Below are 63,740 nucleotides of genomic sequence, written 5' to 3'. Positions count from 1 at the left end.
AGTATAATGGTGTGGTGAGGTGACTGGGTGACGTGGAATTGTATGGACTCGGTGTGCAAGGAGCTGGTGATCAAGGTTAGTGCTTCCGTGATGTGGTGGATCTTCCCAGCTCCTAGGGGTCGTCCATCAAGGGCTGCCACCGCCATGGGAGGAGTACATGGAATTAGAGATATAAGATGACGATTAGCAAAATCCTGATCCACAAAGTTACCAGCCGCACTGGAATCGACAAAGGCTTTAGTCTTAATATGGCGACCTTGGACTACTTAACACACGTCAAGCAGTAGAGAGGGTGACAAAGGAGTGAAGCTTACCCGAGTACTAGTGGATCTGGGGGGCCGGGCTGGACGTTGAGCTCGGAGATGTCCAGACTGACCACAATAAAGGCAGAGACGATTCCTTATCCTTCGATCACGCTCCTCCTCAGTCAGGCGAGTGAATCCCACCTGCATGGGTTCCTCAGTAGCGTGAGTAGGAGACTGAAGTGTTGTGGAAGGAGAACGAGAACGACGACCCCTGCGGGAGCGGAGCAGATGATCCATCTTTATTGCCATGTCCATGAATTCCTCCAGAGTTTTATTATCGTCCCGGCAAGTGAGTTCGGCCTGTAGGTCCATTCTGAGGCCCCGGCGGTACATGGCTTTAAGGGGCTTTCCCTCCCAGCCCGCCCGAGCTGCCAGAGTGCGGAACATAAGAGAATAATCCACAGCGGTAGAAGACCCCTGGCGGAGGTTCAAAAGTTCCTCCTCAGCCTCCTTGCCATCCTCAGCGTGATCGAAAACCTCTCTGAATTTAGCAAGAAAGTGCTGATATGTGGGGAAAGTCATTTGGCGTCCCTCCCACAGTGCAGTGGCCCAGTTTAATGCTTTACCGGTGAGGAGGGAGCAAACCAGCGAGACCTTGCTGTCCTCTGTCACAAAGCATTGCGGTTGAGAATTCACATAAATAGCACACTGCATAAGAAAACCTTTGCACTTGCCAGGGGAGCCGTCATATTTCTCCGGAAGTGCCAGCCGAGACGCGTTGGCCGACGCCACTGGGGCAGCGGGAGGTGGAGCCGTGACGGCTGCAGCGGGAGGATTAGTCGGAGCGGAAGACTGGTTTACTGCCGTGGTGAGTGCCTTCTGTAACGATGTGTCAGAGACATTCGGATCCATTTTCCAGGCTTTATTTAGAATCGTCAACAAGCAAGGTTAATCACCAGTAAACAGGAGTAACGTAGATAATCCAATAGACAGTTCAATACTCATGCAAAGGTCACAATGGCTGGCAGCGGGAATCAGAAACGGGGTAAGCAGTCCAGGGTCACACACGGGAAATCCAACACAAGAGAAAACGCTCAGAATTACCACCATACGGAACGATAAGACTTCGCGATGTCTAAGAGTGAGTCCGCGCCTAAAATAGGCGACATAATGATGAAAGTAATGACAAACAGCTGTAGCGGAACTGGCCGAGGTACATGGGTAAAAAGTGTCCAGGTGGGAACTAGAACTCGGGCGATGGTTCCCACTGTGACCGTTCGGAGAGGGCCACAGAGGCGCTATCGGTGACAACACCATGCTATATGCCTATTCTAATATAAAATAACAAATAACTTAGGCTACATAAAGTTTATAGCTAACCTAGTATACAAAACTGAAAATTGGTAAATACTGTGGAACCAAATAAGAAACGTGAACATTTTGTTGGCGAAACGAAAAAGAAAGAAATTACACAAAGTTTAAATAAAGTAAAAATCAGCAAACACTGTAGAACCAAACGAATGTTCAAAAAAACTTCCAAAATCAACACAGATAAACAAAGTCAACAGGCTTTTCAAAACGAAAAACATTGCCAAACAGGCGCTTTTGCGTTTTGTTTCTAAAATAAATCTTCCACCATGGTTTTATCTGTTTCACCTGACCACACTCTTGTTGTCGTCACTCTGCATTGAGCAGCCACGTTCAGTTTTATTTGTAGTGTCAGTTCTTTAACTGAACTAAATGATTTTTATTAGTATAAAAAAAAAAAAAAAAATCCGAATGACGGTAGTCGGCGCCGCGATGGGCATAACCGGTGTTGCAGAACAGCATCAACACCAACAATTCTCTGCATTATAGGTAACGTTGTGTGTATGTGTGTTTTTGTTTTCTTTTGTTTTGTTTTGTTTTGTTTTTTCACTCTTTGTACAGCAGTCATTGTTAATTCTAAATGTATTTTAATGTAGAATATATGTTACATAAATATATGAAATATAAAACATATGGGCTAAAAAAAGTGCTGCTGGCTCGTCTGCCAGTGGGTGCCCCCTCATGCATAAAAGTGAAACTCCGCCTATGCTTACCCCCATGTCCTTCCAAACCTGTAAAAGCTTTGTTCGTCTTCAGAACACAAATTAAGATATTTTTTTATGCATTCTGACAGCTTTCTGACCCTCTCATATACAGCAGTGTAATTAACATGATTAACATCCAGAAATGTGGCAAGGAGATCCGTAAAATAATCCATGTGACATAAGGGGTTCAACCTTAATCTTAAAAAGCTAGGAGAATACATTTTGTACGCAAAAAAAAAAAAAAAAAAAAAAAAAAAAAATTCAGCAATTTGTCTCCTCTGCATCAGTATCACCTGAACGCAAAAGGCGTATTGTTCAAATCAAAGTGTAAATAAATATAGAAGATGTATCCGTGTGGCACAGCTGACACAAAACAGCATACACCATTTGTGTTCAGGTAAGACACCCCAAAAATGGCTCTATAGGGTGATGCGGATGAGACAAATTGTTGAATAAAGTCGTTATTTTTTATTTCTTTGCGTAAATAATGACAAAATTTTAATTTTGGAGTGGAGTAACCTTTTAATACTGTAAAGCTGCTTTGAGACACTCTACATTGTAAAAAGCATTACATACAATGGTGACTTGACTATTTGATACCTGTTTCTGACTATTCACCTGATAAATGGATATGAACTTATCCTGTTTTTTATGTTTTTGTTGTTTTATTTTTCAATTTTACAGGAGCACTGCAAGTGAGAATGTATATCTTGCTTGGCTGAAAACTGCAGAGAAACGCATCTTGTCATGCTAAAAACAAAGAATGAGACTATACTCTCTCTTAGGAGGTCCAAACATTAGCAAAGACCTAACCCTAAGCATTATAAACCTTATGACATTAAGAATACATAATATGCACCACATTAGAATGTGTATTTTGTGCCTTTGCATTTGTCTTGACATTATGATGTTTGAATTGTTGTAAGAACATGTTTTTTACATGTATTGAAAACACTGAATGTAAAGACATTTTGTTGTAGGGAAAAATATATTTAGTATGTTTCATTTTAAAAGTAAATTGTAAATAAATGCAAACGTGTATTGTTTTGTGTCTTTTTTTTTTCAACTGAACATTGTTGCAGTGTTAACCAGTTAATCCATGAGTGTTAACCTTAAAACACCAACTTTGGTATTTTCATCATCCATTCTGGTGTTAATATTTTACATGTTAAAGTGCCCCTATTATGCCATTTTAAAGGTTGCTAATATTGTTTTAATAGACTCCCAAAACAGGTTTACATGTATGCAAGGTCAAAAAACATTTTAGATTTAATTTTACCCCATTTCTAAATGATTCATAAACGACTCGTGTGAAGCAGTTCGAAGAATCAGTCTCTCTAAACCCCTCCTTTCCGTGAGCCCTCACTGCTGTGATTGGTCAGATGGCGCAGTCCTTTATGATCGGTTTACCGCGTACAGCGTGTCGGAGAACAAAACGCCCATTGCCATAACTGACTGACAGCCCTGGATACTTGTCAATACATAGAAAAGATGGCATCGATTTTACCATAACAATTCCAGCCAGAGTCTGACGATGAAACGGCTGAAGTGGCTGATCGACAAGTTAGCACGGGCTACCGTGGAAAGTGCTCACAATTTGCTTTTATAACCGAACCGGGCACACCTCTATGTTGTAAACTTCAACATTGTATAATGCATTAAACGTCTTTTACACCGAACGGGGGAAAGCGCTGCGCTGGTCGCTGGGTTCAGTGCAGCCCTTCAGAGCACAGCGACAAAAGTTCATTTGAACAACTGATTTCAACTTTGTCCGCGGCGGGCGCTCCGCTGCGCCGCTGCGCGTCCGCTTTGGTCGAGACCGAAACAAACCGTCCTCGCAGGGCGGAAGCAATCAAAACGAATGGGTGTCACTTTCCACATTCGGTGTGAAAGCCACTTCGTGCACCATCTTTTATCAGTACTTAAACTAATGAGACAGACAGACAGTCAAGCTGCATCAATCACAAATTGTCAGACTACAGTGGGTCCACAGCTGGACAACAAAACTACAGAAGCGTGATTTAGCCGGTTAGCATGACATGTGCAGGGTTGTTACTCAGTGGCGGCTGGTGCTAAAAAAAATTTTGGGGGGGGGGCGCAAACAACTGAAAAATAAAAAAATAAAAATATAAACTGTTAGTAATATAGGAGTGTAAAAGCCATTTATCAGGTGATGTATCAAAACAAAAAAAAAAACAAAAAAAAAAAAAACTACAATATGACTGCTAATAAATGTACCACAAATCAGTGAATTTTAGTTCAAATTGGGTTTATTATCAGTAATGAAGTAATCAATATAATCATTAAACACACACACACAGAAATGTTGCCTAATCACTGGCCAGTAGTACTACTTGAAAACAAATTTTGCTCTCCTTTCTTTCTGGCTTGCAAATTTCTCAATGACCTTCTGGTTAAAGTCAGTCATCTCAGTCACCAGTCTCTTCTCTATTGACAGCATGGCCAATGCATTCAGCCTCTCTTGGGTCATGCTATTTCTCAGAAATGTTTTAATTCTTTTCAAGGTTGAGAAGCACCTCTCAGTTTCTGCTGTGGTCATGGGTGTGGTTACAAGAATCTTTAGGAGAGTTACAGTCTCTGAAAAGACTTCCTCAAGATTGTTCTTCATAAACAGCTGGAGTAGGTCCAAAGCACCACAACAGGCTCTGAACTCTTCCTTGCAGTAGATGAGACTAAGCTCTGTCTTCAGCTTAGTTCCGTCGAGCACTGGATAGGCCTTCAGAGTCCTGCTTAGTGCATCTTCAGGAAATGCCATTGTATACTGCTCAAACCTGTCTGCTTGCAGCAAGGTGGCACTAACGAGGTGGTCTGTGAAGGAGAACCTTTCCAATGTGTGTCTGAGTATGGTATCACAGACCTAAAGGATAAAAACAAAAATTATGTAGTTATGACAAAGTGTCAATTTCAACTGCTACATTTAAAATGACCAATTTAAGTTATAAAGGGTGACCAGTTTTAGTGTTTGAATCCATAATTTATCAAAACTTCATAAACATGTCAAGCTTCATGAACTTTTGACATCAATTTTTAAAACGCCAGCCATTTATTTTAATCAGATTCAGAGATGAAGGCCGTAATACTAATGTTGTCCACAAGAGGGAACAGAAGAATAACAAATCCTTTTAAATCATAGTTTAAAGACTGTAAATGGTTAAGAACATCACCTAGTAGTAAAAAAAAATAAAAATAATGCATATACATTTATTATAGTTTCATAAAGCCCAATATAACCAGTTTATAATCAACCAAACTGATCTCCAAAATACTTATTAACTTTTTTAAAATAATGCTTCTATAATGATACACTTAAAGACTCTTATTTGAAAAGAGACCTGGTCATTGTATCATCTACACAAGCCATTGTGCTTGCAACAAATTAAACTGCATTGTTTCAGTTACCATCTGTGGGTAACTGTAAATATCTTTGGTGACTACAATATTATTGCTCCGCACATTGATCCCACAAACATGGAATAGTAATCCTCTCATAGTAAAGTTAACAAAACCAGTGGGCAATTTTTTATTATTACTATTATTTATATTCATTTATATCATTTAAATATTTCTTTATCTTAAAATCAAAGACATGAGAGGACATTTACTAGTACCCATAGAAGGTAAATAAACAATGCAGTTTAGCTTGTTGGTAATGGTTTATTTTGATTGAAATAAAAACTCACTTCTGCTGCAATCCATTCATGGACCTCTGGACTGAGTGACCGCCGCCTCTTAGGTTGAGAACCACCTTCACTGCATTGGTCAACCAGAGAATGGAGAGAATTTCTGTAAAGGAATAAGAAAGTGTATGAATAATAATAATAATAATAGTCATAATAATAATAAAAAATGCAAAACAAGGAATACCTGATCTTCTATATGTCCTGCTGAAACTGCTGGATGCTCCCCCTGATGTGGACTGAATTGATGTCCTTCTTCTGGAGTTTGGCATAGAGGAGGTCCACATGTGGCATGATGTTGTGGAAAAGTTACAAAAAAAACCCCTTAAAATCCTGATTCTCCAGCAGCATGGCAAAGGCTCCTGCCTCTCTGATGGTAACGGGGTCAAGGTCACCTGAGTCTCTAATAGATTGAAAACAGCGGATGAGGTCCTCTCTGTGCTCAAACACTGTATTGATGGCACGGCTGTGGAAGTTCCATCTAACATTGCTTGATGTTGGTAGTCTATGGGCGACTACTTTATCAAGGACATCTGTGCGCTTGGGTGATCTTGAGAAAAAGCTGGAAAATCCTCCAAGGTCAGAAAAAAAATCCTCACTTTGGATATGTGAGAAGTGGCATGTTGCATTATCAGATTGAGTTGATGTGCATAGTAGTGGATGTAATGGGCATTTGGGTACACATCTTGCATCTTCCTTTGAACACCTGCAGTGTCACCCCTCATCACGCTGGCTCCATCATATGCTTGGGAGATGAGTTTACTCTTTTGATCCTCAGGAAGGATGACAGCAAAGACGTTCTTTTAGTACTGTAGCGATGGAATCAGCTGTAGTTGAACGCAGAGGAATAAACTCAAAAAAACTCTCCTGTACGTTGCCTTTGGCGTCAATGTACCGCAGCACAAGCACAAGTTGGCACTGTGTGGCAATATCGGTGGTCTCGTCGGCCTGGATTGAGAGAAAGTCGCTGCTCTGTGCGTCTTGGATTATTTGCTCCCTCACAACAGACAACATACAGTCCAACAGCTCGTTCTGCACGGTCTTTGAAGTTCCCTTAAACACAGTGGCATTCTCGAGGTGCTCTTTCAGAACTCCATCAAGGGAAGCAACAAAATCGACCAGGCCACGGAATATCCCGGGATTATCCGAGCCCTCGCTCTCATCATGGCCACGCAAAGCCAGCTCAAACGCACCACAAAATTTCACACAGTCTATTATTCTAGACAGGATGCGTCTATTTTTTGTGACCTCTTCATTGTGCCTTCTAATGCCAATCCTGTAGCCTTCATCTAGTTGTTGGGCAATGCTAAGTTTCCCAAAAATTTGGAGCCTCATAGTGTTGTCAAGATGGCTTCGGCTACTTTCATGCCGCTTGCACTTTTCAGAAAGATGTTTTAAATCGCGAACCCCTGTTGTTGTCCACAACGTTTCGGTGCCAGGACTTTGAAACAGCAAACACGGAAAACAATAAAAGGCATGACTTACATCACAACCAGCCAGCCAAGTCCGTTTGCCATAATAAGTGCTGGAAAAGCCCCGAGTGTAGGCGCGACCGCGATCACTTGATTGCTGATGAATTTGCAAGTACGGTCGATCTGGTCCAAGCTCCTTGATTATTTTTTTTCTTCATCCAAACGCCTTGTGAACGGGTATCTTTGTAAAGATAAAACCAAATTTTCTTTCATCTCGAGAAATTGGCTTGCTTCCACATTGATTAATACCTGTCAGTCAACTGATGAGCTGCTGCTGAGCGGAATGAGAACAGTCCAATCACATAAGGCCAATTATATAAAAACAAATATTGATTCGCTCTCAACAAAGGTGGTAGGGATCGGGGCGCAAAGCCCAGCTCCCCAAGGACAATTTGAAACAAGCCAATTAGAGCTTAGCCTCAAATCACATGCTTTTCAAAAGTTTGTGTACCTACATAGACACTCATTAGTCCGGCGCCCCGCACACACATATGAAAGAAATATAGTTTAGATTTTTTTTAATTTTCAATAAATGGTAATATGACTAACAGTAGAATACTATGACTAACCTTAACTAATTTTATTTCGTTAATATTTGCGATATATATTTAACTTATTGTTAACATGTTAAAGGGGGCTAACTTGAAGGGGGGCGGTGCCCCAGCGCCCTCTATTGACCAGCCGCCACTGGTTGTTACACAACATAACATACACAACTACGTATTTTGAACGATCGCTAGAAAATACAATCTTTGTAGGTTCATCATCTTTTGGAAGTGAATATAAAACAGTTTTACTCACAGCGTAGGATACAGCGTCTTCCGTATAATGTACATGTAAATTTCCATGTGAGGTAAATCAATGGTAATTTATGGGCGGGCAAGTTGTTCGCGACGTAGAACGTGGGTGGACATTATGCAAATCTGTTACTTCGTGACGTGTGGCCGTAACAGACAAAGATTTGAATTCCTGACGACTCGTTTAGGCAAATGTGAGTCGACTCTTTTTTTTGATAGACAATAACTTTATGTATCGTGCACTGTCGGCTTCACAACTTTGCAGATAGTTTATGTTCACATACAGCTACATGACACACTGCATGAAAGATCATATTTGAAAACGCATAATAGGGGCACTTTAAGAGTTTGTTAGTAACACAGTCAGGGTGTTAATAACGTTAACTCTTTCAAAAGTGTTAGTTTAGCACTTCACCAGTGGTATCCATATATACACTGGATAAGTGTTAATTTTAACTCTGAGGGAGTTAAATTCACTCTTTAAAAATAATAATAATAATAATAATAATATATAAATATATAGTCGTTTTGAGTTTACTGTTTAAACATTCGTTTACTGGATCCTTGGACTGAAAAGTTTACAGGGGTTCACCGGTTTAAGAAATTTCTGATCGTAAAAACCTGCTTCTTTTCATTTTCAAGGTATTGTTTTAGTTATAAATGTATTAATTCAAATTAGTAATCAATAATAATTTTAATAATAATTTTACACTTTGTGCGCCTCCCCTGACATGCTCTTGTGTATTAACAGGCAGAATGGGGTAGGGGAACGGAGCGGGCGCGGGCGCATCAGGCGCAATCATTAAACATGTTTCAAAGGAAGCCGGCGCCACAGTCCTGACCGCATCATCACTGTCTTTACTGTGTGATTTTAGGGAATATTTGCATTTATTCGCATGCGACTAAAGTAGCTATTCGTGTAGTGGACTGTCATGATTTGGGCTAATGCAGGACACTACTGAATGGTGCGCATTTAGAAGTAGGTATAGGCAAAGCCGACTGATAAAGTCTGTCTTATCAAGCTCCTATTTGTGTCCTCCTACATTAGTGGCTTGCTATTTGATTTTTGATTCTTTGCTTTTTTCTTGTTCTCTGTTTAGACCTGTGCCTGCCACGCATCATTCTCTGGCCCCGGACTGTCTGTCTGGTTTTGACTTGTGTCTACGTTCTCGTCTGCGCTCCCCTGTCCGCTGTATTCTCCAGTCTGGAGTCCGACTCATCGGCCGGTGACCTGCTGACTATCCCAGCTGCTTTTCTTTTGTTCAGCAAAAGAAAAATGTACTTCAAGTCACATACAAATATATACATACACACAACCAACAAGCTTACTGTGTGCATGAGCACATGTGCGTGAAGAATGGAAATGGCCCACAGCAGGTTGAGATCATAAACAGTTCCTAAAAATAAAAGTAACCAGTCCTATCTGTAGAGGAGCAGATTTACGCAGGCTGAAAATGACGTCCTAAACTTGGATGTCCAGTCTGTCTTTTTTAAAAACTTAAACAATATTTCATATATTCTTAACTGCATTGACCCATATCCTAAAAGTGTCTTTAAAGATATACTACTACTTCCCATCAGTTCCAGTTCTTGGAACATCTGATATCTCTCCCTTTCATACGCTGTACGCATTAAAAGCACATGCTCAACCGTTTCTGGTAGTCCACATTTATCACATTTACCTGTTTCGTGTTTTCTGATTCTGTACAAATGATTATTTAATGCTACATGTCCTATTCTCAATCTAGATAAGATAACCTGCTTTCTTCTATTTCCGTAACTTACTCTCTTTTTACCAACACACTCCTGGATCTTAAATAAAAGCCTTCCTTTACTTCATTCCCATATTTTTTGCCATTTCTTTTCAACTTCAATATATATCGATCTCTTTATTTCAGATTTACTTATTGGTATTTATAATTCAACTTGTGAATGTTCCAGGGCCTTCTTTGCAAGCTGGTCAACACTTTCATTCCCTTCTACTCCAATATGAGCCGGAACCCAGAGAAAATAAACCAGTAACCTTAACTGCCTTATTGTATATGTACTTCGTGGTATTTCATATAATATGTCCTGTCTAGCTTCTGATTTTCCACTCTGTAAACTTGTCAGAGAACCTAGCACTTATTCTACTACTTCCTGTTTTATCTAATACAGGGTGAGCTACACGTCTCCCTGTAGTGGCTACACTGCAAAATCTAATTAGTTGGGCTTACTTAAAAAAAGCATGCAAACCGATTGCCTTAAAAAAACTAAGTAAAGTGAAATAGGAATAGTATGTTGTACTGACAAATGCTTAGTTAGTATAGTTTACTTACACGAGAGTTCTAGTAACTAAAAAAGAACTGTAGGGGGTACTCAATCATTTACTTTAGGGTTACACTTGACTTAGTATAGCTACTCACTGACTCCCAGAGTGCATTGCGGCATAAATAAATTATGCAATTGCTTTGTTTTACTGTTGTTGTTTTTATTTGCTAATTTTATTTACTGACTTGTGTCAGTAGTAGCACAACAAAAAGAGACTATAAAATAATATAATGGTTATTGTCACAAATAATAAAAAAAAAATAAAATTGAATTGTTACCATTGCTGTGATTCATGTGCTAAATGTTGAAGTTTGTGACTTGAGCACATTACCACATTTATTAAAAGACTGTCTCAACCCAATAAACTTTCTCAAGGTGTTTATGAAGAACAATGAAATCATAAAACATCATTAATACATTTAAAAATACATTAGCTAAAGAATTTAAAGATTTAGATAATCAAAACATCACAATTAGAAGGTTTCCTTCTAAAAGCAATGTACTTATTCCATTTCTTCCCTTGAAAACAAAAATTATGAGTTCATGTTGCATTGCTACATTAATAGGAAGAAAATCATAATAAAAAAAACAAAGTTCCAAGTGCCCAACCAAACGAAATATTAATCACTATAATGGTAAGTAAAAAAAAAAAAAAAAAAAAAAAAAAAAAAAAAAAAATTAAGAAATAAATAAATAAAATAAGACACACCAACAACATTTTATGAAAATCAACATCAATTTATGAAGTCAGTTTATGTGATATTCTCTCAAATATATAGTTGTATTGAAACAACATTCAAGATGACTTTGGGAAATGAGTGAATGTAACTAGTGAAAAATAATTGCAGATTAACAATTGCCACCTCAAAAAAAATTGCTTTTCTTCTTCTTCTGTTGTTATTTTGCAAATTAGCAACATATTAGTGCACTGCTGCCTCTCACTGGTTTATTAATGTCATTGGTTCCTTTGTGGCTACTTGAATATTTTAAGTAAGCATCACTCAAAGTAGTAAGTAAATTGTTTTACTCGCTTGAAAGTAGCTGTAACTTAATAAAACCTAGTAAGTATAGCAACTAAGTAAAGATAACTAATTATATCTAAGTAAGGTAAACTATTGGATTTTACAGTGTAGTATGAACATATCAACCAGAAGTGTATTGACTAAACCAGGGGTGGCAAACTCCGGTCCTGGAGAGCCACAGGCCTGCAGAGTTCAGCTCCAACCCTAATAAAAACACACCCTCCTGTAGCTTCCTAGTAATCCTTCAGACCTTGATTAGCTTGTTCAGGTGTGTTTGATTGGGGTTAAAGCAGAACTCTGCAGGGCTGCGGCTCTGCAGGACCGACGTTCGCCCCCCCTCGGACTAAACCCTGTGACAGATGGTGACTGTTACAATATACATACAAGGTTATATCTCCATCATGTCAAGCTCATTTTTCTCCGTAATCCAATGGTGGGCTGTTTTGTTTATTTCAAATATTGTTTGAAAACTACTATACTGCTGGGTTTAAAATCGACCCAAAATATAATACGACAACAGAGTTAGGCTGGCAACAGATAAAAGGTGAAAATTTATTACACCAGAAATGTACAAAAAATATAAACAAAAAAACATAGGACTACATGAAAAATTTAGGAAAAATGCAAAGCAACTCTATACTTACACAGCTTATACAGTTAAACCAAAATGCTTCTGAAAAGTTCAATACTGAAAAACTTAATGTATATTAAAGAACAAATTTGAGATTTTGATCATTTTGTTAATGTTTTTTCAGCCACTAACTTACCACTATGGCCAAAACATAATGCAAAGAAACACACTGAAGGCCTGCAATAAAAACTGAAAGTCAAGAATAAATTGTGTATTATAGCGAATCAACAGGAATTATGATCTTTGATTTTACTATTTTGATCCACAGTCCTCTCGAGCACTATTTCAACTTGTTCATTTTCCATCTTTACTGCTCAAGTTTGTGAGAAAACACTCTGAAGAAAGAAGAAAACACTCCAGTCAGTTCCATTCTATTTTGCACACATATTCCTGTCATAAGCAAGGCAAACACCGATTTGTCTCTAGCACCATTCCAGCTGTTTCCAGTTCCTGCTTACCACATTCACTGGTTCAGTTTTAAAAGAACACACTCCAGACAGTTTAGAGTTGTCACTCCTGTGCGCTTCGATTAGTTTAGAGCTATTTTCCATGCATATTCCTGTCAGAAGCACTGCAAATACGGATATCGGCACACACAGGACCATTTGCCTTTGAACTCGCACAACGTGCACGCTCTTTTTTCACGTCCACATTCCTACAGCACCAGTGGCTTACTTAGCTTTTATGATTGTCAACCCAAATTGGGTAAAATCAACCCAGCTTTCTAATCCAACAGTCTCAACCTAGCATTTGGATTGAAATAATAACCCAGCATTTTTTATGTGCACTAATAAAAGTTACACCATCTATGTTCTTGCTAAATTGCTTGCAAACATATGACTGTTGTTTAGTATAATAGGTCATATATATCGTATAATATTAGAATTGGTACCTCTTAGCTTCAAAATACTTACACTATAAATAATTTGTAATTTTCCAGGTTTTTACCCCTTTATTCCCCAAACTTTGCATATTGTTCCTTAATATCTACTTGGAGGTACTGTATAGGTACATTGTAATTACAAAAAAAGTATGCTGTTAATTCTGTTTACTTACGCCTTCAATTGCAGCCTGTAATCTAAAGTGTTACTCATATTTCAGGTAAATTTACCTCAAAGGGAATTAATAATTGTACTTACAGGGGACATTGACAGTATCACTGCTTTATGACGTATAAAATGAATAATCCATCTATTGGTCAATTTACAGTAAGATATTGCATGTACAAGACACTTCTCTTTAAATACCAATGGTATTTTATTTATTTATTACAATACACGTAGACTAATCTGACACAAACATATGCACTCACACATTCACAATAGTAAGAAAAAAAGGCATTGAGGAAAAAACAAAGTTTCAAGCAGCATGCAGTTTCTTAGATCCTGACCTGAATGAACCATCAATTATAAATTTAACTCTGCCATTAAGTTTTCAATATGATTATAAAACATTACATCAGTACACAAGTTCAGCTAGAATCTTTAGGTATTATTTGCATTTCTTGAATGAAGATACACTTCAGTTGCATCATTCTCTGAAAGGGGTTTCTCAGGTTTGTTGGAGATCTTGGTCACATCTGGAGTGAAGTCTTAAGAAAACCAATGGCAATGACACAGTTTCGTAGGCAGGTTTAAGTCTGAGGTGAGCAAAGATGCCAAAAACTGGAAAACAATGCTCTCAATGGAAAATAAAAGTAAAAGAAAAGAAAAAGGAGACTAGAATGGTTGGCTGATGATGTTAGATTTTGGACTAGACATACACTAAACTAGAGTTGGTTTATCTGACTATACTGATGATTCATTCATGTCATGAGCTTTTAAACTCCGCTGGTTGACTGGTTGACAGGGTGTAACTATGTTCTCACCACTCACATTAGAAGAAATGTTAGGTGCGTTCAACTTGAAGCAGCACTGTACAGACCAATCATTGTACGACATCAAAGTACCATGAAAAGTACCATGAAAGCGATGTGAAACCATGCAGAGCCTCTCTGTAGCTTTTGTTTTGTATTTTGATGTCATACAACGATCGATCTATGCAGCGCTGCTTCAAAGAAAACACACCTGTTATATTCTCAGTCACATGGCTCCTAATTTTCCGGCTCTCATGAATTCTGTAATGAAAATATGACACATTTTACCCAGAACTGATTACCATTTGAGAATTTAAACACACACATACCAAACATCATATACTTTGTTTTTTTTAAACCCTTTTCCTGGAGACTCACAGTCCTGTAGAGTTTAGCTCCAGCCCTAATTAAACACACCTGAACCAGCTAATCAAGCTCCTCAGGAGCACTTGAAAAAAATCACAGTTATTAATAAACTTTGCAAGACAGTGGGAAAGGTTGAAGACCTCCATTATAAACAAATTCAATAATTATTTGTAACAATGGAACGAACAGCGAGTGATTAAAGTCAAGTGATTAAAGTGTGAGTTACACATATAATATAGATTTGTGCTATGAAATTGTATTTGATTATATGCCCATGTTTTGTAACGATCTGATGCATTTAGGTATGTAAAGGCAGTCACTATGCTATTTAGAAAGTGGTTTGAAGAGGACTTCAGTCCTGTGTTCAAGGAAGAGGTTAAAAGGTCTCAATAGGGATTCAAGCTCTCTGTCTTGGGAGGGGAATCACCACCCTTGTCTCAACTCAAGATTCTTCATGTGATAGTCAGAATGCCATGCCTTCAGACCCATTCGTCAGGGTTGACTGCCTAAAGACGACAGTGTTGGAGGAGATTTTCCTAATTGATATGATTATCTGTGGAGGACTAATTACACCTGCTGGTGCCACAATGACAGTGTCTCTGATTTGATGGTCCTTGATTGCAGATTGTAGCCTGCCATGAAATTCTGCTTCCTGCTCATTTTCTGCTGAGTTTTAATAAAGTCATCACTGATACAGTATTTACAATAAGTTACATTAGGTATTTACATTGACATATCCCAAAATGCTGCTATAAGAATACAGGGGCATGTTAACATTATGGGGGGCCCTAAGCAGGAGGAATCATGCATTCCTTCCTCCTCATGGAAAAAGGCATGGTAAGTAAGTAAACACGGTACTGTTACAATATATTTCACAATGAATACACAGAATGCAGTCTATTGTTATGATGTTTTGTTTCTTTGTTTGTTTATGAGTATGTCTTTTTAAATCATTAATTAACAAAAAACAAAAAACAAAAAAAAACAAAAACAAAAAAACAAAACACACACTTCATCCAATAACAATTTACTAGGGGGTTCAGTTTTCAGTACTATGAAATGTGTGTTTAATATATATATATATATATATATATATTCCTTTTAATGTATATTTTATTGTTTGTAATCAGGCACAAGATCTATAGTACCTTTTTACAGTCATAATACTTAATGTAGTACATAAGAAACTTTTCTTTTTCTTCATCTTCTTCATACTACTTTGAATGAATAATTGAATAATGTTGATTTAGACTCAGAAATGCTTCTGCATTGACAGAGAGTCAGCATTTCCATTCCCTCTATCCAAGTTTGTTTGAACCATTACAGCTTTGCAATTCACTCTCTTCCACAGGTGGGGAGCTTTGGAGAGGATGGCGGCCTTTGTGGGTTCCGACGATGTTTCCAGAAGCCCTTCGGAAGGTGGATAGGCGATGTCGAAAGTTCTCTCCAGAGAAAAAGTAGAGCATTGGGTCAAAGCATGAGTTAGCAGCAGCCAGGCAAAGGGTGATGACCACAGACTTCTGCATATAAATAATTTCCTCACAGTTAGCATCTTTGCGGTTTTTGAAGTGGAGATGCAGTGTGCGTTGTATATGGTAGGGCATAAAACTAACCAAGAAAGCCAGCATCACAACAATAATCATCCGAATGGCCTTGATACGCGTGTAACGCTGCTTGTTCGCACCGTTAGTGTTTCTAAGCAAAGTGCGCAAGATGCCAGCATAGCACAGCAAGATGACCAAGAAGGGAATAATAAAACCCACCACTAGGGAAAAGTAATTCAACACGATCAGTTTTCCCAGGCTTTTGGACGTTTCTGGCGGTTCAAAACACTTGGTTTTGTTAGAATTCGGATCAGTATGCTGACCAGAGAGGAGAAAGGGTGAACTGGTGGTGCAAATGAATACCCAGATGCACACGCAAACTATCCATGCCTTCTTTTCAGTGGCTAGCCTCAGGTTCTGCACTGGGAACACAATCGCTAGAAAGCGGGTAAAACTCATCGCCATCATGAAGAAGACGCTGCAGTAGAGATTTACATACAGTGCATAGGAACTTAACCGGCAGAGAAAGTCCCCGAGGTTCCATTGTCCTTTGTTGACATAGTAAAGCACCCGTAGTGGCAGAGTGCTGACACACAACAGGTCTGACACGGCCAAGTTGAGCATGTAGATGTGGAAGGATGATTTCTGACGGTAGGTACGAAGGAGTACGTACAATGCAAAGCCATTGCCCATCAGCCCTAAGATGGTGATGATAGAATATACTGTTGAATAGACTTGGTTACGGAAGTCATCGATTGAGGCACACACTTGTGTATTATTAACTGTTGATATGTTAGATGGACCCATTCTTGCATTGGTGTCTGAAATATGAAAGAAACAGAAATATTATTATTAGTTCCTATTAGGGCTGTCAAATGGTACCGGGTTCGGTACTTTCGGTACTGAAATTTTAAAAACATTAATTTCCCGCTCACATTTGACACACATGGCTTTCAAATACTCCCGTTGTGCTTATTTGTGAACACTCGGTGAAGAGCGTGAAGCGCTTATCATTGTAGCCAATCACAGTCATGTCTGTTGAGCGTGTGAACACTATGGCCAATCAGCGATGTTTAAAAATCGGCTCAACAGCGCTCAAATGTGAGCGGGAAATGGACGTTTTTAAAATTTCAGTACCGAAAGTACCGAACCCGGTACCGTTTGACAGCCCTAGTTCTTATACCATATCGGTTTCTAATACAAGTCTGTACTGTATTTCCAAAGAAAAAATACTGCTATACAAAGGAACGAGAAAAAAGTAATCCAAGTTAAAAGTAGTTGTAAAACAGGTGTTTAGAACCTTTGCATCATTTCAAGTAGAGCATATCTATATGCTAATTAACATCATATATACAGTAAACATTTTATCTAAACCTAACCCACACAGTGTTTCTTACATAATTACACACTAAGTCGACTCACATTTATTCATATTGTATAAAACTTTATATATGAAGCAGGGTCGGGGTTGCAAAGCTTTTCAGTTTGAGAAATTATTCATTTCAAACATAATAAAATCTTTCCCTTTGGCTTTACAGTATGAGTGCAACGCAGTTGATGTTTTCAAGCTACAAGTCAGTGTTTAGATAGTTATTGTCACGAATCCTGTTCATGGTCTTCAGTCTGCCCGCAACCAGAGGTTGCCTTGCCATTCCACTGACATTCACACTACACTAACTGTTGCACTACACCCTGGACTACATTTCCCAAGCTTCACTTCTCTTATTATGCACACAGCTGCAGCCAATTACACACTGTATAAATACGAAGCCTTCGCCATCATTCTGGGCAGAGTATTTTATATGCAATAGCAACTTTACGGAGCCAATTCCAAGTTTCCTGAGTTTAGTTAAGTCTTATTTCTAGTCTGTTTCATCTGTGTCTTGATCCTAGTCTTGTCTGATTTCTGCCTGCCTTGGATTTATCGCCCGTCTTGGATTCCCCTTTGTCTTGCCGTTTCAGACTAGTTGGACTATTGTCTGTCGGCTTTGGATTACCCGATTTCCTCTCCCCCTGGGTTACGCTTGCTGCCGATCAACCCTCGCATGTCCCTGGATTACTCTTTCGTCTTGACCTGTTCGTATCTCTTTGCTGGTGTCGACCCTGCCTGTTTATGACCATGTCTTTGTTCAATAAAGCTTTGCACTTGGATCCACCTGCTTCACGTATCGTTTTCTCTGTAACAATTATAAAGATATCTATATAGATAAATATAGACAATCTTATATAATTTAAATGTTTTATTACCAGGGGCCAGTTGTTTAAAATTATGGACTATTTTACCGATGTCCTTACTATGTTTCTGTGCTTTGACCATGGTAATTACATTGCTGTCTATGCAGCGTCAGAAAGCTCTCGGAATTCATCCTCAGAAATTTGCAGTGGGCTCAGACTGGTTTGTGTCCCAGTGTGTTGTGTTTCGCTTTGTGTTTGCTACTTCTGTTCTGTCCAATACAGTAGGAAGATAAATTAAATTAAATGTGGAGGATGTTAACTGACACGATGATTGACAAGCCAGTTTACAGTGACAGAGTGTGTGTAACTGTGCGACAAAACATCTATTAAAGACACAACTGTATGACACAATACTCCCAAAAGCTTGCTTACTCTTTTGCTACACACTCAAAAGTGTATACTTTTTCTTTACAAAAAGAGTTCTTTCTTTAAGGGCTGAATATAAGTAGGCAAAATGGGATGTAGCACAGACCATCAGTTCATCAAAGCCATGGTATGGAGAACTCTGATGACGTCATTAAATCTTACTCCCTGAATCACATATAGCTTTGACCATAACAAAGCAAATTAGACTGTTATAGATTACTGTTCTAAGAATAAAGGTTTTTTAAGCACTTTTTAAAGAATTTACAGTATTTAACAGTAAAAACTTTTTCCGGCACTTCAAAGTTCAAAAGTCTAAGTATTTTTTTTTTTTTTTTTGATGACCAAAACATTTTTTGTTCATCCTTCAAAGATTGTCCTTACTTGTAAAACTAAAATATGATGTAAAGAGGGAAAAAAGACAAGAATTTAACACTTATGACCAGTAGATGGCTGCAGAGGAGCACTTGTTGGCTCATTAGCCACTTCTGCTGCCTGCCATTTTTTCTTTTACATTTTGGGTTTGAATTCATTTTTTTTTTTTTTTTAGAGATTATCAATTCAATATTATAACATTATTTTTTTTTTTTTTTTTTTTTTTGGTCATTTTGTATTTTTTGTCACTTTCTGTACTAAACTCTGAATAACATATTTGTGACAAAGGTCACAAAGTTTCATGAAAAAAAAAAAAAAACTTTTCATTTTTTTTTTTTTTTTTTTTTTTTTTTTTGACATTTAAATGACACAGACAGACAGACAAACTTCCTAAAGACTGCTTCCTTTATAATCACTGAAGCTGTCAGTCAGCTCAGGGCAAACTCACAGATTCCCTGCTGAAACATCCAGCATTGTTATTCACCTGCATAAGATATGCTTTGCAGCTTGAAATGCTGGTGGATCTTTTGGGTGAAAAACTACAACAAAACTCATGTACATGTTACATATCGTGTTTCTTAGTGTGTGTTCATAGTTAAAGATCAATTATCCAATTAGTTTTAAGAAATTCTTTGTAAGAAAAACACGATGACACGAGCCTACAAGTGTAATGGCACAGAAAAACCCTCAGTGTTAAACATTGCTTAGTTTTCATATTGTCCCAATCTATAGAGTAAAAGTAACACTGAAGCAAGATTGCAGTTAGGGAAATAGATTCACTTTACAAGACTGACCATTAGTGATGACACTAGCAGTTAACATGCAGAATCACTGAAGATAAGGGGAACAACAAGAACAGAAAAAAAGAGAAGAGACGAGCAGACAGTCACAACCACACAGCCTTAGATGAAATCAATGATATCTCACCAGAGGTTGCTTAAACAACTCCAAAAGCATCATCACAATGTTCATTTATTATAAACTGTTCTGGCTTTCTTTTTTATTTATTTATTTTATTTATTTTTATATGGTCTGTTTTGAAGTCACCATTATGGTGATTTGGGCACTTGGCCCTTGACTTTGGTTGAATTAATTCTACTTCAGCAACTGGTGAAAGTGCATGCTATCACTATCGTCTACAATGTTCCATGCTTCTGACTGCAATGACATACCTTTTACTAAGTACACTTTTTGGAATCTGTGACTGACCCCGGTTTTTGAACAAACTATTTAGCTTTTTTTTTTTTTTTTCAAATCTCTGAATGTTTCAGTTTTGCAATGTACACAAGCTCCTTTTAACTGATCCTTTGAAACAGAAGATAAATGTTTTTAAATGTTTCACCAATTTGAATCTTTACTTAGTTATTCAAAACTTCCAATAACATTGATTAGTAGTATAATCATTAGTAAAACAACTACAATTTTCAGTTCAACTGTCAACAAAGAGAGCTAAAAAAAAAAAAAAAAAAAGTTATAATTCTATATTACAATAAATCATGTGTCAATTTTATATGGTTTCTACATCATTAATTTGTTAATTATGGAAATATGCTAGTAAAAACCATGCTTGTCCCCAGGGTTGCATTAAGCCTACAAGGGGCCCCTGGGCTTTACTTCATGAGGGGCCCTTCATCCACAACAACTACAAGCCTACATTCACGCAAGCTGTCAGCCTTTTATTTTGGAGTATTTAAAGCCATTAACAAAACATCCAAACCATACACAAACTATCAAGAACTACACATACGCGCATAGTCTGACATATTTCACACAGATATCTATATATAGGTTGTGTAGCATTAAATTGTACATGTTAATGTTGGTTAAATGCATTATGAACTAACATTAGGCTAAATAAGTAGGACGGTAAGTTAGTGAAGGTGAACGTACACCCTGACAATATGCTCTGTGCACATCGATTCACACCTTCATAAACACATCTTTCTGAATGTAGATCTTTCTACTAGACTGGTAAGTTTATTTATGTTTTCACAAATCTTACTCCACACACGCAATTCTTTAAATCACTAATTTACCATAATAATAGTGAAATCATTTATTAACATTGAGAAATAAATGATGTAAAATATTGTTAATCATGGCAGTAATTCTTTACAGCTAATGCAATAACACAATAACTGTGTAATGTGCTACAGGCCTTTTTTTAAGTGCTCATTATAAAAGTTGTATTTTTGTATTTGTAATGAATATTAAGGCCACCGGCCCAACAATAAAGACTGCCGATGGCCTGGGGCCAGCAATGAAAGACACTTGGGACAGTTGGCAGATTTGCCACTGGCAAATTTTTATCTTTGTTTTATTTATTTATTTATTTGTGCTATTTCTTATAATTTGTTCATTTGTTCTTATTTACTGACTGTTCACTTGTCTTTAATATTTGAACTGTATATTTGTTACACTAGTAGTTATTGTTGTGATATTGAAGTTGCAACTGAGATTTGTAAAATGAACTGGTATCTTATTTATTTATTTATTTATTTATTTATTTTTGTGGCAGGGAAATAATATTTTGAACCACTGGCCTGACACTTCCTGGTCTAGAGCAGTGAGTGATTCCCTCTTTTCTTACGTTGTTTGGTTAACATTAATGACACAGAAAGCAACTGATGTATTATATTAAGATTAAAATGGATAGTTCACCCAAAAATGAAATTCTGTCATTAATCACTCACCCTCATGTTGTTCCAAAGACCTTCGTTCATCTTTGGTACACAAATTAAGATATTTTTTGATGACATCAGAGAGCTCTCTGACCCTCCATAGACAGCAAGGGTACTACCATGATCAAGGCCCAGAAATGCAGTAAGGACATTGGTAAAACTGTCCATGTGGTTCAACCGTAATTTAACTTATTCAGTGATTTATCCTCTTTTGGGACAGTACTGCGTCATTATTGAGAGTACCACGATGCATGCTTGTGATGATGCTGATGTAGAACACATACACATTGTGGTACTCCTGTGGAAGACTGTCTGGGAGAGAAGAAATCATTAAATAAAGTCGTTATTTTTGTTTTCTTTGCACACAAAATGTATTCTTGTAGCTTCATAAAATTATGGTTGAACCACTGATGTCACATGAACTATTTTAATGATGTCTTTACTAGGTTTCTGTGCCTTGACCATGGTAGAACCCTTGCTGTCTATGGAGGGTCAGAGAGTGCTCAGATTTCATCAAAAATATCTTAATTTCTGAAGATGAACGAAGGTCTTATGGGTTTGAAATGACATGAGGGTGAGTAATTAATGACAGAATTTTCATTTTTGGAGAACCATCCCTTTGAATCACAGGTCTAATATGTTACACTATTAGATTTTTCCACAACTGTTTACGTTCACTTGAGACATAACCTTCTATGTTTACGTGAATACTTGCCAGGACAGATATATTTTAAAGTAGTTTAGTGTTGCCTGCTGTCTGTGAGAGGTGGTTTTCCGTGCACGTGCTTCGGGTGTGTCAGTCAGCGAGAGTAATGCATTGTGATATATTTTGTGGCTTAGCCAATTACGCTTAAAAACTAACATCAAGCATATCCCACTTTTTTTTTTTTCTCATTCATGCATGTTCTTCTTGTAAAAATATGCCCGAATATATTGCTTTAAAGAAGTTTATTATCTAGTACAAGTAAGATTATATGGAAACATCAGAAGCAGTGCTTTGCTTCCAAAGGCAGAAACAACAAATTTGATTGACTTTCCACTTTATTTTTGCCATCTTTTCTCTTTTACTTTTGGGAGCGTTTGACTGACCGTTTATATTTACTCTGTGAACATGGAAAAAATGATGACAATGCAGAGATGGCAAAAGTACACACATCCTTCACTCAAGTAGAAGTGCAGATACTCATGTTTAAAAAGACTCTGGTAAAGTAGAAGTACTGACTACACTTGTTTTACTTAAGTTAAAGTAAAGAAGTATGGACTTTGACATGTACCCATTATTACTACCTGTTTTAGTGTCATGCTGGTAACTGGACCTCACATCATATTGACATATAAAAATAACTTACATTTAAAATGTGTTAGCTACTGAATGTATCAAGGCTGAACAACCACATTTTAGAACTGGGACAAAACTTCAGGCCGGGAAATCTCACACTCATCCAGGTCAACCCATACATCCAAAACAAATTCTGAAACCATGAACAACCCTATTTTTTGTATGGCCATCACATTTAAACAAATGTTTAAAACCTTAAAGGCTAGGGCCGTGCAAAAAAAGAAAAAGAATCTCTCTTGAACTGCACCTTCTCTTTCATTTTCCTTTTCAGTCTCTTCATGATCTCTCTCTGCATCTCACTTTGTGTGTGTTTGCTTTTTTCACAAATTTTTTTTGTACCTGTCACTTTTCCCATCAGCCATTTACTGTTATGAGCAGAACTGTCTCCAACCTGTTGGAAAACATCCACCTCACTGTATTCTGTTTGCAGTAACAATTTTAAGTTCAATTTTATCATAAAATGGCTTTAAATACTATAGATTTAAGAAAACTATACTTTCTAAATTGCCTAAATGTCAAAATTAGTACAATAATGATTACATCATGACAATATATTTACAGAAAAATTCTAATACTGGACATGTTAATGCATTATCATGAGTTAACCATTGTTTATAACAGTAAAAGTATAGTAACCATGTAGTTTTACTACACATCTCATGGTTAGACTATGGGTAGTGTAGCAAAACCATGGTTTATTTTTTGGTTACCATGGTTTAACTATAGTAACCATGGATTTTTGTTTTACTTATCGTAAGGGCTGTATTGTTATCTGCGCTAGCTCCCTCTTAACGTATTACAAAACGATGTTTCATAACATTTGTTTGCTAAATTACTACTGTAACTTTACAGTAGATAATAACGATGTTCTTTAGCATAGAGTATTTTGAGTGATGATAGTAACTTAGTTTAGTTTCGTTTATAGTACTACTGCTGTAATTTTGTCTTTGTTTACTTAGTTAAGCATTAAACTGCTAGAAACTCTTAGCAGCCTGTTTACAGATGAAACTGACCTGAATTTGAAGTCCTGAACAGGTCAGTAGCTTTGTCTTTATCCCCCGGGCGCTTCCACTCCATTCTCGAGTCACTTGCAATGATTACTCTGATAGAAACCGTTTGGTGGAGACGCAGAGCGCGCACGCAAGCCGAATCACGTTGCCAGTCAAGACTAACTGATCCATGATTAATTAGAGATTTGTTATTGAATGGTGATCCACCAAATGCTGATTAAAACTAACATAACAAGCCTGGTTTGAAGAAGGAGAAAGTACAGATATTTGTGTAAAAACGGCTCAAATCATTCACCAGCTGTTGACGTCTGTAAATGCCATGAATAAAGACGTCACTGTCGGCCGCTTCAGAGTTCCTCCTGCTGGTGCGAATGCAACCAGGAAAGTGACCAGAGGGGGAAATTGGTTCTCTAGGAACCACTATGCTGGAGTTACTAGAACTACGTGGCGCAAAAGCACCTATCGATGTCCTGGCCTCTAGGAGCTTTAGTTGACTGCCCCATCAGGTATGGTAGTGCATGGCTTACTCTAATCTTACTTTAATCTGTCCAGACCAAACTAAAATGTGTATTCATGGAAGACGATGCAATGTTTTCTTGATTTCTTCCTGACCAGGAACTGCCTGAAGCTGGAAGCCTGACATGACAGCTAGCAGTGACATGTCACTGACAAAAAAAGGTTTTAGAAGCCAATATTTGTTCAGTAAAGCATAAAACATCAGACAAAGGACAGTGTTTCTCAGCAAAAATAACTGGTAACAATCATATTTTCTAGCACTGCTTAATGACTAGGACACCAACTCATGAGAGGTGCTGATTTACCATTGCAGTTTTAGTTCTGTATTTGTTACAAAGTGCTGCACAAAAGTGGTTTCTGCATGTATATGATATGACGGTTATCAAATGAAAAGTAAAACACTTGTGAAGTGAAGTCTCAGAGTAGCTCTGGGGATTGTTTACTCATATAGTAAGAGGGCAGACAAAATGGCACGCTTAGCTGCAGACCTGTAACTCTATATGTGACAGTAGTTTCAGGACAGCAGTGTCAGGTCTGCCTGATGTGATCGGAAACCAGACTGAACATTGTCCAGGTATCTCCTAGTAAAAAAAAGTAATATTTAAAATATGTTTAGGTTATACTAAGTATAGTTTAAATCTATTAATATTGTTAGGATGTGCCAGCGACCAGCGACGTAAAGGAGATGACAGGGATCAAAAATGTGCCATTCAAAGTGATTTTATTCCCCAAAATGCAAAAATATGGTACTCCATAGGTGTGCAAAAATTGCCCTTTTCCAACAATATATACAGCAATATATTTTGGCTATGCCTACACTCAAAAAAATATTTCAGCCCTTAACTTCAATTACATACAAAAGTTCCATGCATTTAGATTACATAGTTTTAATTTAAACAAATCAATTAAACTTAATGTGATTCAAATGCATCAGTCTTACATAAATGAAACAGGTAAAGTTGATGTAATAGTTCCCAGTGTTAAACAAACCCTGCTCAGTGTTCATGTGTTTCCACACTACAGAGTGTTCAAGTAGCATTGACACAGTGTTGGAGTTAAGGAGATCATTATGTCATGATTGACCAATAATGATGAACACCTGTTGTTTTCAAGCAGAATCATCGAAGGAAAGAGAAACACAAGAATCAGACACAGCCAAAGATAAAATGAACTTAAATAAATGAAGACATTAAATCTCTGATTAAACAACTCCACAAACATTACAGTTTGACTTGATTTCTGTTGTATATCCACAAATATTATTTGAGAACATCTAAATAGAGGTTTAGATGTTTTATTTTTAAAAAAAAGTTTCATCTGACCTCACCATCATGTCAAACAGGGTTTACTTTAGTTGGGCTCTTGACCCTTGACTTTCTTAGTATGTTTTTTTTTTGTTCTTTGGTTGCTGTAATTGTGTTTGCAGAGCACATTTGTTATAGCACCGAGAAAAAAACTAACAAAAAAAAAAAAAAAAAAAAAAACAGGCGGCCTTATTAAGTGTTCTTGGTTAATTATTATTGATGTTGTAATCATCATCCAGTGGCCTGATTTGCTGATATCGTTCCGTGGTTTACCTGTTAGTTTCATGATATTTACAGTAGCTGTATGAACTGTTACTATTACTACTTTAAGATCTCCAGTATTATTTAGACACACACAGACATCAAGAATCAGCATATGAATCTCAACAATGGTGACATTCAACAGCTGCATGCTGGGAGTCACGGGTGAGATTTGTACTCTGCTGCTACCCAGCATGCAGCTGTTGAATGTCACCATTGTTGAGATTCATATGCTGATTCTTGATGTCTGTGTGTGTCAAACTGATGCTGTAGATTTCAAGCTTTAGTGTATAAGATAAACATCCGTAATAGTTCATACACCTGTTGTAAACATTATGAAAATAATAGACTAACCACTGCATGAGATCAGTGCATCATGCCACTGGATGATAATGATTTAACAAACAATAAAAATTAACCAAAAACACATAATCAGACTTCTTTTTGGCTTTTTTATTTTGCTGTAATAAATGTACTTCATACACATAATTACAGAAACCAAAAAAATTAACATTAAAAAGTCAAGAGTCCAACTAAAGTAAACCCTGTTCGCCATGATGGTGAGGTCAATTGAAACTTCAAAAAAAAAAAAAAAAAAAAAAAAAAAACTCTGTTTAGATGTTCTGAAATAATATTTGTGGATATATGACAGAAATCAAGTCAAACTGTAATGTTGTTTGTGGAGTTGTTTAATCAGAGATTTAATGTCTTCATTTATTTAAGTTCATTTTATCTTTGGCTGTGGCTGATTCTTGTGTTTCTCTTTCCTTCAGTGATTCTGCTTGTACACAACAGGTGTTCATCATTATTGGTCAATCATGACATAATGATCTCCTTAACTCCAACACTGTGTCAATGCTACTTGAACACTCTGTAGTGTGGAAACACATGAACACTGAGCAGGGTTTGTTTAACACTGGGAACTATTACATCAACTTTACCTGTTTCATTTATGTAAGACTGATGCATTTGAATCACATTAAGTTTAATTGATTTGTTTAAATTAAAACTATGTAATCTAAATGCATGGAACTTTTGTATGTAATTGAATTAAGTTAAGGGCTGAAATATTTTTTTGAGTGTATGAACAGGCCCAAAAATGAACACAAGCCAACATCTGCATACTCACACCACTCACACCCTAAAATGGCTGCCTGGAGCGCTTTAATATGTTTTGGCCCCGCCCACTTTTAGAATATACCAGTTTAGGGGAAGATCTACAAGTTATAAAACAAATAAAGTACAAGCAAACAAACCTACCTAGCATTCAACTCTACAGCATATAACATTAAAATCCACTACAAATGTAACACAACTCTAAACAAGTAAAACAAAACATTTAAAGAAGCACTTACATCCTACATTATCCTCCTCCGCTGATCAATCAGAACCAGATGGAGTAATCTACCATGAGCAAATGCGAGGTTTAAATATGGCTTCTTTTCAAGTGCACCAGGTATGGACAGCGGTTTGAAATAAATTGCAATAAAAACTTGATGTATAAAGTACTTGAGTTATTTCTTTAAATAAAGATGTTGAAAAATATAACACTTAAACATTCAAATAAGCCAAACAACTTGGGACAGTTAATTGGGTGATACAACATCAAACCCGGAGGTATAAACACAAACAATGTAAAGATGGTATATTTGCCGGCATTTAGCTTGTGTGTATACACAATGTTGGAAACCGTTTGTGTGCGTAGAGGCCCACACTCTCAATCACTCTCACTCTCAATGGAAATATTTCCAATTTTGCGACATGTTTGTCTTTCTCACCAATTGCAAAATGATGGACAATAATTAACATTTCCTGTGATAATAACATTGAATAAATATTAAATAACTTAAGTAACTCAGAAGTCTTCTGAGAAATCTAATACCATCCAGATTTGTCTGAGAATCACTGTGTAATTGTTTAGTAATGCGATTCTCTGACCGCTCGCTCCACTTTCATTATGAATACAGGCCTTTTTGCCACATTCTACGAAACAATAATATGAAATCAATAAAAAGATGCTGATCACGGGAACTAATAGCAGGGTTAGGTAAGAATCTAGTCATATTGCAGTTTTCCTGATTGTTAACATAATATAACTGATTTAGTTGGCCTATTTTCCCAAACTATTAATTTAGTTCTCAAAACAAAGACACATTTCTCAAAAAGTTTAACAATGAGCAAATAGCAAAACTGATGACACACCAATCAGAGTCTCTGCATCCTAACAACGGAGAGAAGAGAGAGCTGAACGAATCGTTTTTTACTTACACACCCAGTACCTACCAGTACATTAGACAATGAAAATTTCACTATTCTATTTGTACAGTAAACTGTAGTTTGTTGTACTTCAAATGTGTGACTGTCAAATTTGATTTGTAATCATTTTTTATGTGTACAGCATTTTTGCAGAACTGAGGAATGACTGCCTAGAGATATAGCTAGTCTTGTGTCAAGAGACCAAGACCAAGAAACTGCTATAGTACTGAATACTGTAATGAAACTTGGCCAAATGTGCAAAGGATGCTGAATCCATTTTAATAAATTAAACTTATTGATTTATTTGTTTATTTATTTATTTTGCCGTACTGTATTGTGGTGCATACAAAGTTCATATACAATTATTTGGCATTTGAACTTTTCTAGTGATTTTCATGTACTGCAAGACTATGTTACAGTAGTAAAATGAAAATTGCTTATAGCTGAACTGAACTTGCTTAACAGTTAACGGGCGGTGGCTGGCTGGGTTCTAGAGAGGAAGGATCCTCCTCACTCACACTGATGCTGTAGGGCAGTGGTTCCCAACCACGTTCCTGGACGCACCCCAACACGGTATGTTTTCCATGTCTCCTTAATCAAACACACCTGATTCAGATCATCAGCTCATTAGTAGAGACTCTAATGCTGCGTCCCAATGTGCCTACTTATACTACGTCCCTAAAGTATGTACTCTTTTGGTGAAGAAAAAGTACACACTACACAGGTTAAATGTTGATTATTAGTAACTCAAACCCTTTTTTCTAAATATCTCTACCTAACCGCCAGTCACGCACATCCGCCATGTTTATAGTTTTTTTCAATGCGTTTTATTTGTGTTTGTAGTTCTGGACCGAATCCTTTGCAATATTAGCCATTAGAGTGTGCACGAATCCACACTTCAAAAATCTACCTGAAATAGTAGACCATCTGAGGACTTTTGGCATACTCGTTTCAGCATACTGTGCTTTGGGACATGCTTATTGAAATCCCACATACTATTAGGATGGATAGTATGAACAATGGGACGCAGGGTAAGACCAGAAATGGGTGTGTCAGACAAAAGAGAGATGCAAAATGTGCAGTGTTGGGGGGCCTTTAAAAAAAGTGGTTGGGAACCACTGCAGTAGGGGGATCCACATACTCTGACAAAACCCAGACCACGATATTCCATAAAATTACCACGAGGGCAGTCGCACCATGACTCAAACCTGCCCAGAAAAATATGCCGAGGCTGTCATCTTCATAATGAACATGATGGACCAGTTCTATAAAAACCCTGAGGAATTGATTAGTGATGGCAAAAACTAACCTTTTTGAAGCTTCGAATCAACTGAATCAATTCCTTCGGATTGTTTTGAAGCCTCGAAACACCACACGCTGGTGACGCCTGCAGGTTAAAACAATGTAAATGCAACAAAAACTCAGACCAAACATGCATAAAAACAGTGTAAATGTTTTACAACACCATCAAATGAATGCCACTAAATATGAAGTGTCTGTATAATATGTTTTATTTTATTAATTTGCAAGGGCTTCTCTTTTATAAACAGCTTGTCTAAGTTTTAAATATTTGTAGCGATTTTAATGAGATTTTGTGCAAGAAATGAATAATTAAAAGGAAAGGTAATGGTTAATTACATTTAGCCCTTGTTTTAGCTACTTTCAGTTGAAAGCAGTTAACAACACTGATCAGTGTTATTTATTTATTTATTTAAATTTTGATGGTTTAAGTGAAATGTGAAGTCATTAAACCCCTCCACATATCACTTTTGGCCACTGTTGTGTTTGGTGGGGTTAGTCTCATAATATTTAAGGCCCTGCTTACTGTGTCATCACCGGTACATTGCTGCATTTTTTTTTTTTTTTTTTCAATTTTCCAGCAAAAAACAATTACTTCTGTTATTTCTGCACTTAGAGCATTGATTTGTAGAGTGGAATAAGTTTAGAAGTTTAATTGATTAACTTTCTTACTTTGTCGGTTCCAAAAAACAAAACAAAAATTGCTTGATGATTAAGTTCGTATCTTTTTATCAATTAAGTATCATCATATAATACCAATACAACATTTTTTTATTGGAAAGTGTGTGTCTCCTCCTCTTTGCTGCCATCTTGTTACTCCTAACTAGGTTGAGAGACCTCTCCAGCTCTCTTAAATAATTTAGCCTTAGCACTTAGGAACCTTTATGAATCACTCTTTATTTTTGAGTTTATGAATACGAGTAAAATTACATCATTCTTAGAATTTTGACACACATAAGACTAAAATTTTACTCTAAGCGGCTTTATACATGCGGCCCCAGGTAAAAACCACTGATACAGTTCAATGGTTTTCTACTGGTGGGGGGTGGGGTCTCAATGAACGCGCATGGTTCAAATGAGTTGTGACAATAGGTGTGTTCAACTTAACGCAGCGCTGCGCAGCTCGATCAAATTCTGATTTGAAGGAGTGTGTGTCAGTTAGACATTTTGTCCGACTTGAGGTGGTGCCGACGCCTCGTGACTGTCACGTGGCATCAAAGTACCGCGATAGCGATTCGGCTGACTCAGCCAGCGCAGTTTCTTCAGAGCGGCTGCAGGAGCTCTGATGACCACATGGCAGTTTCATGATTGGCCAGATTCACTGCATGACAACGATCACGTGTGTTTTGGGTTTATTCTAACATCCTCAAGTCCGATAATGCTGACAAATCTGTGCTTTTAGAACAATAAAAGTGTTTTTACTGTAGTTGCAATGTTATATTGAGTTAGATTTATCATAAAACACTGATAAAAGCATATATAACCCCACTTTTGAAAAGTCTGTGTATTTGATAAATATTGCATTTAATTCACTTCATCTGTGATAGTGCATGCAAACACCGTGAGAGCGTCACTAACGAGAGCAGAAAGTGTCTGACTTGACAGCTCCGTTTTCAACTCCGCCCGCAACTGCTTTCAGTTACTCTCGTTGATCGCTGTCTGTAGCCGTAGATGAAGTCGAACACACCTATAATGAAGCCTTGTTACTGAAATCACATGACCTTGGCAGTTTGAGATGTGCTCCGAACAAATGATTCGTAAAGGTTTTGAAGCTTTTGTGACGAAAACACAAAATGTAAATGCAGACCAAACCAATTAAACACAGGTGCAGACACTAATCAACTAATGAATCACTATAAATACATAAGGTCATCATACAGAAGACCAAACTAACTGAAACCTAGATCAAATAATCACACACACACACACACACACACACACAATCTTAAATCATAGTATTTTTGTTGTTTTTGTAACAAAAATTGAAAAATATGACAGTAGACATGACAGAAATTAGCGAAAATGTCTCAGGTTACGCATGAGAAGGCAAACTTTACACTGTGTCCTCTAGGGGGCGCTTTTGGGAAATGTCTCAGGCACGACCAGTGTCTGAAGCATGAGTCTAAATACGCCAATGAACTTGACATTGACAGGTGGCAGCCTATGATGTCACGACAGGTGCACCCAAGAGAATAAAAGGGCACCTGTAAAAAAAAAAACACTTGTTGTCATCCACTTGTTGTCTGAAGGAGACGTGCAGGAATTCTTGAAGCATGGGGATGTCTCGTTTCCCTTCTCAGGGAACCAAGTTTATGCATAACCGGAGACATTTCCTTTCGAATGGGAAATTTACGCTGCGTCCCCTATAGGGAACGGAATACCCATGCCACCATGTTGCATAGATGAGTGCCTAACTGGCTGAACCAAGTAAAAAGGTGTGTTCGAGCTCATGCTGCGCTGCGCAGACCGATCGGCGAGATTAGCCGAAAGCAGTCGGGGAGGAGCTGAAAACGGAGCCGTCAAGTCGGACACGTTGGGGATCTCGTTGCTTCCTCAAACATGGCAGATCACGTGGCGTTTGCCTACTTTATTGCAGATGAACTGGAAGCTATAGAAATATATTTTTTGTTGGAAGAAATGCAGCAGAATGAACAACGACAGTAAGTTTCTAAACAATATATGTGCATGTGTAAATCATTTCATTTTAAAGTAACTGAACAAATACTGTTTTACAAATCAAGCTTATACTTAATCAAATTATGTTTTGTTTAGTGGTGTTATGTTAGGCTTCTGTAAACAATAAATAATTAGCTGTAATTGCTGTTGGAAAGTAAGCTACTTGTTTTGTGTTTATAGTACAAATACAAATAAGTTTTTATATTGCATGTTCAACAGTCGTGTAAACCTTAATTGTTGGAATCTATCCCAGTTCTACAAAAAACACTGAATGACAGTACTTTTGAATTACAATACATGTGTATATAATAAGTACAATAATAAACTTATGCACAAATCCAATATAAAGAATTTAATGGAAAAAAAATGTACTGCAGTCAAAAGATCGTAAACTATTTACGAAATGGCATGCAAATTGATTTGTTATGCAATTATATGGATTGAAGCACGAAACACTCGTGATCATCGTCATGTGGTGAATGTGGCCAATCATGAGAAGCTGTGACGTCATCACAGCCTGGTGCAGTCGCTCCTGAAATGCTGCGCTGGCTGAGCAAGCCGGCTGTTCTCGAAACGCTCTCGCGTTACTTTGATGCCACACGTGAACGTCACGTGGCGTCGGCGCCGGTTCAAGTCGGACAAAATTTCTAACCGGCATGCACTACTTCAAGTCAGCCACCAATCGGTCTGTGCAGCGCCGCATGAAGTCGAACGCACCTATTGACTCAGAGGAGTCCTCACACCTGCACCAGCAGCGCCATAGACCGGAACTTCTCAAGAACGGAGGCCTCCACAGGAAGCCTAACTACTTTCTTATTGAGTCCAACAATGAAGAAAGTTGAAGAGAGCCCAAATGGCCTGTGAAGGTCAGCAGAGTGGAGGCCTACATACAACACCTCTCAAATAAGAGGCGGCCTAGCAACACTCCATACTACTTAACACTTAGCTGAGCTCTAGGAGCGGAGGCCTCAGCATGATGACTCTCTAAATGAGAGGAGGCCCAACTACACCCCACACTCAGGACGTCTTGTAAGGAGGCTCACAGAGAGCCTACAACTCACAAATACTGTCTTAGCGAAGCTCTTGGCAGGCCTTTAAATAAAGAAACTCTCATAGCAAGAGGAAGCCTAAGTATACTCCACACTCAGGACATCTGCTAAAGAGCTACAACTCACAGATGCTGTCCTAGTGGAGCTCTGGCGAGTGGAGGCCTCAATAAATAACTCTGTAGCGAAAGAAGGCCTGACTACGCTCACAGTAAATGGCTGACAATGACAATGACAATTTATTTATATAGCACAATTAATTTCAACTTCAGTCAACCTATGTGCTTTCCAATAAAACAGTAAAAACAGAAAAACAAAAACAAACAACATACAAGAAAACAATACAACGATAAATTCTACAAGTATCCCATCAGCCAAATGCTTTCGAAAATAGGAATGTCTTTAACCTTGTTTTAAAAATATTAACAGAAGTAACTTGTCTAATAGAGAGTGGTAAGGCGTTCCAAAGCCTGGGGCCAGCCATGCAAAATGCACGATCTCCCCTACACTTAAGCCTCGACTTAGAAATGACCAAGAGATCCTGGTTGGAAGACCGAAGGGATCTAGTGGGTTGATATTCGGTCAGTAGTTCACATAAATATGTTGGAGCCAAACCAATTCGGGATTTAAAAACGACGAGCAAAATGTTGAACTCCACTCTAAAATGAACAGGCAACCAATGAAGTGAGCATAAGATAGGAGTAATATGCTCCCTCTTTTTAACCCCAGTCAAGAGTCGAGCCGCAGCATTTTGAACAAGCTGTAGACGGGATAAAGCTGTCTGGCTTGTCCCAAAATAAAGAAAGTTACAATAGTCCAGCCTGGACAGCACAAAAGCATGAATCACTTTTTTACAATCCTTGACAGAAAGGAAAGGCTTTGCTTTAGATAGCAAACACAGCTGAAAAAAGCAGGTTTTCACAACTGTGTTTATTTGACGGTCAAATTTTAGGCCATCATCAAAAATGAAACCTAGGTTTTTTACCCATGGTTTTAAATACAATGACATCTCACCCAGATCCAATTTCGGGGAGACTGAAAGAGGCTGAGCTCTAGGAGCAGAGGCCTCAGCGTGACGATTCTCTAAAACGAGAGGGGGCCTAACTACACTCCACGCTCAGGGCATCTTGCAACGAGGCTCCCATAGAGTACACGCTGTCCTAGCCGTCTCTGTAAGAGAAATATCTATTGGAGATTCTGACAACGCTCGCGGTAAAAGGAGCGGAGCTCCAATCCCTCTGCTAGATTAATATAGACATCTAAACGTCCCAAAGCCAGTTGACTACACATAATTTAATTCCTTGGTATATAATTGCATCCAAACAACCAAACAAGTGAAACACAGTCTGGATGTAAAGCAGAATATATATAAAAATACATGCAATTTAACAGAATCATGAACAACAGCTTGCAAACACATTAATTCGTTGCTGACCCATAACGCACAGGAAATTTTTCAATTCAATATTGCATAAGAGCTTCTTCCCATGTGAAAAAATACTAACAGAAGCAGAGTTTAACATTCAAATAATGCACTCGCACATCGCACTCTGTGAATGAACACCTTTTATGAATGAACACAGCAGGCTCCCACGACAGCCGACTCGCTCGCAAACAAACCACACATAGATTGTATGTATCCCCACACATAATGTAGGGAGGGCAGAGAGAAACAAGCGATCCAGGGGTCATCGCATCGCATCGCAAAAACGCGTCCCACAACCCTCGAGAATAGAGACATCGCAAACAAAGCTTCATTGAGAAGTCCTTTTAATGCGTGCATTTTGCTCCTAATTAATGTACAAACAGGCGATCTCCTGAAGACAAGAAAGAGGATGACGTTTTTTACAGGTGCCCTTTTATACTCTTGGGTGCACCTGTCGTGATGTCATAGGCTGCGCCTGCCAATGTCAAGTTCATTGTCGTGTTTAGACTCATGCTTCAGACACCGGTCATGCCTGACACATTCGCCAATACTCCCCTCTAGGGGGCGAAGTGTAAAGTTCCCATTCGAAAGGGAAATAAACAAGCATCAACAACAATACCAAAAAGGAATATACCAAAACCAAATATATATATATATATATATATATATATATATAGATAGATAGATAGATAGATAGATAGATAGATAGATAGATATACATATAAAAGAGAGAGAGAGAGAGAGAGAGTGATCGTATAGTGCAAACATATTCCACAGCCTTTCAATTTGTTTTTCCTCTCCAGGTGGACAATTCTTTCATTTATATATTAAATATATTATATATTTAATTAATGCTATGTGTATCTTTTTTTTTTTCATTGTGTATGTTATTGATATTTAGAGTCTGCAATCATCATTCACACTCAAAAAATGAACATGCCATTTAACTCTTTGCATTCACGTTAATTGTACTAACAAACTACATAAAATGTATTTAAAAATAATAATAATAATAATAACTTTAAGTAGTAAGAAAGTATAACCATGGTTTAAATATGGCTAAATGTGGAACAAGTAATATTAAATTAGTTAATGCATGTGACTGGTTTACATGCAATAATTTGGAATTATTGATGATGAATATATCAACATCAGCGTATTTAAACATTCACCTACATAATTTGTTTCATTGTTTATTGAATTACTGACGCATTGCATTAAGTCTATTAGTTTGTTTACGTTAAAACTGTGTAATCCAAATGGATGTCAATATTCTAAGCAATTAAACTATAACCATCTTCAATACGGAATTAATAACAAATATTATGAATAAATAAAATTACCAAAACACAATTATTTATTACTTACTAAAAACATCTTGAAGGTACAAAGCCACCAGATAGCTCGTCAGATAGTTGTGTAATGTTAAGTGTTGTAGTGTTACCCTTTCCCTCGCGTTAACGATTAAAGGCACTATGCCGACCAAAATGCATTTCATGTCATGCGCATTTCTTTCTTTTGCGAAACACAAAATAATATATTCTGAAGAGCGTTGGGAACTAAGCAACATAGGAGCTCAGTGAAGCGTATTAGTAAACAAGAGTTCGGACTGTCATTAGTTCGTCAAAAAAAAAAAAAAAAAAAAAAATGCTCGTCATTAAAGTAGATTCAGCTGTATCATTATTACAAACAAGCCTTTATACGAACTTTTAATTCACGCATCGATATCAAATAATCATTCTGAAACCACATCACATGATATTGACTGGCGAGAAATGAGCAATATAAATAAAGCGTCATTATCTAACCGTTATCTGTCCGTCTTCTGTCGAGCAGTCCCGTCACAGCAAAATGAAACACTTCTTTCCTTTCACATATAGATCATCTTTGAGTTGGAACTCATGAGAAACGCAGTATGACAATGATCGCGTAAGCAGCGCCTCCCTTCTGCAGAACTGAAAGACTCGAGGCACATTAATAGGCTTAATGAACAACTAATGTTAACCGAACATTGAGTACAATACATCTGGTGTATTTCCTGGACCATTACAGCACACAGAAATCCAAACAAACTTATTCCATTTTTTTTTTTTTTTTTCACTTATGGTATATTTACTTATATTTATTATAGAGCTTTAATAAAGCTTTGTTTCCCCCCCTCCATATGCTAAACTGCTTTATTCATGCCACTAAAGTTTGAACAAAATTCTACTGTAGTAATGCAGGTGAAAGGATTGAATTCAACGTGTGTATAGATTCATATGGGCGTGTGAGCGGGTGAGTGAGAGAGGAGGCGCAATAACAACCGTCACGGCGCATGATGAGGCACACCTGAACTGAACGGAGCCTCATCACCGCCGCTGTTAAATGCGGATCGCGCCTCTCCTCGAGAAACATGTTAGTTTATCTATAACGGGCGATAGGCAAGTAGGCAACGTTTTTACTTGCAAGTGTCATGTCATAAAATATTTTTAATATGACTCACTTTGTATTTGACCTGAATTTATTAAAACATACAAAAAAAAAAAAAAAAAAAAAAAAACATTAAAAGTTACTAATTATCACAATTTAACTGTACAGAAAGAGAGCAAAAATATTTACATTATCAAAGAAAAATTTTAAGCAACACTTCAAGCACTCTCAAAAACTCCTAGTTCAAAAACTCCTTTAGTATTAATTACTAAAGCTGTTCTTATTGTGAAATGAATATCTTACTTACATTGTACACACATCTGCACTTTGTTGTTGCTGATGAAAGAATTCAGCAGCACGCACTGATCAAAACACTAGCGTTTCAGCGGTGACTCATCTGACCGACCACTGCATTTATAAACTGAACAGAATAGTGTGTGATTGGTTATAATGCATAGTGCTGTGTGTGTCTCTGGCTCAGCCCCAGCGTGAAGCATGTGCCGCACTGAATGATCTAATCACTATGGTGAGATCCTAAATCAAATATAAAATAGTATTATATCTAAAACATATAATATATATATATATCTTGTATAAAAATTACTCTAATATTAAATGTATTTTATTACAATGTTTTGAATGAATGAATTAATTCATTCACTGTGTATTGCCATACACCTAAAGCGCTTTACAATCATATGGGGGAATCTCTCCTCAACCACCATGTGCAGCATCCACTTGGATGATACGACAGCAGCCACAGGACAATGGCGCCAGTGCGCTCACCACATACCAGCTACAGGTGGAGAGGATAGAGAGTGATAGAGCCAATTCAGTGAATGGGGATTATTAGGAGGCCATGATTGACAAAGGCCAGAGGACGGAATTTGTTCAGGACATTGGGGATACCCTACTTTTTATGAGAAGTGCCATGGGATTTTTAATGACCACAGAGAGTCAGGACCTCGATTTAATGTCTCATCCAAAGAACGGTGCTTTTTACAGTATAGTGTCTCCGTCACTATACTGGGGCATTATCACCCACATAGAGCACAGGGTGAGCAACCCCTGCTGGCCTCACTAACACCTCTTCCAACAGCAACCTAGTTTTCCCAGGAGGCCTCCAATCCAGGTACTGACCAGACTCAGCCCTGTTTAGCTTCAGTGGGCAACCAGTCTTGGGCTGCAGGGTGATATGGCTGTGGTTTTCTGACCTTAGATGCTTTTAAAGCTGTGTTGTAGGGGACTCCAACACAATATTAGGACACTTTAAAATACCATATGACCTCTTAAAAAAAAAAAAAAAAAAAACAAATCAAATAAGAACAAGTACAAGAAATCAATATTAACAAAATGTATTTGCACTACAGATGTGGCCCAGAAGAACACAAGTGGCATGTAGGTATATTTACAGACCTTTAATAAGGCTCAGAGGTGACATGGATGTTTTAAATTCATAACAATATTATGAGATTAATGTTTTAAATATAACAACAGAAAAAATGATTGATTGATTGATTGATTGATTGATTGAAATAATTTAAATAACTGAAATGATCATTGTAGGGCATGTTACTTTAAAAAGTAATTAGTTATAGTTACTAGTTCTTACACATAGTAACTGAGTTAATAACTGTTACAGAGTGAATGAGACGTGAAGCAGGGAGATCCATATGCAAACTTTTATTTACAGACAAAGACATGGTCATACACAGGCAGGGGCTGACACCAGCAAACAGATACAAACAGGGCAAGACACGAGTAATCCAGGGACAGGCGAGGATCGATCGGCAGTGAACGTAATCCAGGGGGCAAGGCAAAATGGTAATCCAAACAGTCAATAGTTCAAACGAGGGGTGAACAGAGTCAGAAACAGCAGGACAAAGGGTTAAATCCACAAAAGGTGATAAAACCAGGGGAGGCTGCAGGCAGGCAAGACAATATAAACAGACTAGGATCAATACATGGATGTCTAGACTAGAAAACAAGACTTAACTAAACTTAGGAAACTTGGAAATGGCTCTGTAAAGTTGCTATCACTAGGAGAGTGATAAACGCAAGGCAGGACCGGCAAAGCAGGGAACCAGGGCAGAGCCGCAAGGACGGGAAGCCAGGGCGGAGCCGGCAGGACAGGCAAAGCTGAGGGCCACCAGAGCAGGAGTTGGTCTCCTTGAGAGAGACTGGACAGACGAGAGGTTCAAATATAGATGCATTGACTGAGACAGTAGGGACGAACAGTTCAACATCAGACTCAACAACAGAAACCAAACATTCTAACAGTTCAAAATTAGATACATTACCTGAAACCAGACAGGCAAACAGTTCAGATCTGTTATCTGCAACTGGACAGACAGACGGTTCAACATGAGACCCATTGACTAACACAGGCGGAGGGAGGAAGGAGCCCAACGGAACCGGTGGGACAGAGCGACAAGGCGCAGCCAGAGGAGTGGAGTCCTGAGGTGATGGTGGGTCGACGACTGACCAAGGCAGAGGGACGAGGATGCCCGGTGAAGCTGGTGGGCCAACAGGTGATGGTGGAGACGAGAGAGCCAGGAGCCCGGGTGGAGCCGCTGGGTCGGAGGGCCGAGGCGGAGTCTAGGACTCGGAGGCTGGAGGCGGAGACGAGGATCCTCCAGCCACAATGCCGATGGAGAAGGGCAGACCTAAAACCAGGGGAGGCTGCAGGCAGGCAAGACAATATAAACAGACTAGGATCAATACATGGATGTCTAGACTAGAAAACAAGACTTAACTAAACTTAGGAAACTTGGAAATGGCTCTGTAAAGTTGCTATCACTAGGAGAGTGATAAACGCAAGGCAGGACCGGCAAAGCAGGGAACCAGGGCAGAGCCGCAAGGACAGGGAGCCAGGGCGGAGCCGGCAGGACAGGCAAAGCTGAGGGCCACCAGAGCAGGAGTTGGTCACCTTGAGAGAGACTGGACAGACAAGAGGTTCAAATATAGATGCATTGACTGAGACAGTGGGGACGAACAGTTCAACATCAGACTCAACAACAGAAACCAAACATTCTAACAGTTCAAAATTAGATACATTACCTGAAACCAGACAGGCAAACAGTTCAGATCTGTTATCTGCAACTGGACAGACAGACGGTTCAACATGAGACCCATTGACTAACACAGGCGGAGGGAGGAAGGAGCCCAACGGAACCGGTGGGACAGAGCGACAAGGCGCAGCCAGAGGAGTGGAGTCCTGAGGTGATGGTGGGTCGACGACTGACCAAGGCAGAGGGACGAGGATGCCCGGTGAAGCTGGTGGGCCAACAGGAGATGGTGGAGACGAGAGAGCCAGGAGCCCGGGTGGAGCCGCTGGGTCGGAGGGCCGAGGCGGAGTCTAGGACTCGGAGGCTGGAGGCGGAGACGAGGATCCTCCAGCCACAATGCCGATGGAGAAGGGCAGACCTGTGGTGAGCCCGTCACACAGATGGTGGGCTGAGGGTGAGCAGAGGGGCTGCCATGAAACAGCGGTGGCGGGGCTGAGGCATGGAAGACAGGAGAAGGCAGGAGAGGGGGTTGGGAAAAGTCCCCAGGTTAGGGGCTCAGGGCAGATCAAGAGTTCAGGTGATGGCAGTAGAAGAGAAGGCAAGTCTGCATACATCTCAGTATGGAAGTCTATTAAGTCCAGTTCACCATCTTGCAGTCCCAGTTCTGGTTTCAGCTCACCCTCAGTGGAGATGCAATGGGTGGGGCTATCCTTGGTCCCCTCATGCTCCGCTGTAACATCCACCATCGCGTAGGTTGTGGCTCTCGCACCTGGTCAGACGTGATGGGCTCTGGCTCCGGGGTGATCCTCAGCTCTGTCGTTCCACTCAGCGATGGCTCATCAGTTGAGCTGGGCTTTAGCTCTCCGTCCGCATTGGGCTTGGGCTCGGGCTCATGCTCCACGATGCAAGGTGATGGTTGGCTGGGCACTGGGTCCCGAGTGGGGCTAGTGTTGTCGTCTGTGATGTCCACAGCTAGATGTGACTTGCAGAACACCAGCACCCACTTGATGAAAGGCGTTGACACTCTCTCTTTTTCTTTATAAGGTTCGGTCTTCTGTCAAAAACGTGTTGGAAAAACGTACTTGCACAAGGATAAAGGTGAAATCCAAAGTCTTTAATATAATCCACAAAGAAGTAACGCAAAGGCAGCAAAACACTTACACATAGATGAGACCGGATGGCAAACACTGAACTGAGACCAACTTTTAAAGACAGGTGATTTCAAAGAACTAATTTGGACACAGGTGAAACAAGTAACTAATCAGGACACAATGAGGGCAGGAAAGAACCAAATATGAACACAAGAGGGAGAAACCAACATAAACAGTCCAAAGGGGTGTGACATAAGGTAACACTTTATAATAAGTTCAGTTGTAAGTCATTTATAAGTGATTAGTTAATGAAGAACTAATAGTTTACAAAACATTCATAAGCGATTAATAAGTGATATGCTAACAATTTGTGTATGTTTTGTTAATTCATTTACAAGTCATTTACAAGTAATTAGTTAATGATGAATTAATCATTTAGAAAACATGACTGTTCACAAATGATTAATAAGTGATGTTAATACTTTTACCTATGTTTTGTAGATTAAGTTATAAATAATTTACAAGTGATTTGATGATGATTAATTTATCATTTACAAAACATGACTATAGGTTTACAAATGATTATTAATATGCTAATTATTTACAAATCTGTCTTATCTTAAAAATAGCATATCATGAAATAATCAAACAGATCCTTAGTAAATGGTTAATAATTAAGTTTCTAGTTAATATATTATTAACTTACTAGTTACTAGATAATATATACTGGTTTTACCCTCCACTGAAGGTCACATCAGGTGCACAGTGTTAAAATACTCCATGTGTGTCAGAGAAGACATCTGTCTATGCCCTCACTAGTCAGCCCTAGTAATAAATAAATACAACTTTCTGAATGCACTTTTCTCAGTTCCTGGAGGGCCAGAGCCCTGCAGAGTTTAGTCCTGACTCTGCTCTAACACACCTTCCTTTAGTTTTCAAATAAACCTGAAGGACTCGACTATCTGGATCAGATGTGTTTAATTAGAGTTGAAGCTAAATTCTACAGGGCTGTGCCCCTCCAGGAACTGAGTTTGACACCCCTGGTGTATAGACTTAAAGGTTTTAAATCTTTCAAACCAGAATGACCTGTTCTGCATTATGTTTGCTTCCTTAGAAGAGAGACATCTGATATAAGCCACGCACTTAATACAAACAGTTCAAGAATATCAAGAACTGCAGCACACTGTATTTAACATTATATACATATATGTTTCTTTTTTTTTGTTCTGCTCTAGTGACTCTTATTTTGATAATTATTTGGTTAAGTTGATTACACTTTCACACTTCCTGGTTAGAACATTTTCTTTGGTTATTGATTATGTACATCTGTTTCATAGTTAGTTTGTTATCCAGTGTATCCAGTGAATGACCACCATGCATATGATGATGTGACTTGCCATATCTGCTGCAATGAACCCTTTTCACATTTCCAGGTTTATCAGAAGCGGAAGTCATCATAGTTGGGTAAAATTCTGTAGCAGTGTAGCAGTATTTTAAATTGATAATGGCAGTCAAAAGAGAGAATGATGTCGAATTTACACACTCACAGCAGCAACAACTGTTGACAATTGTTTTATTTTATTCTTAAGATTTAGTTTTGACATTTTTACCTCTATTATGATAGGACAGTATTTAGATGGAAGCAAAAGTGGGAGGGAGAGGAGTCAGGATCAGGAAATATCCACAAGCCAGGACTTGAACTCAGGAATGCCCAAAGCACAATGATGCTGTATGTCAGCACGCTACCCATGAGACTATTGGCGCCAATAACAATTGTTTTTAAAATGATAATAATACCTAGTGTGTGTGTGTGTGTGTGTGTGTGCAATGACAGGCAAACCCAGACACAAAGAGAGAGGAACCAGTTGCAGTAATTTATTGAATTAAAAGTTTCAGATAAAAGCACAGTGTTCTTGCCATATGTGTTAGATTTCTCTAATACACAGAATAAGTACGCTTGACCAGAGTTCTTGTGGGGAGAAGAATTTATTAAGTTGTGTAGCATAGCTGTCATCTAGATCTTAACCCATGTAAGGGTCCAATGCTTCTTCCTAGTTTCTTCCAAAGTTCTCCTTAGCTTCTGCATAGCTTCTCCCATAGTTCTGTCTGTAAGACAGAACTTTATACCTAAAGACAATGGCTAGAAACAATAGATACTGCCTCCCACTGGAGATCCTGCAATCACAAGAAGTTAGTGAGAAATGCTGTTCCTTTGTTATTCTAAATGTATGGACCATTTGGTTCACCTTTACAGAGACAGTTCCTGTTGATTGCATCTGGGGCACAGTCACAATGTAAATGGGGCACTGGCCCCAGCTGAAATGTGATTGGCCCCTGAAGTTCCCCTGTCAAAACACCTCTGGGCTGACATGTAGAAAAATGAAGGGGAATGTCTCTAGGTTATGTATGTACCCCAAGGGGAAAGAGATGCTGTGTTTCCCTGTCATACAGGTGCATCTCAATAAATTAAAATGTCGTGGAAAAGTTCATTTATTTCAGTAATTCAACTCAAATTGTGAAACTCGTGTATTAAATAAATTCAGTGCACACAGACTGGAGTAGTTTAAGTCTTTGGTTCTTTTAATTGTGATGATTTTGGCTCACATTTAACAAAAACCCACCAATTCACTATCTCAACGAATTAGAATACTTCATAAGACCAATAAAAAAAAAAAAAAAAATAGTGAATTGTTGGCCTTCTAGAAAGTATGTTCATTTACTGTATATGTACTCAATACTTGGTAGGGGCCTTTTGCTTTAATTACTGTCTCAATTCGGTGTGGCATGGAGGTGATCAGTCTGCGGCACTGTTGAGGTGGTATGGAAGCCCAGGTTTCTTTGACAGTGGCCTTCAGCACATCTGCATTTTTTGGTCTCTTGTTTCTCATTTTGCTCTTGACAATACCCCATAGATTCTCTACGGGGTTCAGGTCTGGTGAGTTTGCTGGCCAGTCAAGCACACCAACACCATGGTCATCTAACCAACTTTTAGTGCTTTTGGCAGTGTGGGCAGGTGCCAAATCCTGCTGGAAAATTAAATCAGCAATTTCAGACTGTAAGCTTTATTTCAAAGGGGTTGAACAAAAATGAACAAAAATATAATATACAATGCTTAGAAATACAACCATTTTTATTCATGCCACCACTGTTGTCCTCTGTGACTGTCCAGGACTTTTTATGTTGCTGAGCTCACAAAGTGTTTTCTCTTGTTTCTCAGAATGTACCAAACTGTTTATTTTGGCCACTCCTAATGTTCCTGCTATCTCTCTGATGGATTTGTTTTGATTTTAAAGCCTAACAATTGAGAGATCCTTTGACCGCATGATGTGGGTTCAGAGCAACAGCTTCCAAATGGCACACTTAGAATCAACTCCAGACCTTTTACCTACTTAATTGATGTAGAAAAATGAAGGAATAGCCCACAACTGTCCATGAAACAGCTTTTGAGTCAATTGTGCAATTACTTATGGTCCCTTGAAGGGGGGAGGTACATATTAAAGAGCTGTAACTCCTTAACCTTTTCTCCAATTTTGATGTGAATACCCAAATCAATTTAAAGATCAGAGTGTGCACTTAAAGTACATATTCATTGTATAACTGTAACTTGAATATGTTTTGGTCAGCAGTTAAAATAATAAAAAAGAACAAAATGAATGAATGAATGTGCACATATATATAGTGCTTTCATTGCACATAGTTTGTGGAACCATTGGTGTTTTAGTCTGTATGTAAATATGTGATGAAGTGGATTTTGTCTGTCTTTTAATTAGTTGTTTTATTGTTATTTATCTTGTCTACTGTATTATCTGTGTTATTGGACCATGTGTGTCCTTAATAAAGTTTTGATGATGATGATGATTGTGTATTGCCATACACCCAAAGCGCTTTACAATCATATGGGGGGATCTCTCCTCAACCACCACCAGTGTGCAGCTTCCACTTGGATGATGTGACGGTAGCCACAGGACAACGGTGCCAGTGCGTTTACCACACACCAGCTACAGGTGGAGAGGAGAGAGAGTGATAGAGCCAATTCAATGAATGGGGATTATTAGGAGGCCATGATTGACAAAGGCCTGAGGAGGGAATTTGTCCAGGACACCGGGGATACACCCTTACTCTTTACGAGAAGTGCCATGGGATTTTTAATGACCACAGAGAGTCGGACCTCGGCTTTATCAAAGTTCTTCATAGAAACGTATTTGAAATTATCAATTTCTCGAAAATTAAGACAGAAATGTAAAGTACAGTCACGTACATCATAGATGTCAATATTACGTGTTATATAGTGTTTACCTATCTATAGTCTTACTGATTTGTTCGCTCGTGGGCCAGCGTAAATTTGTAACAAAAAAAAAATACTTACCATCTACACCAAGAGATACTGCAACTTCCTCCCATGCTTCTTCTTTGGGCAAACCAGGCAAGGTGTAAACATGGAACTCTCATGAACACACATCCAAAAGTGACGCAGTAGAGAAAAATGTGGAATAACGGGTTTGGAACAACAGAAGGGTGAACAGTGTTGGTGTAATGTAGAGAGGGAGACGAGAGGCGAGCGGATCCAAATGCAAAGCTTTATTTGAAGGGCGAGACAAAGACATGGTCGAACAGGCAGGGTATGTAGGAGCAAGACACAAGAATAGTCTGAGAAGCAGGCGAGGGTAATCCTGACTGCTACTCCTCCTAGAGCTCTAACTCTACAAACTCCAAACTCAGCCCAGATCTTCAAATCCGAAGGGTGAGGCAAACAGGTAATCCAATGAGACAGGCGAGATATCCACAAGGCAGGCGGTGAGACAGATAAGACGAGAAGATCAGACGAGAAAGCTAAATTCAGGGAACTAGGGAACTAGGAAATTAGGGAACAAGGAGGTAAAGGCTGCTAGCACTAGGGGAGCTAACGAATACCTTTCTCCACAATACAACTCTACAATACTCCATGAGTAACAGGGGGAAAGTCTGGGGCTTGTATAGCGCGTCTGATTGGCTACAGGTGTTGGCGCAATCAGCGCGATGGGTGATAGGAGAAGTAGTCCGGGGTGCAGTGCAACACTCTGTGTGATGTGAAAAAGCGAGAGCGACATCTGGTGGTGAGCGGACCGAAGGTCACTGGCCAGATTCATGACATAGCCCCCCCACAAAGAGCGGCTTCCAGATGCTCCAAACGACCAACAGTCCAGGGGAGCGGTGGGGCGGGGACGAGACAGGGCGAGGGTTGGAGGGCCAGGTCTATGTGGAGGACCTAGGAACTAAGGCAGGACCGACAGAGCAGGAGCCCTCCAGGGCAGAGCAGGCACCCGTGTCATGGACTGGGACCTGGGGAGAACAGGGACAGAAGAAGCAGACAGAAGGACAAGGAGAGAGGCAGAGAGTTCGTTGGCGGCCTTCGTGGCCATGACAGGGAGAGCAGAGAGTCCAAACATGGCCAGAACAGGACAGGGTGAGAGTTCATAAACGGCCTTTGTGGCAGGTTCAGGACCAGGCATGAGTACACTGGCTGGGTGAGGGTTATTGGGCGCTACCACCATGCAGGGAGCTAGGACAGACGTCCCCGTTTTATGAGGTTCCGCAGCCTCACCCGCCACCTCCAGGGAAACTGCGGCGGGCATCACAGCCATTAAGGAAGCCGCAGTTGGCGCTGCCATCTCCAGAGGCTCTGCAGCGAAAGCCGTCACCTCTGGAGTCTCGATGGTGGTATCCGCGGCCCCTTTAGGAGGATCTGCAACCAGCACTGCCACCTCCGGGGGCACTGGCCCAGACTCACGGTCAGACGAGGCCTCTGGAGCAGACTTGTGAACTGATGAGACCTATGGAGCAGATTTATGAACAGACGAGACCTCTGGAGCAGACTTGTGAACTGATGAGACCTCTGGAGCAGACTTATGAACAGACGAGACCTCTGGAGCAAACTTGTGAACTGACGAGACCTCTGGAGCAGACTTGTGGACAGACGAGACCTCTGGAGCAGACTTGTGGACAGACGAGACCTCTGGAGTGTAGTGTGCGGCCCACACACTCAGAATGGTGAGCGCCATCACACTGGCAGTCATGACGTGACGAGGCTCTGGGAGGTCAGACGAGTCGTGACAAGGCTCTGGGAGGTCAGACGAGACGTGACGAGGCTCTGGGCGGCCAGACGAGACGTGACGAGGCTCTGGGCGGCCAGACGAAACGTGACTTGACTCAGGAACAACAGCAGTAACTTGACTTGGCTCATGAGGATCAGCTATGACTTGACTTGACTCATGGAGATCAGCAGTGACTTGACTTGACTCATGGAGATCAGCAGTAACTTGACCTGACTCATGAAGATCAGTTGTGACTTGACCTGACTCATGAAGATCGGCTGTGTCTTGGCTCAGCTTTGACTCTGCTTGACTCAGGAACGACAGCTGTGACTTTGCTTGACTCAGGAACGACAGCTGTGACTTTGCTTGACTCAGGAACGACAGCTTTGACTGTGCGTGACTCAGGAACGACAACTTTGACTGTGCGTGACTCAAGAACAACAGCTGTAACCTGACTGGACTCGGGAACAACAGCTGTAACTTGACTGGACTCGGGAACAACAGCTTTGACTTGACTTGACTCGGGTGTGGCAGCAGTGACACGATGGAGCTTTGTCTTTGCCACCATTTTGTGAACGGGCTCCGCTGTTGCCGCCATTGCATGAACGCGCTCCGTTGTAGCCAGCATTACATGAACGCGCTCCGGCGCAGCCGCCATCTTGAGAACGGGCTCCGTTGTAGCCGGCATTACGTGAGCGTGCTCCGGTGCGGCCGCCATTTCTCTAGCGGGTTTCAACACCGGATGTTGCGTTCCTCCTCCGTGACACCCACAGTGAATGGCGAGCCCACACACAGTAAAGCATTCCAAAAAGCAGCCAGAGATGAACACGGACCCTCGTGTCTAAGGCTCGCCTTTAAAGGTTCATTTACACCATCGCAAAATATCTCAATTAAAATACAGTCAGGAAGATTGGAATAGTTTGCAATGGCCAGAAATTCACAGACATGTTGCTCTAACTATCGCGGTCCTTGTTTTAGTCTGAAAAGTATCTTTGTTGTTTCTATACCTGACCAGTGACTGTCGGAAAAGCTGCTGGATCCTTTTGTGACCGAGTATTCTGCAACGTGGAGAGGGAGATGAGAGGCGAGCGGATCCAAATGCAAAGCTTTATTTGAAGGGGCGAGAAAAAGACATGTTCGAACAGGCAGGGTAGACAATAGCAGTATAGACAATAGCATGTAGGAGCAAGACACAAGAATAGTCCAAGAAGCAGGCGAGGGTCGATCAGCGGCAAACAAAATCCAAAGGGCGAGGAAAACGGGTAATCCAATGAGACAGGCGAACAAGGGAACAAGGAGGTAAAGGCTGCTAGCACTAGGGGAGCGCTAAACGCAACAAATACCTTTCTCCACAATACGACTCCAGCGGACCGAAGGTCACCGGCCAGATTTATGACAGTTGGGAAGGTTACTTTGAAAATTTAATAGGTTACAGATTACAAGTTACCCTATTTAAAATGTAAGTAGTGTAACTTTTAATTACTTTTTAATTACTTTATTAAAGTAATGTAACTTATTACATTTAATTACTTTTTAATCACTTTACTAAATTTCTAATATTTTCAACTGTTAATCTCTTTAAAACATTTAAACCAGGCAGTGTTAACCTTGCAGTAGCACTCTGTAACACACTGATTATAGTGATTTTCAAAATCCCTCATCATTTGAATTAGGATTTTAATAAGTAAGGGATAATATACATCTTTATTTTGCGATAACAACTGGCTGGATGTACATTATCCCACTTATTACAAAGCTGCTTGCCACAAAAGTAAATAAACAAGAAACTCTGATCTGAGTTAAAATATTTGAACGCAAGGCTTCCATGAAGAAAGCAGTCGCTAGCAAGCAGCAGGTTCAAACTAGAAGGACATTTAAGGGATACGGTGCAGTCATACCACTTTTATTACACAACATTTCACCACATAAATAATTAAGTACTAGTATTAACAGTACTAGTTTGTTAGTTATCTTATAATCCATTACAGTGTACAAAACAAAATGGCAGCAGCTGCGTTCGTATGAAACAAGAGCGAGTCCACTATACCAGGATGACAGAATTAAGAAATTGTACACATAATATTGAATTAAGATTTAATATTTTATTAGCTAACCAAACGCAAAGCTTCCACCAAGAAAAACTATCAAGCATATAGCGCCTGGATGAGTCAGTGTTATTAGCTTTTACCAGTTTTTATTAGGGAATAACATACCTTGGAATGTCATGACTGACCAATCAGAATCAAGCGTTCCACAGAGCCCTGTGATATTTTAATTTTAAAGCATAGCCACCACAAATTCAGACTTAACACCTCTTATTAAATTGGCTTGAGAAAGCCAACTTACTGATATGCTATTTAAACTTAAAGTTATTATTCTTCTGAGACTAAAATTTCTGACTGCGACTCCTCCTAGAGCTTTAACTCTACAAACTCCAAACTCAGCCCAGATCTTCAGACTGGTCTGACTCGAGTTGCTATATCTTTTCTAACCGATCAGACTTACGGTTTTCCTAAAAATGATGTTTAAAACTCTGAAAAATCCCATAGACTTACATTGATGGAATGTTCAAATGAGCTAGCACTATTCAAATTTCAACTGTCAAAACTCCCAGAATCCCTTGAGGCTCAATCAAGCTTGCCTTCTATTTACTGTATTTCTAATCCATTCAAACTCATCTATCTATCTATCTATCTATCTATCTATCTATCTATCTATCACTAGTCAAACTAGAGTCATGCTAGCAACCTGCTAATCATGCTAGAAGCATGCTAGCAACTTGCTAATCACGTTAGAGACATGCTAACAACATGTTATCAACTTGCTAATCATGCTAGAAACATGCTAGCAACTTGCTAACCATGCCAGAAACATGCTAGCAACATGCTAACAACTTGCTAATCATGTAAGAAACATGCTAGCAATTTGCTAATCATGCTAGAAACATGCTAGTAACTTGCTAATCATGTTAGTAAACATGTTAATGACATGCTAATAACATGCTAACAACTTGCTAATTATGCTAGCAACATGCTAGTAACTTGTTAATCATGCTAGTAACATGCTACTAATTCGCTAATCATGTGAATAACATGCTAACAACATGCTAACCATGCTACAATCATTCTAGCAACATGCTAGTAACTTGCTAATAATGTTAGAATCATACAAACAACATGTTAATTATCTATCTGTCTATCTGACAGACTGAATTCAAACTTTAAAACTTCAAACTATTTCAGACTGAAAACCAACCAAACTTTTTAAAACTTTGTAAACTTTTTAAACTTTATAAACTTCTTAAACTTTTTAAAATTTTCAAACTTTTTAAACTTTTCAAACTTTTTAAAACTTTGTGGTCTGGCTTTCTCAAGCCAACTTAAAGTTTGTCTTGACAAACTTTTTTTTATCTAGTTTATTTTAAGATCATTCTGAGATTAAATACAGATTTAAAATCATAACAAGGAATAGTTTAATAGCTATGATACCAGTTTTGAAATCAAAAGTTTGCATAGTTATGACAGGAAACACTGCCATCTAACAACGCTTTGGAAAAAATAAATCAATTTTAACAAATAAAGCATACGCATAAACCCAAATAGGAAATAAAACAGTTATCGAATAAGCATGTGTCCTATTCTGTCCTAAACTCCTGAAACATTGGTATCTCATTTTAGAGCAGTCAACGCAATTTATGAAAGAAGTAAATTAAATATCTGTGTGTGTGTGTGTGTGTGTGTGTGTGTGTGTGAAAATTTAAATGTAAACCCCTCTGTAATCATTTTGTAATTTAATTACACATTTTTTCTCGGTAACTGTAACTAATTACAACTACATTTATTTTGTAATTGAATTACGTAATTCCGTTACATGTAACTAGTTAATCCCCAACACTGAGGTTAAATATTTTCAAAATTTTCATTGTCGACAATTTCACTCACGTTTATGCTAATAACTTTTGAACCGTATATTTTAGAAGCAAAATTATTTTTCCCTCTGATTCTTTGGCTAATGCCAAGTTGAATGTACACTTTAAAAATTACGCATCAAGATTTTTATGAAGTATGGTATAAGAATGATTATTGTTTAATGAATTTGATGGAATGATGCAGACTGTATCTCTCCAAAGCATCGGCATAATGAAAACAAACTTGACCATGCCACATCATTTTGGTCACAGCGCTACCTACTGGTCAAAAGTGATAAACCATTCATTAACCATTAATAATGAAATTTCCAAAAATGCTAATGACTTTTGATTCCATCAGCCTATTGTCAAGTCAAGTCAAGTCAAGTCAAGTCACCTTTATTTATATACCGCCTTTAACAATACAGAATTGTGACAAGGCGGCTGTACAGTATTAAATAGGAAACAGTACATCAACAATGCCAAAGGCAACATTAAACACTCACATTATAGGTAAAGGTAGTTAATCAAAAACAATAAAATAAAATGCAATATTGTGTTAAGAGAAAGTGTCCCCAACTAAGCAAGCCAGAGGCGACAGCGGCAAGGAACCAAAACTCCATCGGTGACAAATGGAGAAAAAAACCTTGGGAGAAACCAGGCTCAGTCGGGGGGCCAGTTCTCCTCTGGCCAAAGTTCCCGTGGTCTTGTGCCGACAGCCGTCTAGGTGATGTGGTCTTTAATGTGGATCCGTCTCTGGGGCTCATCTAGTCGATGTGGACTCCGCTGACATTCAGGGCTGTAGAGGTCATCTCTAGGTGCTGATCCACCGTCTGGGCTGGGTTCGGACTGGATCCGGGGGACTGCAGTGACCATCTGATCTGGATACGGACTGGATCTGGTGGTTAATGTGACCTCGGAATAAGAGAGAAACAGACTAATATTAGCGTAGATGCCATTCTTCTGACGATGCACTGAGTACATCGGGTGTTATGGGAAGTGTTCCGGGTTCTGGTTGACCTAATTAGTGCAGCCTAACAATCCTTTAACGGATTTGAATTATAAGAATATGTTGATTTGTTATGTGTAAGCAAGGTTAAAGAGATGAGTCTTTAATCTAGATTTAAACTGACAGAGTGTGTCTACGTCCCGAACATTGTAGGGTAGATTGTTCCAGAGTTTGGGCGCTAGATAAGAAAATGATCTCCCGCCCGCGGTTGATTTTGATATTCTCGGTATTATCAAATTGCTAGAGTTTTGAGAACGCAGTGGACGTGAGGGACTATAATGTGATAGAAGCTCGCTCAGGTACTGAGGAGCTAAACCATTCAGAGCTTTATAAGTAATTAGCAAGATTTTAAAATCTATACAATGTTTAATAGGGAGCCAGTGCAGTGTAGACAGAACCGGGCTAAGACTCAGAATGTTGTTGTTCTGTTACAGTGCTTTCCTTGACGGGCAGCAGACTCAGAACTTTGGTGCTCTGTTTGTGTCTCATGCCAGAAACTTGGAGCATGTCAGAGGTACATTAGGAGAAAGGAGTGTCTTTTGGAAGGGTACCTTTATCCCTTTCCAATGAGGAGGAGATTGCAATTTGGCGCTTCTTCATTTCCGTGCTGTGATTGGCTGGCTTTAGTGTATTCCTAAGTATTTCTCACTTTCCAAACCTTAACCAGAATGCATTTAGCAGTGTTACAAACACATTAACTCCAAACATGATGGGGAAAGTTTGAACTGTCATACATGCTTTCATTTGTCCAGGTGAGTTTGCGTAAGATGTTGCACTACACATTGCTGTCACTAAGAGTACTTATTTCTCTGAATAAGTATAAGATGTGTGTGTTGTAGTGTGCATCCGTTTTTAAGGTTTGAAAATCTAGTTATAAATGGATTCGGATGGATCTTTGTGATCTTCCTCTGTTTCACCAACTACTGCTGCTATGTCTGGAGGTCCTAAGGAATTTTTATGGTTGTCACAGGCCAAAAACTTAGGAATCAGTCTCAAGGTGGGTGGAAGGCAGAAACTGCATTTTGACCAATAGGAAGTTCTATCCTTCCCGGGCTTGGTAACAAAGATCTTCTTCTTGCCCTCTAAGAGATGTCTGGCTGTCGTCCTGGCATCTTTATCTGATGGCGTTGGACAGTTTGCAGTCTGTTCGTCTAACCATTCACTGTGTATGCTCTTAGTGCTATTTTGAGCCTTTTGTGCTGCTGTGTTCTGAGTCTCAGTGAGTTCTTAGCTAGAAGTAGTTTCTCCTCTTTTGTTTCTCTAGTTGTGTCTTGATCTTCCTTCTGTTCCAGTGTATCCTTGCTGTTGCTTGCTGTTATTCACTTTAGTTTTCATGTTATTTTGCCATTGCAGTTTGTCTTATGCCTTTTCTTTACTAATTCTTTAGTGTATTCCTAAGTATAGTTTGCTGTATTTGTTTTCTACTGCTGTAGTAGTTTTCCTTTTGTTTGCTTTCTCTTTACCGTCTGTTTTGTTGTGTCTTGTCTGCAGTGTCCTTTCTCAGTTCCAGCCCTGTTCTGCAGGCTGAGCGTCCCTGGCTGCATATTCTAACCAAGCAGCAAGACCAGCATAGTGCCTGATTGTGCCCAGAGAACCAACTCTCCTTTGCTGTGTGATCCTGTCTGGTCATTGCTGTTCTCTCTAGTCTTGCACTACCTTCAATACTCTCCTTACAGCTACAAAAGTTATTGATTTCCACTTTTTTATTTTGTACTCTGATTAACAGACATTACAGCAGCTAGGTTTTTGGCTGCTTTTACGTTAAGAGCTGCAGCTGCTGAACATGACGCGGACATCTGACATGCATCATATTTTTTTATACTCTACCTTTTCTGACCCACTTCAGGGGCCTCATTTATAAACCTGTGCCCTTTTCTCCCGTAAGCTGTCTCCGGAGGAGCAAAATTATGACGTGGGTAATCGGGAACTACTGGCCATCAAATTGACCCTGGAGGAGTGGCGTCATTGGTTGGAAGGGGCAACTCATCCATTCACCATCATCACTGAACACAAGAACCTCCAATATCTACGAGAAGCCAAACGTTTAAACCCCCGACAGGCCCGCTGGGCACTCTTTTTGACAAGATTCAATTTCAAGATCACCTACCGTCCTGGATCCAAAAATGTTACAGCTGACGCCCTCTCTCGCCAATTCTCCATAGACTCACCATCCGAACCAGAACCCATCATACCTTCTGACCTGATTGTCAGCCCCATCATCTGGGACGTGGACCGGGAGATCTAGCAAGCCACCCTCCAGGAGCCAGCTCTGCCGGAATGCCCAGAAGGGAAGATCTACGTACCTCGCTCCCAGCATCATTCCCTTCTGGGCACAGCTCACCAATCTCCGGGCTCTGGACACCCAGGCAGCAGATGGACCTTCTCGCTCCTTCAAACTCATTACTGGTGGCCCAGTATGCACCGTGATACCATCAGGTACGTCCAAAGCTCCTCAGTCTGTGCCATGTCTAACTCTCCTCGTCAACTGCCTACAGGAAAGTTGGTACCACTACCCATCCCGCAGAGACCCTGGTCCCACCTCGGAGTAGATTTCATCACTGACCTCCGGAATTCAGAAGGTAACACCTGTGTTCTGGCCATAGTCGACAAATTCTCCAAATCCTGCAAATTTATTCCATTAAAAGGATTACCAACTGCTCTGGAGACTGCCGAACACCTCTTTCAACATGTATTCCATCACTTTGGTCTCCCGGAGGAGATCGTGTCGGACCGGGGCCCTCAATTCATCGCTCATGTCTGGAAAGCTTTCTTTAAACTACTTTGTGTTTCTGTTAACCTCTCTTCTGGTTACCATCCACAGACAAATGGCCAGACTGAGAGAAAGATCCAAGAGCTGGGACGTTACCTCCGGTCATACTGAACACAGCTGGAGCAGGTTCCTCCCATGGGCTGAGTACGCACAAAACTCCCTCTGCCAAGATACCACTGGCTTAACACCCTTCCAGTGCGTACTCTGTTATCAGCCTCCGCTGTTTCCCTGGACGGAGGAACCCTCTAATGTTCCAGCTGTCGACCACTGGTTTCGAGAGAGCGAGAGAATGTGGGACTAAGCACACCATCATCTACAGCGGGCAGTTCACCGACACAAGAGCTTCGCCGACGCCAGAAGGAGGGCAGCACCCTTATACCAACTAGGGGATCAAGTCTGGCTGTCCACCGGCGACCTGTGACCTGCGACTGTGACTACCCTGCCGCAAGCTGAGTCCCCGCTACATTGGTCCATTCCAAATCCTGAGGCAGATCAACAAAGTGACATTCCAGCTTTAGCTCCCACCCAGGTACCGCATTCACCCCACCTTCCACATCTCTCTTAAAAACCATTTTCTTCCTCTGCCACAGACACCCTTGGAGCTGAAGCAGAACTCCCTCCTCCGGAACTCCTGGACCAGCCTTCCATCTATATGGTTCACGAGATCCTGGACTCACGGCATCGACTGGGAGGGGTATGGTCCTGAATAACGATTCTGGGTGTCCCGAGATGATGTACTTGACCCCACCTTACTGCTGGAATTCCATTGCTATGCGTAACCTCATCTGCATATCATTTCCATGCATATTCTATCCATGTGACATGTTCAACACCGTCAAAGCTGGGAACTTATGAGATACGGACTATAAATGTTATTTGTGCCATACACATTACATTGCTAAAATCTTCCATTATCCTTGTTATGATAGATGCTAATTACACTAAGTGAAAATAGCATATTTTCTTAACGATATATGCTATAGATTCTATTTACACTATGTTAAAATAGTAAGCTATTCTGCTATATATAATACTTATTGCAAATAGAGGCAGTATTGCAGTACATTATCAAACAGTACACAATAATAACATATTGCAAATTATAGTTTTAATTCAAATTATTAAATGTATGCCACCTTATTGGGAAAACAAAGCCCTCCCTCCACCTACCCTAACCCTAACTGATACTTTATTTTCAACTTTTTGATTATTTCCTTCATTTTTATTGAAAATAAATGCCTTTCCGGTGTGATATGAGATTTAAAAAAGGGGGGGAAAAAAAGTTTGCCAGTAGGCAGATTTGAAACTGTGTCGATCATGTTGAAAAGACTACGGCATGTACTTTACCAACTCTGCCACTGAAGCTGTTGTTTTACAGGTGTCTTTTGTAGTGTTGACTATTCCAGTCAACATTCATGGGTGGAGTTTGTATAAACAGCTTCTGCCAACAAGGGGGGCTATTAGTGGGGGGGGGACTCTGTTTGGAACAAAAGCAGAAGTGGGTGAAATACAGCAAAAGCCACTACTGACTGCATTATTTAAATAAAGAAATTATTGATTTACCTACAGTTTACTTTTTGTAAAACTGTAAATCCATTCGACCTTCTGTTCTCCCAACCACTTGTCCCATGTAGCCTGCCCCAGAATCTCAGACTAAAGGAAGGGAAAATCCTGCTGGCTCAGCTAGGCCTCAAACCAGAGACCTTTTGGGGTGGGAAACCAGTGCTTATCTGAGCTCACATGATAATAAAATTACACCCAAACCTTCAATTTCTTCAGATTCAAATTCACTTTGTGTCAGTTTTATTGACAGCAATATTGGACTTTATTTAAGTCTCAATTAAAGATAAACACAATACCTAAATGAATACACAGACATTAGTTCTGTTTGAGTTGCTTAAGATGTTATTGAAAACCTTGGTATGGAAAATTAAGTGAAATTAAATCTATCAAGGTATAATTTTTTAGAGAAGCTTTAAATAGGAACTGCTAAATGAGGACTGTTGATGTGTGAATTATCAATTGTAATTGCAATTAATACAAATAAAAAAAGGAAGAGAAAGCTGTTTATTGGAAAAGAGAAATCTTGCAACTTAACAGGTGTCATGTATGAAAGTGGCTTTTACTGTAGCGATGGCATGATAATACTATGTCAACATGGGTGGTGTAAATAGTCACATGACTAGAGGCATTGCAGTTCCGGTTTGGCAGTCTAAAACATGTTGTTTGTGTCAACTAAAAGGAAGCTAGTAACACCTGTCACACCATAAATGAAACTGCCATATTTGGTACAGTACATACAATATTTAAAAGTTGTATTGTTGACATTAAGGCTGCTATGGCTCATAATAAAAGAACACAATAGTGATCACAGTTGTGACAGGAAAACATGGTAAAAAAAAAAGGTGTTGCTATGGCACATGTAATTCAAACACTAGATATCAAGAGTAGCTATTAACTGAGTTTTGAAAAATGCAAGCATTGGATCAGTATTTTCTTCTACTGCTATGTTTAGTGTTTCAACATAGTCTGATAAAAATCATCAGGTACATAATTAACAAGGCTGAGTCTCTGCATCATTGTGCACCATGTACATAAATAACTTTAAGTTTGTCGTATATAATGGTCTTTAGAGGTGTTAGAGGTGTTCTAAATATATTTATGGATTGAAACAGATGTGAAACTGACAGGTTTCTGTTCTATGGATGTTTTCCTTTCCGCACTTCGCACCAGTCACATCACTGATAACTATGAATTGCCTGCAAGGAAAAAGTAAAATAAAGGCAGTGGCTATTTGCACTAAGTGTAAATAGCAATAGAGGCTATTTATACCAAGTTATACCAATTAGATGCTATTTACACTAAGTGAAAATAGCATATTTTCTTAACGATAGATGCTCTTTACGCTAAGTGCAAACAACAATGGGTTCTAAGTGCAAATTGCTATAGATTCTATTTACAGAATATTAAAATAGCAGGATTTTCTGCTTTTTATAATACTTATTTCAAATAGATGCAATTATCTGCACCTCAGTATTGTAATACATTATAAAACAGTAATTGCAATAATGCAGTAAGTACATATTGAGTCTAAAGTACAGTTTTAATTTGATTTATTAAATGGATGCTGCCTGATTGGGGCAATAAGCCCTCCCTACACCTACCATAACCCTGACTGATACTTTACTTTCCTTCATTTTTATTGAAAATAAAAGCCTTTCCAATATTATATGAGATTTGAAAGGGAGAAAAAAGTTCACCAGAAGGCATATTCGAACCTGTGTCGAAAAGAGTAAAGCAGGGGCTTTATCTTCTTTATGAATTTAAGTGTGTCCCACAGAGCTGGATGTCAAGATGATTATTAAATATGCAGTATGTATGGTGGAAATACCCTAAATGCATGATAGTGACTGAGTATAGATTTTGTGTCTGTGTGGCTTGTGGGCTTTCTCAGAAAGTCTCAACCTGATTTTTAGAAAATGTGAGTAATTCTTGGCAATGCAAAACTTGCACTGTTATGTGCTTGCTGGGGTCTTTTGAGTGTTCTGCCCGTCCACATTTCAAATTACTAGTATGAGCAATTGTAATTGTGATGTGAGTTATTGTTGGGTATTGTTTATTATTTTGTTTGTTTTCAAGATTTATGGTTTGATTACATCATTCTGGGATGATGGTTATGACACAGTCCTACCTAGAAAATTTTGCACCAGCCACCTGTCACATTGCAACAGGGATGAGACCAAAGCCAGAGGTAAGGTGCAAAACCAAACAAGAGCTTTATTGACAAGGTTGTAAAATGGAGTGCAAGAATCGGTTGAGCAATGATAATCTTTTCTGAAAGTTCTTGTATGAGTTGAGCAGTTGTAGCGAGTCCGTAAGGGAAAAACCACGATGAATCCAGGTCATTCACAGGAGAGTTCAATGGAAACAACAAAGAGAGATCTGGAGCTAGCATAAGGGATGTGAACAGTAGACCAGACAGTGAAAGTCTAAGGGTGAGTGTCTTTTATAAGGCGTGGCTGATTGCTAGACTGGAGTAATAGCTGCTGAAAATTCAGCTTCATCATCACAGGAATAAATAGCAATACAAGATATATTCACATTTAAATTACTTTAAATTTAAAGCTTAAAGTAAACAAATTAAAACTGTTTTAGATTTAAAAAAAAAAAAAAAAAAATACATAAATACATAGATAAAAATGTGTTGTTTTTTATTTCAAACCTAACCTTTTTTTATTTTTTATTTTTTATCTTTTCCTCAAACAAATGATACTTGTATTGATTTTTGCTCAATTATGACAATCAGACATTTTAAGTGGGCCATAAGTGTACTTTATGGGGCCACTTTTTACTCTTCAGTGAAAAACAAACCAATACAGCGAGATGTAGGCTGTGATATCTGCTGTGCTATCTCATTATCTGTTACAAAAGGAAGTCAATCTAGTAAACAGTAATGCTCTGACATCAATCAAAACTTTTTTTTTTGTGATAATGTACATGCCTGTGGTTGTTTTTGTGTGTCTGAGCACCGTGCTTCAGTTCAGGAAACAAGGTTTCACTGATGATTTGCACTGATAACATTTAAATTTAGTAAGCAGTTCAGTTTGATGGTGGTGAAACTAGAACGAAAAACTATGTCAAAATGGTCAAATGTTGCAAAAACACTCTTTAGAAAGCTAAAAAAATAGAAGAAAATAAAGATGTTTCTAATGCAAGTTAAAGGCAGTTCTTCAGCTTTGTGCAACATCCCTCATCAAACATCCATAAGTTAATAAATCACTCGTCACTTCTAGCTTAATAGCGATTTATACAATACAGATTGTTTCAAAGCTGCTTAACATTATTAAAACAGGAAAGTAACGAATCAATGATTCAAACTTCAAAAAATAAGCAAATTCAAACCCTGCTTTAAAGCAGCTATAGCAAGACAATAGTGTCAATATTCAGCTCCAGTCAGTTCAGTGTTGATTCAAGTCAGATGTGAAGATTTGTTGTGCATTTGTACACTCAATGCCAAGAAGTCTCAAGTTACCAAGTAAGTAATTTTTTTAAAGTTATGGAGGAGATACTACATAGCCGAATATTACACATTTGTTCAATTTAATCAAGGGTATGTGTCAATTTTGTCAACTTTCATGAAGTGTAACAACGACCATTAAGAAACAGAAATATATATTTATGTTTGGAAGGGGTGTCCTGATTTATGCTGTGTACTGGAATAGAATTTGGTCATTATGTTTGAAATATGGTTGGTTAACAAGTTAGTCATAGAAAGACAGCTGGGCTTTATAAATTCCCACTGCCCACTGGCAAAAAAACAAAACAAAACAAAAAAAAAAACCCACCATTAGTAGAGCTTTTGAATAATTTATGAGGAAAAAACATGTTAACCGCAATAGTCATGATGCTGCTAAAAGCACATGATTTTGTTTTATGTTTTTGTTAGAAACGCACAACAAATACAATGATGAAATCTCTTTTGTCCAGGAATAAATAATAAAAGACGGAAAGAAGGTTATTTTTATGGTCTTCTTCCATCACGCCTCGCGCCGGTTAGACAGTTCATCTTGGCTGTCTCGGCATGCATGACGGAGATGAAAAGACACTGGGACAAACCGTTTTCCCACGGTGTGCCTGTTAAGGGTTTTGCATGACTGAACGTTTAGGATATGGGGGAGTTGGGGATAGCTGACCCTCCCCCGGTGGAGCTCTCAGTGGCTAATCACCTGCATCCAGGACTCAGGGCAGCATTTTCATCCGCAGGCGCCACGTTGCCTGGGAAAACAGAACGGTTTTCAGCCTCTGTTTTTTAAAAGTTATATAAATTACCGGCTTTGGCCGTCGGGGCCCATAATGTGACATTTCTTCTGACAGCGTACCAGGCGGAGTTGTTGGAGGAGATGGGCTGTCAGCTGGATGCAGGCTGTCCGAACCCAGTCCTTTGGGAGAAGATCTGTGTCATAGCCGATCTGAACCTCCGCACATCATGTGGGGCAGTTCAGAGCTGTGGCAGGAGTATGGGGCTAGCTGTGGTGGGAGAGAGACCATTGTGGCTCAGTCTCTCAGGCCTTTCAGAAAAGGAAAATAGTGGATTTCCTGGATGCCCACATAGATCCCAAGGCACTGTTTGACTTGAGAAAGAAAGAGGGAGAGGCGTTCGAAACCCGCCTGCCAAAGAAACTGCCAGTGAGATCTTATCAGCCTGCTCACGTGAGTTCTGTGTCACAGTCAAAAGGGGGTTACACAGACTATCGTGGTACTTGCCCTCACCCCACCCCCACCTCAGCATCCGGCTAATGTGTCAGCACAGCCAAGGCTGGCTCAGGTTAAGTGAAAACAGTCTTATGCTGCAGCCTGCAGACCCTATGAGTATCGGAGAACACCTTTTGGCTTGTCTCTCGCCCCAAGAATGTTTTCTAAGCTCTTATACCACTGCGTCAGGCAGCCTATTTGGACAACCTTTTGCTTTACGAGCACTCACAGCAGCAGGCATAGAGGGATACAGTGATTGTAGTTTCACATTTGTTGAGTCTGGGGTTCAAGGTGAACCGAGAGAAGAGCTATTTACTCTATCTATTTACTTTATCTGGGTCTCAGACTGAATTCAGATCTATATTAAACGATCAGAGGAACGCATCCAGTCATTCCACAGATGCATTTCTCTTTGTCAGAAAGGGAAATCGGCTCCTCTCAGGATGTGTTTAAGGTTACTGGGGCTGATGGCCTGTACAGTGGCCGTAATTCCCCTGAGGTTGTTGAGAATGAGGTTTGCGCCTCAGGGGCAGGCTCAGCCACAGAGTGATTATCACAGAGGAGTCTGTGAGGGCTTTGCATCACTGGAGAGCCTCCAAGAGACTGTGTTAGGTCCGGTCACTCTAAGGAAGGCAGTGACGACGGATGTGTCATTTACGGGCTGGGGTGTAGTGTTCGAAGGCAAAATGGTGTTGGGGGTGTGGTCTCCTTCTCAGAGGCAAAACCACATAAATTACCTGGAACTACTAATGGTGTTCCTAGCCTTAAACCACTTTATTCAATTCCTTCAGGGATTTCATGTGCTGATCAGATCAGACAACACAACGGTGGAGGCTTACATAAATAGACAGGGGGGTCTGTGCTCCCGACAGCTTCACAGTCTAGCTCACAGACTAATTGTGTGGAGCAGTGCTCAGTTTCTGTCGCTTCGTGCAACACACGTGCCCGCAATAATGAACAGGGGGTGGATCTGCTGTCCAGAGGGAATCCCCTTTACGGAGAGTGGACGATTCACCCACAGGTGGTGATTCAGCTGTGGCAGAGATACGGACAGGCTGCTCTTTGCATTGTGTGAAAACGCACAGTGCCCTCTGTTCTTTTCCCTAGCAGGAGAAAATGCACCTCGAGGTGTGGATGCTCTAGCCCACCCATGACCAAACACATTGTTGTACGCGTTTCCCCCGCTGAATCTCATCACACCAACATTACAAAGATTACGGGAATTAACCCTCCTGTTATCCTTGGGGTCAGTTTGACCCCATGTGATGTTTAACGCCTTGTGGGATTACAAATTTAAGAATCTGTTTAAAATATGCTTATGTTCTGACATAGCATCACGTAAAAAAAACTAAGGTGAAATATATTGTATTTAACATTTAAGGTAAATATGATATTATCAGACAAATGATTCTCTCAAGCAAAGTTTGTAGCAAGAGGTTCCTGCAAGTTCCTGTTGTCTTATTGTAAGTCAAATTAAGCCAGATTACTGAGATGTTCACTTTTGTTTGTAATGGTTCGTACCTCTGCCCAGTCTTCAAGTAGTTATGATGATTGGATTAGGACTGGTGTAAATGGTGCAGGCTGCTATACCTGAATACTTCATTTGCATGCTTTGTTTGGGGTTGTCACCCAGGTGCTTTGTCTTCAGATCTAAGCATTGCCCCCTAAATGTATATAAACTACAATGTATCACTGCCTTAGACTTTTGATGACTGCAGCGCCACGCAGTGAGTTCTCAATAAAGAACTCTGCTGAAGATACCCAAGAGTCTTCTGGTTTTCGCTTCTGAGTTTCCAACAGTTTTGGTGCTGTGACCCGGACATAGCTTCTCGCCAGACATCATTCACCACTGTTGAAAATGATGCGCTGGCAGCTGCATTTACAGACATTCGGTTCCGGTCTCCTTCCGGTTCCGGTCTCCTGTTGCAGAGTGGTGTGCGTTTGTAGCTCCCTAGAGTTTTATTCTTCTGAGGAAATCTCTATTTTACTATTACTTTCTGTTGTTTAAAGTGATAAAATATAACTTTTTTTTCCCCACCAGATTTCTGTTATTATCCATCAAACTAATCCGATCGCTCGCTTTTAATCTATAACCGCCAGTGCAACGCTGCGCTGTGTGTTAGCATTCCGTTTGCCGGTTAGCCTGCCATTTGCGTTCCCACTCACGTCTCTATTCACGTCTACTACCGCTTTCCTTTCTTCCCTCGCTCTCGTTGATCGCTCGTTTTTATTCTACAACCGCGAGTGCAGCGTGTTTGTAGTGTGTTAGCCGGTTAGCTTGCCATTCACTTTTAATTTTTTTCTACGCCTTTTTCTACACAAGTTCATCAGACAACAGTGGTGAGTTGAAATCATTCTACATCTATGGTGAGTAATGGCTTCTTCTCCTTTCCTGGTAACCTGCATCACCTGTCATATGTA

The 63,740-nt window shown here is 39.4% G+C and overlaps 1 protein-coding gene across 8 annotated transcripts; it reads right to left on the bottom strand.

Annotated features, from left to right (window-relative positions):
* Positions 1-12,256: 12,256 nt before the first annotated feature.
* cysltr1 (cysteinyl leukotriene receptor 1) lies at positions 12,257-37,622 on the bottom strand. 8 transcript variants are annotated; one of them, XM_051102051.1, is made up of 4 exons: positions 37,519-37,610; positions 31,230-31,338; positions 29,662-29,739; positions 12,257-16,833 (listed from the first exon to the last, which is right to left on the bottom strand). In XM_051102051.1, exon 4 carries the CDS (start codon positions 16,817-16,819, stop codon positions 15,767-15,769), a length of 1,053 nt encoding a protein of 350 aa, XP_050958008.1. In that variant the 5' UTR covers positions 16,820-16,833; positions 29,662-29,739; positions 31,230-31,338; positions 37,519-37,610; the 3' UTR covers positions 12,257-15,766. The 8 variants fall into 8 exon arrangements, with proteins under 8 accessions (XP_050958008.1, XP_050958007.1, XP_050958001.1 ...); XM_051102050.1 differs by lacking the exon at positions 37,519-37,610 and adding an exon at positions 36,608-36,735; XM_051102044.1 differs by lacking the exon at positions 31,230-31,338 and having other exon boundaries at positions 37,519-37,614.
* Between the last annotated feature and the right edge of the window lie 26,118 nt (positions 37,623-63,740).

The sequence above is a fragment of the Labeo rohita genome, unplaced genomic scaffold, assembly GCF_022985175.1.
Source record: "Labeo rohita strain BAU-BD-2019 unplaced genomic scaffold, IGBB_LRoh.1.0 scaffold_194, whole genome shotgun sequence".
Lineage (NCBI taxonomy): Eukaryota > Metazoa > Chordata > Actinopteri > Cypriniformes > Cyprinidae > Labeo > Labeo rohita.
This window is presented reverse-complemented; position numbering and strand designations above follow the sequence as displayed.

What these genes read in the sequence shown, in the direction of transcription:
- cysltr1 (XM_051102043.1), bottom strand. Translation starts at nt 36,369, where the DNA reads ATGTTGCTTAGTTCCCAACGCTCTTCAGAATATATTATTTTGTGTTTC. An exon ending in GTACCTTCAAGATGTTTTTA is followed by an intron (nt 29,740 to 36,167) that starts GTAAGTAATAAA and finishes TTTAACCTGCAG; the next exon opens with GCGTCACCAGCGTGTGGTGT. An exon ending in TGATTCGAAGCTTCAAAAAG is followed by an intron (nt 16,834 to 29,661) that starts GTTAGTTTTTGC and finishes TTCATATTTCAG; the next exon opens with ACACCAATGCAAGAATGGGT.